General features: G+C 38.0%; 1 protein-coding gene across 1 annotated transcript; it reads left to right on the top strand.

Moving 5' to 3' along the window:
- Positions 1–5998: 5998 nt before the first annotated feature.
- Positions 5999–48090, top strand: LOC101871797 (vitellogenin-1-like). Its single transcript, XM_034063864.1, has 35 exons — positions 5999–6038; positions 6375–6395; positions 6620–6771; positions 9171–9422; positions 11984–12145; positions 12826–12977; positions 15702–15852; positions 15952–16109; positions 16221–16386; positions 17470–17592; positions 19128–19346; positions 21416–21633; positions 21719–21816; positions 25216–25340; positions 25427–25528; positions 25610–25729; positions 25963–26149; positions 26248–26341; positions 26443–26628; positions 31630–31774; positions 33355–33568; positions 34432–34601; positions 35234–36115; positions 36199–36255; positions 37043–37228; positions 38327–38533; positions 39159–39301; positions 39813–39951; positions 41133–41268; positions 41990–42176; positions 42604–42701; positions 43282–43376; positions 43482–43641; positions 44844–45005; positions 47972–48090. Exons 1-35 carry the CDS (start codon positions 5999–6001, stop codon positions 48088–48090), a joined length of 5826 nt encoding a protein of 1941 aa, XP_033919755.1.
- The last annotated feature ends 18631 nt before the right edge of the window (positions 48091–66721 follow it).

Below are 66721 nucleotides of genomic sequence, written 5' to 3'. Positions count from 1 at the left end.
GCAGCAAAAGATATTCTCTATTGTAAGTTTGTTAGAATTGTTCCAGTCAAATTGGTAAGAAATTTTCTGCAAGATGGGAAACAATGGAGTTGTGTAAGGCACCGGTCACCTGAAAATTGCAGGCCTGGATCTGTATCCAGATCTTGCATCTCCTGGATACACAAATTTGTTCTGCCTTTAGTCTCCATATTAGGGGAAGAAATTAATTCTTCATAGTCCTAACCAAAGGTGTATTCAAGAGTTAGTTTGTCCTCTGATATTTATAGGCACCATGGAATCATAGCACTGTAGTCTTTCATAAGCAGATATGAACATTAGTGCTTCATTTAAGATTTTAAACTGTAATTGTCTTATACAGAAAATGGGATTATGATTAATACATGTTGTAGTGGCTATAACCATGTAGCAACTTTCTTTCCAAGTAATGAAACATATGGCACTCAATTCATTATTGAACTGACTTTCACAGTAACTTAAAAACAAAATTGTGTTCCTATTTTTATATGATTATACCTTTTAATCTTTAGAAGTTGTAGTCATTGATTAAATACTGGTAGGTGATTTGGCTGCTCTTTTTTTATTTTTTTGAGGGTAAAGTCAATGCTTGTTGTTTGAACTGGCAGAGCATTATCTGCTCCTTCCTCAGGAATAATACACCGCTTATCTGACCCATGACCTAATGTCACTGTGACCCAGTGCTGTAAAACTAAGGTATCACAAACCTCATATATTCTGTGAAGAGAGTAAGTTCATACTGAGCTTGCTCCTGATACCATAAACTTATCTGATACTCTGACACTAGAAAGTGATGATACAGATCCATCATGTACTTACAGTGGTTCTGTGGTATAAAGGAATAAGTCACTAAGGTGAAGGTCTATGAAAGAGAAAAATAATCATCATTATACCTGAGGATATAGGCTTCTGGGGAAAAAAGTCAGTGCTTTCTCCTCCATTTGTAAAGAATATTAAATATTTTGGGTGGAACACCAACATAAGTAATGAGTTTGAGAATTCATCACATATATATATATATACACTACTCCACACCTTAAAAAAAAACCAAACAAAACAAAACCCCAAAACAATCACACTTCCTTTCTTAGGAGAGCATCAAATTTTGCCCAATACACTTGGCCTGATGTAAAGAAAAAAGAAAGACTTGAGAATTTTCTTCTTTCTAAGATTTTTCCATTGATGACTTGGGCCCTCTTCCTCCAAGAACAGAAAAGCATCCTCATGCAGGGCTACATAAGATCATGTGTCTTTTTCTGAAGTGACAACTTTATGTGCTCACAATGACTCCTGCGGGAGGGTTATAGATGCTGAGTCTGCTAAACCTGGTATGCTCCTTCTTGCAGCCACCCATCCTAAGGCTCATGGGATGGCCTTGAATTGCCTCACCTCCCTGCAGCAGCACTCACATTTTATACAGTCAGAGTACATTGGAATAAACATTACACATGTATTTTTCCATCTGTATACATTACTTGCTGTTACGCAATTACAAGCAGTACCTCAGTTTGTAGAACTTTTAATGTAGTGCACAGAGCTTTCCATTGCCCTATATGTGCAATCACCATTTCATCCCCAAAGATACTGAGGTGGAGGGATGACAAGGCAAATGCCACAGCAGCTAATCACTCTGTGACCATGAAGTCTAAGTTAGGGTTAAGATAAACTTGGAGAAGTTATCTTTAGTGCAATAGAATTACATAGCAAACAGCGGTCCTCAAATATGACATGACTCAGATCTCAGATGGCAAGTTGTCTAACATTTAACCTTATTGAATGACTTGGGAAATAGCAGGGGGGTGGTGATGGTGGGGGTGGAAATCTTGAAGCCACTTAATCAGTATGCTGGCTGACGACCCAATGATGATAGTGACAATAGTGGACTGTTAGGCTTCAGAATGTGTTTTCCATATTTGAAAATAGAACCCTTTGAGCATTTAGGATAGCTAAGGTATATCATAACAATTTGTTTTCAGATTGAGAATGTCAGAGTTTAATTACATGCTATTCTTTTTCTCAGTTTCATTCTTTTCTCTGGAAATGACAGGCAAATCCATGCTAGGCATCAAGAATAGTCCCACTGACTACTCTGTCAAAATGCACAAAGATGTAGCTTTGACTTAACAACATATATTAACTAAAATTTACCAAAACAAAATTCTCAGCTATACTACAAATCTAGACCAACAACATCTTTCAAACTATTCACACACCAAAAGCTAAGCAAAAGAAAAACAGCATTCCTACCTCTTTCATTTTGCAAACCTTGTGTCCAATTCCCACAGTAATCACTCCATTAGAAGTGTGCTAGCATCAAACTGGGATAACAGGAGGGAATTGGGTCTGTTGGTTTCTTTCTAGTAAAAGGAATGCAGGTAAAAAAAAAACAAAAAAACAAAACAAACCCCCCCTTTTAAAGCAAACTAATGTAACAAAATCCCTTTGTGAATGTACTATGATCAGCATATGACAATTTAACCCAACCCAGATCACATTGTTATTCATAAGACAATGCTCAGAGCCTCTAGAGAAAATAACAAACATTATCTTGGAGGCTATGTTACAATAACAAATGCTGAATATTTTGAGGAAAAAATTCAAGGATGAATGTTAAGTATAAAATAGGTGTGAATTATTTTTTAATATATTTTTTAAGTAAGGTTTCTTCATCTTTAGAAATGACAAAAACTGAAGGCTAAAAATCACTTAGCTTAGCCAACTGATTATATCTATTTTAACCTGCTATGGTTGCTTGGCAGCTCTTTTCCTAATCCCTGCTCTGTCGTTAAGCTATATATTAGCAGGATGGAAATGCCATCACTGCACTATAATTCAGCAACGTGAATACAGAACAAGGAGAGCGCAGAGCTATCAGCAGCAGTACAACAGGAGATAATAAGACCCTGTTACTCAAGCAGAATGTGTTATGTAAAGACAATTGCAGTGTAGAAGCAATAGCTCTAATCAGGTTAATTAGGCTGTATTCATGTTTCATTTATGGTGCAAATGCCCTGTAAATTCAAAGCAGTCTACCTCATCTTATTGCACTCCTTATACAGCCATCATGTTCTCTGTAACACTCAGCACCATATATTTTCTTCCTTAAAAAATAATTAAAAAATCCCAAGATATCACCTGTTCCTTTTTAAAAATTACTTTTCTTTATTGTTTATGACTAAGAAAAAAAAGGAAAAGACACAGGTTTGTATAAAACCCATGCCCACATTAAAGTTACTTTCTTTGCAACCAAATTAGTCACTTGGAAGTTGTTTGTGAAAGGCCTATGTAATTATGCTTTATTTGTGAAAGGCCTATGTAATTGTCCTTTATTTACTTTTCATGTATTTTCTTGCTCACTAACATGACATGTTGAATGTTTAAGAAAAATTTTACTGGCTTGGAAAACATGGCTTTCACCTTTCCTCCTTTTATCTATTTCCTTAAAGTGACAGATTGCATGTTCATTCCCTCTGAGCTAGCTGGAAAGTCATGTCTGCCTTGGTGAAAGTATTAGAGCCCAGTGCTGTGACCCTCAAATTCTAGCTGTGTCTTCTCTCTGCTTACTGAATTTATTATGTTGTCCCTTTAAAGTAATAATGGGTCCACCAATTCTGAGATCACTTTTTCCTCGTCTCCAAGAAAACAAGCCTGGGTGGAGAGGAGCAATTAAAAGGAGAAAAGACATGCTGCAGATGAAGACAGCACAGCAATGTACGCAATCTTAATTATTTTAACTGTTTAGCAATCAGATATCTGCATGCTGATTGTGAGCTTAGACTCCTTGCTCCCCATTAAAAAAAATACAGTATTTTCATTACCCAGTTAGAACAAAATTATTTATGTTATGCCTTAATTATAAAGCCTTTTATTAAACTTGAAAAATGCTACAGCTCCATTTTAATATGTCCCTTAAACATTATTTCCATATGCTGTTAATAATAACGCTTAAATGAATATTCTTGCTTGTACAGTTCTACATATAATATAATATATGTATTTTCTTATACATTCTGTCCTGTGGAGGTGTGGCTGGTTGAACACAATAACAGTATCACTGCAGAGGTCAAGCTGTGACACTGATGAGCAGTGTCATAAAAAGCAGGATGACAGAAGCAGGAATGTTTTGCATGTTGCCACTTACAGTATTACACTGCTGCTGTGCATTTACTTTCATTCTTGCTGCAAAAAAAAATGTGACTGTAGGGAATATCTAACTACATTTGTCAGTGCATTCATGCCAGAAAAGGCATGGCACTGAATTTCACAGGGCCTGCAAACTTGGCGCATCTTGAGTCTCACACAAGTTAACACCCTGGAAGAAAGCATCAGAGAAAATCCATGTGCACTTAATTTTTTACCATCTGAACACACACTGAATCAACAACACAATTATTAATCGCTTCTAATGTTTCATATGTCTATCATATATTTTTTAATATTTTACCAGGTACACATGTAATTTCAAGCCTGACTACTTGTCCAATTCCATAACTTTCCCTTTATGAAAAAAGCTGCAATATTAAAATTATCCAGATTTCAGGAGGTATCGATAGCAAAGGTATCCAAACAAGACAGCCCTCATTTACCTTCTGACTTTCCCTGTTTTTCCAGCCCACGCAGCTGTGGGGAGCAGCAACAGAGCAGAGGGACCGCACAACTGCCTCCCTGACTTCAGCTCAGGTGCACTGGCACCACAGTAATAAACTTCATTATTCCTCAGTCAGGTGGCATCACTCCAAGTAAATGAAGTAATTGTGTAAAGGGACTGCTTGATGGAGCCTGCAGTAAATATATTCTCAGGTCTGAGAGTGGAGACCTCAGGACCTGTGCTGAGGTTTCATCCTTCTCCTCCCTGATGAATAGCAACAGCCAAGAAAACCTTGTCTCCTCCTGGAGGATAAGTCTAGCTGCCTGACTGTGCATTACTTGCAAGTAGCAAGCAAATACCAGATATACATTCCTGAGCTCTCCTTCCTGCCCCCTTAGTAACCCTTGTACCCAGGAGGATTTTTTTAAAGTGGTATTTAACTTACCATTTGACCAAAAGACAAGATTAAACTCCAAGTAAATGTTAAACACTTTCAAAAAATGTTAAACACTTGCAAAAGATTAAAAAAACTTGCAAAACCAACATTAGGGTGTGAAATCCCTTCTGACTTAGTTTTGCTAGGGACTAGTCTAAATGTCATTACTATAAGTACGAAATTCTAGATGTATTTTCCCAAGAGTGGCAGCTGCCAAAGCCTTTTGAGAACCCACTGAGAAGGACCTGATACTCCCAACTCACAGAAATCCTTCTGGAAATATGGCTTGGCTTTTATTAGGTTCTTCTCATAAAGAAATTAGTTTTCCTCCCTTTTTCATAGTATAAACTTTCACCATTAGCCAGAAGCTAATGTGAAGGTCATAATGACAAGGTTTGTCTTCCCAGCTGTGTGTAACAAGACATGCTTGCAAAGACACTGTGGCAGTTAACCAGGGAAAGACAGTTTCTCATTGCATGTCTATGAGCTCTAAGGTATCTCAATCCTAAATCTATGAAATCAATCACAAATTCTTCTCTAAAAGTAGTTTCAATATGACAGAGCAAGGTGTGTGTCTCCAGACCTGTGACCCTTACAAAGAGCAAATTATCAGGAGGCTGAAGACATGATTGGAGAAAGCTAAATTATTACAGGTATGACTGAGGAACTATTTTTATTTTTCTTAAAATTTTATAACTACAATGTGGAGAAATGGAGGGGAAAATAGCAAAAAAGATATTTTGAAAAGGAAAGCTCTATTTCATATAGAAACTTAGTAGAAAGCATGAGGTGATCTGAAGTTGTCAGCATTCATGACCTCAGAGATGTTTATTTTTGATTGATCAGTAAGCATTCTAAAATACACTTATTTATCAAACTAACATGCCAAGAGAAACATGTGATAACCCATGCCTTTATAAAAGAGAACCCAGCATGTTCTCCTTTACTTTATCTCCATCATGAGGGGCTTGATATTTGCCCTGGTTTTAACAGTGGTGGGTAAGTAACTTACCTGCTTGATGAATTTAAAATAATATATTGAGGAAAATGTTTCAGAATCTAAACATGGTTCACTTACAAACACAAACTTTAACATTTTATATAAAAATTACTTTATGACAACTTTTTGTTGTTTAGGTGAAAAAAGGCATTTTGCTATGTGCTGAACTAGAAGTAAAGTTAATTAGAAAGAGTTATTCTCTATGTACAAGATGAGATATAGCCTTTCATACTAAAATACATTAACATTTTGGGGTTTTTTGTTTTGTTTTGTTTTTCTTTGTCATTTCATTACTCTTTCTTTTTTTTTTTCCTTTTTTTTTACTTCTCTTTCAGGGAGCCAGCATCTTAATTACCGTAAGTAATTTCCCTATCAGCTAATATAATTATAATGAGTGAAATTCAAAATAGAATCTGAAAAGTATATCAATGTTTAATATAATTTTGTAACAGCTAATTTTCTCAGGTGCAATACAAAAATGAACAAATTCTTTTTTTTTTGTTCCATACGCTCTAATACAGGTACTTTAATATGTTTTGTACTGTCTTTATGATGTTTTATGGGAACCATTTCTTTGCAGAACCCGATTTCAGTGAAAACAAGGTTTATTCGTTTAATTACGAAAGCATACTTCTCAGTGGACTTCCAGAGAAAGGACTTGCAAGAGCTGGAATAAGAATAAAAAGCAAAGTGGAAATCAGTGGTATTGGGCCAAAACTTTGTCTTATTAGGGTAAGAAAATGTATTCCATTTGAAAGGTAAAATTTTCTTCATACTTGACTTTTTTTTTAAGCTTTTGGGAAGTAATTAAGTTTCATCATGTGTTGTGCTTACTCAGGGAGAATGTAACTAACACTATTATTTTTTATGCAGTGCCCTAAATTCTATTTGCACTTTGTCAGGTAATTCTCAGCTCAAGCCAGCCTTGGGCTTGAAGGATTTCTTCTGCTTTGTGGTCAGGGAGACAATGGAATGTAATTTAAGATGCACAATAATTTATTACTGGATCAATCAAATTGTTCCAAACTGTACAACCTAGGATTATTTAATCAACTGATTTCGTAACCAGCAAATGAAAGGCAATAAAACATGCGACAGTAGCTGGATGTGATTCAATATTTAGCATAATTAATGTCATCTGGTGGCTTCTTGTTCTGCAGGGTCCCAAATGACATTCTTTGTTATCCTCAATTGTATATTTTTACTGCATGCTGAGTAATTACTAAGAGTTTTGATTATGTGAAAAACACTTGGCTTTAACAGAAGCCTATACGTCCTTCTAATGAGTGTATTGAAATGCATCCCTCAATTGCTTTGCACAAACTCCACTTAGTCTTCTGCATATGTGGAAGAAAAATGATCTTTTTAAAAGCTTTTATTTGGCAAATTGAAAACTGCAGATTAAAAAGACTGGTGACTGTCTGATAAATGCTTGCAAATGTATAGCCTTCCAGCCTGAATTAGCCTTATGTTACTAGATATTTTTGTAAGTTCAAATGCTAATAGATATAGATGAGAAACATTGCTTTTCCATAACCTTTGCAAGTGGCTGGATTTTTTTGCAAAACAATAAATAACTAAGAGCCACACATCTACACTGTTGAGTAGAAGGCTTCCCCAGCAGACAGAAGGCAGAAGGCCACCTTGTGCTTACCCCGCATTCTCCCCCATTCCTACTGAAACAGCTCTTGGGTAAGTCTTAAGCATTTGACTCCTGTTCCCCAGTGCTTTTGGGAAAAAGTTTACATTTCAAAAATAAATACAGAAATATTTTCAGGTAAGAAAAAGAAAAGGAAAAAAAAGATATTTTGGGGCAAGTTCTAAGGTAAATGTAACAATACATTTATTCCCTTCTGCTCTGGGAAAAGTTTATTTTGCTGCTGTTATATTTAAATTAATTTAGAGGGATGGTTCAGGGAATTAATCTTTCATCTGTAGCCTAGTAGTTTGCATTCAGCCCAGGCAAAAACCTGTGTTCCCTGGGCAGTTTCCAGCTGACAATTTTTTCATCGCAAACCTGCAGGTATTAATTGCCAACTGTGTTCAAAACCTAGAAGACAGCACAAGTCCTGACTGGGCCCTGAGGGCTGGGGAAAACTACCTCGTCCTGATATTGCAGAGCAGTCCCAAACCTGCCCATATGCAATATGCCAGAAGCATGTCCAAGAGGCAGCATGAGGGATTTGCTCTGTAACATCCTTCTCTGTAAGCTTCAGTTACTGGGGTTGGCAGTGATCTCCACCAACAATAACAAAAATAAATATGAAAGTGCAGTCTCCAGAGGTTTGCTGTATGAGGATTTAGTTTGTGTGGCTTTTTGAGAAATTAATCCGCATCTTGCATCACATAACCAGCCTGAGGTGTCAGAGAAAAGTCTCTTTAAATTGTCAAAATATATAGAAGGGAAGGGTCCTCTGAGAAACTAAGCTAAGCATGCCCTATACCCATGGGGTAGAAATCATTTGAGTTATTCATAGTTCAGCACAACTTTCTGCTTGCTTGAATGTGCCCCAGGTTGAGGCTGGAATATGAAGTACAAAGTGGGGTTGGGGCCAGTGCCTAACCCTTTGGCTCCACAGCAAAATGCATATAGGACAATTTTTGTAATCTCCTCTCCACTGCTCAAACTAATTACAACTATCTGGCTGGCCCAGCAGCCATGTTGTTATTAGTTTCTGACTGCTGTCTGTGCTCTGTGACCCCAGTGAGGGAGACGACAGAGTTCACAACAGGAGTTAATGATGCCTTATGCAACATTAACTTTCTCCTGCAATTTCCTGTAGATCTTCCGTGCCACTTTTGGGTAGCAACCTGCTTCATGTACCTCTTCTCTGGCTCATTTCTTCATACAAGTCAACCTTTGGCAATATGGATTATCTATGAAACAGAACAGAGTGCAATGACTGTGGAAATATCTCAGTCATTCACATTACTCACTCTCCTTTTATATATGGAAATATGCATATTGAAACTACCTATGTTAAATTATAACTTTTAAGCTTTCCCTTTGAATATGTTCTGTGTTATTTAATAGTGTATTTTTGATGTGAGTAAAGCTCTAGATGCTTGTGTGCATTTGAAAAAGTTGCTTGAAAAAATTAGAGAGGAATTATTTTCCCCCTTTTTTCTAGATTCACTCAGTCGAAGCAGCAGAGTACAATGGTGTCTGGCCTACAAGTTCATTCTCTCGGTCTCTCAAACTGACCCAAGTATTAACTGGGGAACTTAGTATTCCCATCAAATTTGAGTATAGCAATGGCCATGTTGGAAACCTTAAGGCTCCTGATTCTGTCTCGGATGATGCCCTGAACATCTACAGAGGAATTCTGAATGTGCTGGAGCTAAGTCTAAAGAAGATGCAGCATTCATACAGCTTACAAGAGGTGAGTGTTTTGTTTTAGCCATTGTGGTTGCTTTTGCTTCTGATTCTTATATTTTCTGAATTCATTCTTGACATAAGCTTCTTCACTAACAAAAAGCACCTAAGCTTAGAAAATCATGATTAAGTTGTCCTTACAGAACAAGATTTCATGGAGCTGTAGATAAACAGGATGACTGAATAGCAGATTTTTAATCTGGTTGATCAAAGTATTTCTGTAAATGAATGTACAGCATTAGACCCTTAGAAAATCTGGCTTGTGATTCTAGAGGAAGTAAATTTTTGTGAAAGCTGAAGCCTAAATAAAATTTAAATAGTGTATTAAAACAAACTTAAATGAGAAGCACAAGATTAAAGCTAAAATAACAGTAATTTGACTTTTTTACCAATCATATATACTTTAATCTCTTCTAGCTTCTCTTTTAGGAGGAAAACAGTATATATGCTATGACATTTCTGGGGCTGTTCAGCCTGAAGAACAGAAGGCTACATGGAGACCTCATAGCAGCCTTCCAGTATCTGAAGGAGGGCTATAGGAGTGCTGGGGAGGGACTCTTCATTACGGACTGTAGTGACAGGACAAGGGGTAACGGGTTGAAACTTAAACAGCAGAGGGTTAGATTGGATATAAGGAAGAAATTCTTTACTGTGAGGGTGAGAGACACTGGAATGGGTTGCCCAGGGAGGCTGTGAATGCTCCGTCCCTGACAGTGTTCAAGGCCACTTTGGACAAAGCCTTGGGTGATATGGTTTAGTGTGAGGTGTCCCTGCCCATGGCCGGGGGGTTGGAACTAGATGATCTTAAGGTCCTTTCCAACCCTAACTATTCTATTATTCTATTATTACTATAATAGCTTTAACAGTTGCAGTTGATACTGTAGGAATTTCCACTGTTTTTCAGGTTTTAATATCTAAGTCAAGGTAAATCATCTGTTATTACTATTCACCACAGAAATTGCAGTGTGTTTAGTTTTTGCAAAACCATATTTACATTGATTAGACTACATTCGATTTAGAGATCAGCAAAAAACTTGAAATTATTATACTTTCATGTTATGTTAGTAAAAAGGCAGACCCAGGAAACTTTAATTTTTTTTAATTTATTTTTATGTAAGTAGATTTGTTTCTGGGAAAAGAACTACATGATTTAATATTTTCACGCTGTTTGTTGCACATAAAAATCCTGCTGGTGGTGTCGTGTATTCTGCAGCGCTATTTTCTCATATCTCATTTTACATCTTCATTCTTTCTAATTCAGTTAGCAATATGTCCTATTCTTGCTGTTAAGCAATATATGTGACTTCACCTCCTAGAATAATTTCCAAGTTTTTTTTGCTCTTCTCAGACAGCAACTGATTAATGAGCATTGGCACCCTTCCTTGACAATCTCAAGTCACTCTGTAAAGGAAGATAAGCATTATTAGTCCCAAAATCTGAAATGCAGAGAGGTTTAAAGGACTTTACCTGGAAAAGTCTATATTACATCCTGCTGGGTGTAGGGCAAGGATATCTGAACTAGCCATGAACTGCACACAGCTAGAAAGTCAAACTAGGCAGGAGGCTACTTCATCCCACTGAGCCCAGTGGGCTGGAAGCTCCTATTTGAAGTCTAGCTGTCTCTACCACACCCTACAGTCTGCAGAGGAGCCCCACATCTGTACTCACAGAGTACCAGTCTGTCAGAAAGCATGGGCAATTCTTATTTCCAGCTCTTACCAAAGTCACAGTGTTTTTAGGAATACTGTTAAGCTAAAGATGAAGTGGGTATGTCTTGCCTCCTAACCACCACATGACTATTTTGCTGTTCTGACATAGCCCAGAGCTGCTCTCTGGAGTGGCTACGCTATAAATAACAATAAAAAAAATCATGAAAATAACCTTTCCTCCTAAAATGCAATCAAATACTTTCCTCTTCAAAAATCTCTTCATTGACTGAGGAGATTCAAGAGCTCTTATAAATATATATGCTTGAAATATTATTGAAGATCTGAGCTAAAAATGAAAAGAAAACCCACAATCAAAACTCTGCTTTCCTGAAATTCTTTTTAATTATTGCTGTTCATATTGTGACAGATCTGATATTTCAAAGCTTGTTCCATAGGCATGTATAAAGTGCCTATGAAAGCAACTTTTAAGGGTAGAATGTCATCTCTAACCTTAAAATACTTTGCTGTTGAGATTTTATTCTGTATGATCAAATTATTTTGGCACTTTTTATTAATATTCCTGAGATCTTATTTCATAATCAACAGCTCCAACTGGCAACTGTTTCTCACCTTTCTGAGGCTCCAAATCTTGTCTCAGTAAAATTCTTGAGAATTTTAGTTCTCTCAGTGAAACTGATTTGGCTTGCTGGAAACCTGCACATGTGAAAAAGAGGTGAAAGCAATGATGATCTCAATTTTGCTTCTGAAAAATATACTGAATTAAAAAAGCACGCATTTTTATTAGGAATTTTGAAAATACAGAATTAACCAGGAAATTAGATGTGGGGAATAGATGAAGCTTTGCATAGAAATGCAAAGCTTCATCAGTCATTTCTGATCACATTCTCATTTTCACCAGGCTGGAATTGGAGGTATTTGTAACACAACGTATGCAATTCAGGAAAACAAGAGAGCGAATCTAGTTTATGTGACCAAATCCAAGGACCTGAACAGTTGTGAAGAGAAAGTGCAACTCCTCACAGGTTCAGCATACACTCAACCATGCCAGACCTGCCAGCAGGTAAATTAGAGTGGTATTATGTAAATGTATTTTATATTCATATGCAGACAGTCATTTGGCATCCACACTATCTCTTGCTTTGTAACACTTAAAACCGAGGGAAGAATCAGATCTGCTATATCTAGTTATCAACATTTTCTTTCTATGTGAAAATCAGATCACAGAGCAGCAGAGGTCTGTGCTGCAAACTGTCATGTACTGCAGGCACACTTCAACTAGCTCAAAATAGATGGCTTGGAAACCATTAGTTATCAGCATGAGTTAATTCACCTACTCGGTTGAGTAAACAAGATAATCATGATGTCCATTTTCTGCTCTTCAAGATAGGTACTGCTGCATCTTCATATAATTCTGCCTTTGAAATAAAAAATTGTGTGGCTTCTACTGCTGCTCTCCTCAGAAAATATGTCTCCTTCTTAAGGGAATAACCAATTACTTATGTTTGGGGAAAGGAAAAACAAGCTAACACTTCTTAGTAGTAAAAGTGAGAGACTCATGCAGCATTCCTGACCTCTCCCATGGAAGTGTTCACGTAGAATTCACATAAACCCTCATATGGCAAATGAACAAAACAGCCCTAGAAAATGAATGGATTGAAGTGAGTGATTTGAAAGCTTCTAGTCACAGAATTTACATGTTCAATGACTCTCTTTGTTTCTTTGCTTTTTTATATTATAAAGAGAAACAGGAATTCCCAGGCAACTGCTACTTATAATTACAAAATCAAGTATACACGTAATGAAGCTGTAATTACACAAGCTGATGTTGAGGAAATCCACCAGTTTGCACCCTTCAATGAGATAACAGGAGGAAATGCTATAGTGGAAGCAAGGTACTGTACATATGACTGAAATTCACCAGATAACTCTGATTCTCAGTAATCTGGTCAAACTTCATAACTGAAATCCATTCCACAGCCTATTGTTTGCCAATATTTAATTACGTAAAATCCCAAACAGTTCATAAAAACAACCTTCACTGTTAGTTGTAAATCTGAAACATGCACATCACTATCCAAATTTCATTAGCTAAACTTGGCAGGGTTTGACTATTTTATTTTGCACGGATATTTGATTTACGTCAGAAAAGCCAAAACAAATGTAATTCTATCTGAAAAATTGTGAACTAATATATTTGCAGTAAAATACTTTGAAAGACACTTACTTACTGAAAGAGAATTCCCTGGAAAATAATAATACAGTAAGAGACCCTAGAGACTTTCACAAGAAACCTAGATAGGACTTTGGATTCTGATCTACTTCCTAAGCACTGCAGACTGCTTGCAAATCTACCATCAAAACTGTTTCTTGATAGGAAATTGAGTTTTATTGCTGAAAGATTGGGTACAAGGCATGTAAAATGTTTTTGCTCTTCCGCAGCAAATTTTGCATATTTCTTAAACAAGTTTGGGCAAAATGAGAATATGATTTTCTAAGAAATAATGTCACTGCTCATTTTTATCTCAAGCCTCCAGATTTTCAATGTTTAAAAAGTTTTTCATCTATATCAACATCAGTTGAAAAAGTTTTTAGTTACCTGCTTTAGTGATGGACTCTGTAGACAGGAGTGCCCTTTTGAAGAGGGAGGCTTTTTGCATAAAGGTCGCTGCACAGAAGCTATACCTCTATCCCACTCTTCAGTTGCTGTATTCTTGCATTGCTTCATTGCTTCTGCAAGAATCTTATTGGTATAATATACAGTTTTGGAAATTGCAGCATCAGAAAGTTTGTGTCAATAAATCACTGATTAACTTCATTAATATGATAAGCATGTTCAGTTTGGCTAACCAACAACAAAAAAAAAAAGAGAGAAACAGTAAAGTTGAAAATGGCTTTACTATCTCATATAATCAAGGTGAAGATAGGTACAGTTGTAGTGCTTTTATCCAGTTACAGTTTGTTGTAAGCAAGCATTAGTACAGAGCCAATAGACTTTTGCTGATTAAAACTCTCCTGCAAGCCTGCATAGACTGTTTTTCCTCAGGTATTAAGTTCTCTGAAAGGGTAGCACCTTTACTTTTCCTATTTTCTCTAGATCTTTTGCATCACACAGCAGAAGGGGTCAAATATGAGATAGTTGGGAAGATGTGGATCTCACCCAAGTCTTCAGAAGTTATTTCCACAATGCACTTTCTGTGCTTAGAGGGAAAAAAAAAAAAAAAAGAAATCTAACTTCAAGCACTTAAAACATTTGGAGCTGATTTTTCAGACTTCTTCAAAATACACCTCTTGCAGCACCTTTCAAAGTCAAGACAGGTTTTACTATTGTTTCACTGTTTTAATCCTATCTTTAGTATTCATTTACTCTTCTCTTCGAAGTATAACATTTTCCCATCTATTCTAGGTAGATATATATCTTCCCAAAATGATGAAAATGAAGACATGATAGATTCATCATGTTCTGAAAGAGAGAATTAAATCTATCTCAGTGTACCTGATGTTATACTTTCTCATCCAAATGCCCTTTCAATAATATTGTGTAAAATTTCAAGAGAGAAAAAAATCTCTGCTGATTCTGTAGCAATTTCTATTCAAATTCCAGTGGCTTGTCTGAAAAGCAGTTATATGCTATTTTCTGCAGCAGTTCTCTGCAATCCATATGGAAGGAGTGGATAGAAATGGTACAGAAGATCATCACAGAGATTCCAAAATAAACATGCCAATTTTCTATAGAGATTCTGAGATACTGTGTAGTATAGTAATATTGCTTTTGGGATGTTTTCTGTTGTTCAGTACAAACGCCTAACTTTATTATAGTGTCCTAAATGACCTATTTTAAACATAACTGGGGGGATAGAATGCATCCCTTTAGCTGAAAATGTAGTAAAGGTGATAGAAAATATTTACAAAGACAGTCTCTCGTTGCAGTTACTCTTAATAACAAAGGATGAAGGTTCTGTGCTCCTTGAAAAGTTTCCAAAAACTTAAGTACTTTATGAAAGACTAACCCTGAATTTATCTGGCCCTTTTTGTTTGGGAAATCCAATTTGAATCTTCATGAGAACCTTTTATCTTCTGCAGTCCCCAGGACATTCAGCTTGCCAAGAAAAATAGGGAGGGAATTGTAATAGTGCAAGTAAAAAGATTGTAACATTTCTTATTGTATCTAACAATTTTCAATTCTTTTTGAAGCTTCCAGGAGGCACAGAGACATAAGAGCATTTATGAACTTTTTAAAATGTTTAGATTAAGTGATGATTTCTAAAAAAGTTTTCACCAGTTATTTTTCTATAATACTTAATTCCCTCCTTAAGACACAACACACGGCTCTGTGATCTTCAGGCAGCAGCTTCTCACCTCCCTCTTCATCCTTAAATTCTCAAGCCATGTTATTCCCAAAGGAAGGCAAAGGCTGGCTCTGATCTGAGCCCTGCTGTGTAAGTGATGACCTTCTCAGAGTACAGTTCTGAGCATTATGTCCAAATGTAGCTGTTTTTTTTTTCCTCTATAATAAAACCCTTTTGATAAAATTGCAGTTGCATTGCAATGCAGCGAGGCAGAATTACTGATTTATTTTTTATTTGTACCCTACATCTCCCTGGGTTTCTCTATTCCAGGCAGAAACTTGCTTTGACTGATGTGCAGAAGCAAACGGCCGAGGTCCCACCAAAAGAATTTCAGGATCGTGGGTCACTTCAGTACCAGTTTGGTAGTGAATTACTTCAGCTTCCTGTCCATTTATTCAGAATAAAAAATGTGGAAAGCCAGGTAAAGTTCAGCTGCTGAATGGAAACTTTGTTGGAGCTTGGAATCTGTGCAGGTGGGAAACAATATTTGTGAACTTTCTGCATTTTAATCCTCCTGCAGATAGAGGAAAGTCTGCAAGACCTAGTAGAGACCAAGTCTGAACAGCTTCCCAGTGATGCACCAGCAAAAGCCCTCAAGCTCATGCACCTCTTCCGGGCAGCAAATGAGGAGGATTATGAGTCGGTGTGGAAGCAGTTCTCCAGCCAGCCAGTGTACAGGTACAAGCAATACAAGCAGTGATTCTGGTGCTGACAAACTCTTGAAGACCATCTGGAATGATTATGTTTAAATGCAGATCTGGAAAATGGTCCTTGCCTTTCCAATTACAGGCGCTACATTTTGGATATAATTCCTGCAGTTGCCAGTCACCGTGCACTCAGGTTCTTGAGGCATAAAATGGAAAGGCAAGAACTCACCAACTGGGAAGCAGCTCAGACGGTGCTGGTGGCTCTGCACTCAAACACACCAACTAGGGACACAATGGAGGAAGCAACGGTAGGATTCCCTAGGCACTCTCTAGTCACTCTTTACTGATTTTAGCATCTGTTGTATTTATTCTTTTGAAAAGATGGCAAAGGCTTTGAAAATATAAAGGTTTTATGTCCTCTAGTTAGGTTGAAAGGAGTATATTTCCTGTCTGTCTTAAGGGGAGGAGAATGCAAATCAAAGGGGAATAAAATGAATCCAGAAAGAAAAGGGAAAGAAAGAGTAAAAATACCCCTCAGGGACAGAAGTTATTGCTGCAGACAGTGGTGTCTAGTGTCCTTTTGTCTAAATGTACTTTATAGTTACATCAGATTTGAGTTCTACCTGAGTGTCTACAAAGACTAGGGAGCAAGAAATACGTATTTGTTATATCCGTTTATTTGTCCTGGTTGACCTAGCAGGATGGGTATAAATCAGAGCAGATCTATCAAAATCAAGGGAATTATGTCAGTATGGGGCCCACGTGGGAGAAAGTCCAAAGATTTTTACAATTTTTCAATCTTCTGCAGGTTTTAATTCTATCTTCGGATGCAGGAGCTTATCTCTGCCTACCCTAGGTAGAGAGCGTGAATCTCAGACCAGAGTTTTGCTCCCTGTAAAAGCCATGACAGCCTGGCTGTTACAGTGCAGTAATGCTCTGCTTCCCCCTCAAGGAAGCAGTGGGCTGGTGCCTCCTGTTAGCTCCTACATTTATATGAAATATTGCTGTCTGACCAAAGTACTGAGGTCCATTCACAATGTACCTCAAGGTTTTTGTACCCATAGGTGAAGCAATTATAAAATAGCGATGAATGCTTCCTGAATAATGTGTGTTTTTCCATTCCATAACTGGGTGATTTCCTCCCTTTGGATTAAAGTCTATGCAAAATTTAAATCTGAAACACTACAAAAGCAGCAGATCAGTCTTCCAGATGTTACTTGGAATTACTTTATGTTTGCATTGTCAAATATAGTAATATCCATCGATTAACTGTAAATCCATTGATACAAAAATATCAATAGCCTGGGTTTACCTTGTATTTGGCAGAAACATATGTTTTAATATTTTTGCTTTTCATTAATGATGGTAATGAACAACTGCTATCTCCCCAGCTGATTGTGAAAAAACATTGCCCACGCTCAAGTACTGTACTTGGAAAGGCTTGCTATCTCAGCTATGCGTCACTGTGTCACAAACAGTGCTATTCATCAGACTCCTGCTCTGAATGTCTCCAGGTAACCATATTGTTATTTATCTTTTAAAAGAAAAATTAAGACATGAGTTCTTTATTCATTATTCAGAAACCTGTATTTCACTTCACTACAGTGTCTCCTTTGGGGAAAGGAACCCCAGTTGGTTAACTACAGCATTTTTATCTTTAGATTAACACACGAAAGAGAGTGAGAGGAAGAAGCACATAATTCATAGCACTTTCTATCTGAGTATCTCTGAGTGCTTTACTGCCAATTAGTAATGAAAGAGCATGGCACTGTTCTGAAATACTTTAAATATAGGTACTTATACATACCTATAAATAAACTAAGTGACACAAAAGCCCATGTTTTTGCCCAGAGTCATGTAGCCCGGCCATTTCTCAGGCAGAAGCAGAGCCCAGTCATCCACACAGGCTATAAGCTTTAAATAATAGTAATACCCTCCCTGTTCTGCACTGCTTTTAATCAACAAGCCTGAAAACAATTTAAATTGGTTGTAAACAGCATTTGCTGTTTCTAGAGATGCACATCATGGTATACAGAGGTTGGCCACTCAGCAGTGATAGAGAGGAAAAGAGAAATAGGTGTTTTCTTTGACAGTGGTCAGTCCACCAACCCCAGTAAGAGCAGTTTGTGCCTGCCATGACTTTTTTCCTGTAGTACAGAGGCATGGCCAACATTCCTACATGTGTTTGTTGTGTTACGATTGCCACCAATGCTCTTGAGCTAATTAAATCTGTAAAGACTGGTTCCAGGAATGGAAATTCTTTCCCAAACTGAATGACTGTATAGGCTTATTCAATACATTTCAAATATCAATTCATTTGATTAGTAATATCAAATAGACTGTTTCTGCACCATCAATGGATCTCAAATGTGATACTTTACAGCATATGAACTGTATTGAAATTATTCTGTAATGTCTCAGTTTCTTTTTTTTAGAGCCATTAGTTAACATTGAAAACAGTTCTCTGTCAGGATTCAGTTCTTATAGTCAGCCTTCACACAACTGCTTCTAATCTTGCCATGTGAATATTAGTGTGATCAAGTTGCTTACAACAAAGGCTGTGAGATGACCTGTTTATTTTGTTGCCAGCTACCAGTCCATACTAAAAAGTGGTTGTCATAGCTGAAGTTTAGAGCATCTCCACTAGCCATATCCAGGAATCTTATTTAAGGGTCTGACTAATTTAGCTGTATCTACATTTTGCATCTGTCTTCAGCCAAGAGATATTCAAACAACATTATTGCAGGGTTCCCAGTTCACCCCAAAAGGCAGTGGGAACTTGCTCCTAGCCATTATTTTTCATTTTAAAGCTCTTACTTGATAACTTTAAGGCATAGTGATGAAGAAACTGTTCATTGCAGCATTCTTGGCTATGCTTGTTCTATGAATAAAATGTCCTATTCATGAGGACAAAAAGAATTTGAAAATATTTTTAAAGTGAATTGAACAAACTGAAATTATCAGAGTAAAACCTCAGAATAGGCTGGGGGATGGGATATAGATAAGAGCTGGAATTGAATTCAACAGAAAATCTGTTTTATTTTTTCAGCTACTTCATGGCTTTGCAGGAGAGGCATTGAGCAAGTCTAACACAGAAGAAATTTCCCTAGCTTTGAAAGCCCTTGGGAATGTAGGGCATCCAGCCAGCATCAAGCACATCAAGAAATTTTTGCCAGGATATGCAGCTGGTGCCTCAGATTTGCCACTCAAGGTCCATGCAACTGCTGTAATGGCCCTGAAAAACATAGGCATGAAAGATCCAAAAATGGTAAGGAAACAAAACTGCCTCCTTGGCACCTATGGCAACCAAACACAAGGTTGATAATAATGGGTGATGAGCAGATTTCTTTTTTTTTTTTATTTTTTTCAAGTATACCTTTAATATGTTGTTGTGGGTTTTTTTAAATACTTAGTCATTCCTTAGTTAGTATGTCTTATTCCTTTTGACATTAATCTCTAGTATGTCAGACTGCAACAAAAATTCCATTAAAATGATACATTCATTACCCTATTATTGAAGACAACTCAGTATTTCCATTGCAAACATTTATTTTACAAGGACGTTAGTCAGAAAGCTAAATTATTGACCAAAATGTGTTTAGTGTTACTTCAACTTTGGTGTGTGAAAGAACCACAAAACAAGGTTTTCAGAGAATTGACATTTAATACTGTCACATCTAATTGTAATTCAAGACCAAATCTTACTGTAAATAGATACCAGAGGTTTCCATCCTAATTACAATTTTACAGACATTGTGTGGGTTTAAGTCATAAGCAGAACATTTACTAAATGTGACTTTTGTCCCTGAACAGGGTAATGGTTAGATATCACATACAATGATTACACAGGCATACTCATCCACCACAGACATCACTTTGCAATCATTTTCAGTTTAAAACAAACTGCTTCAAAAAGAAAACCTTGTGTTTTCAAGATATTTTTTTCTGATACTTTTTTTTGTTTTACATAAGTCTATTCTTAATGTAAAAAGTAAAAGAAAAGCTTTCATCAACTATTGTGCTACTAATCTGTATCAGTTTTTCCATTATACTCAGTTTTTGCATATGACTCCCAGTTTGAGTGCACATATTGATCCACACACAATAGTGTGCCAGGGTATGCTTTTAAGCTAAAGAATAAAGAAACAATTTAACAGAGTGCAGTAGCTAGACAGGGAAAAGTGGGAGGAGGAGAGAACAGCAAGGGTAGGAGTTACAGTATTTGCTAGGGAAGAAAAAAAGCCAGTTTGGTGTTTGAAAACGATCCTGTGTCTCTGACTGCCCTTGGCCTGGCTTTCCACATGTGACCCAGACCACTGTTTAGTTCTATTTTCTATGTGTTTTCTTTGGAGAAAATTGATCTGGAGAAAGTCAATGCCTGTGGCTGGATTTTTCATTGTTCAAAAACTAGTTTAATGCCTGGTTTGCAGCCAGCTACACACCCTTATTTGCATTAAAAAGACTTGATACACAGTCTCCCTTTTCTATTTGCTTAACGTTTAATTTGAAACAGTAGTAACATTTAGAAAGAGGGTACTGCATCCTTGTTACCACTTTTACCTTGCTGTTTGATAATCAACATATTTAAATCAATAAAATCAATCAGAATGGTTCCAAAATTTGTGGGAGTTTCCTGGATCAGACTTTCATCAGAGAGCTGGGTGTGCACTGTCCCAGACAGGACAGGACTTTGCAGAGGGACTACCAGCACAGTATTACACCATCCACATCTATTTCGAAGCTGGGGTTAAAGGCTTCAGCGCAACTATTGGAAACTGCAAAAGTTCTGGTACAAAATTAGTCTTGATACTGAGTATTGCTGAGGTCAAACATATTGGTCACAAGTAGTAGTGTGGAAATTACATTTGTTGTATAAACTTTCAGTTTTAAGTTTCCTAATTGGCATAGAGATTTCTGGTAATAAACTGGATTTTATTAATTTCATTTTTATTCCATTATTTAACAGAAGTGACCCCAGGAGATCAAATGATTAGAAATAAGATGCACCTTTATGGGTAGGGAAAAGTGATCACTGAAACCCCTTCTCAGGTGTGTAATGGGTCCATGAAATCTCTTTTACCTAGGGTGGCTATGCTCCAGATAGATTTTGCTATAGCCCAAAAAGAGATAATAATCTTGATGTAGATGTTACCCAGCAATGGCTGATTGTGTAGGAAGTCAGACTACATTACCATAGTGCTTCTTCCAGCCCTCAGACTGTGCAACCAGGCACAGTATTGCCATAATAATTAAATACTCCAAATTTCACTGGTGAGGAATGTTTATTAGCAAAATGTTCAAACACACTGTAAATTTGAGTGCACCTATTATTTTCAGGTCCAGGCTATTACCCTTGAGATTTTCCTGAATCAAAAACTTCATCCTCGGATCCGAATGTTAGCTGCAGTGGTTTTGCTTGAAACCAAGCCAGGTCTTCCAATACTGATGACGTTAACCAATGCTGTCCTGAAGGAACCTAGCATGCAAGTGGCAAGTTTCATCTACTCTCACGTGAGGGCCCTGGGTAGGAGCACAGCTCCAGATCTTCAAGCAATGTAAGGAAAATCTGGGTCCCTTCCTTAGATGAAAAACTAATTGCAAACTAATTGAAGTGTTAATGTGCTCACTGAATTTTTCCAGGGCTTCTGCCTGCAGAATGGCCATCAGAGCATTAAGTGCCAAATTTGACAGATCTGGATATCAGTTCAGCAAGGTTTTCCGGTTTAGTATGTTTAAAGGTAAGATTCAGAAGATTTTGTAGAGGTATATATACATTTCAATGAAAAAAAAATTGTACAGTATGAGAACCCAATTCTCCTAGCCAGCTGTTTAGCTGCATGTTGTTCCTCCATATTCTCTCATGTTCCATGAAAAAAAAAAAAAAAAATAAATAACAATCTCAGGCTCTCCATTTGGAGAGTGTTTATGTCCCCATGTGTTTTGCATTGTACGCTGCCAGCATGAAATTACCAGAGGACTTGTGGGGCTCTAACCTTCCATTTTCATTAGCCAGAGAGGCACATGCTCCTGTATCTAATGCTGTAATCTCAGTGGTGCTTAGCAATTTCATACTATTGTTCAGCACCAAACAAACAGAAGGAACCTAAATTACTGCTGAAGTGAATTAATTTCTACCAGTGCTGAACACCTACAACTCTTATTGAATTCAAATATGATGCTAAATATTCTTCACCCTAACAGTAGTGCCTAGTGAAAAAGAAACTCTGCAGATGTGACAACTCATTGCACCTGTAAGCAGTTAACTCAGACTTATTGTCTAAAGATTTTTCTTGCATCTTCCTACCAGGATTCTTTTCTGGAATGAGCAGATCTGCATATGGGATCTGGAGGCTGATCAGTTACATCAATGGGAGTTGCACATGAAAATGTAGTCAGGAGGGCCAGATTAGAAGACAGCTCTTGCTAGGCCAAATTGTAGCTATTTCTATTTTCCATATATGTTATTTTTCTCAAGAGAGATTTTTCAAGCAACTCCCCTATGTAAATGACCATGATTTGGCCTATGTAGGTGGCAGACTAGGGAGATCGTATCTACAAACACAGTTTCCTTACCCATGCTGTTTATCTAAGAGGACCTGGATGTTTTTAGTGTTTTTGTTATTCACTGGTACATGTAAACATTATTTTCAAAGTGATCAAGAAAAAAAGAGACTGAAACCCCTGAAATCCACAGTGCTAAATGTACAAGTTCTTTTGCTTTTTTTTTTTTGGACGGAAGGGAGTTGTTTGAAAGATTTCTGTAGTTCTTATTGTTTCCTACCCCTGTTTCATCATTTTTACATGATCATTTAAACTGCTCAATAACAAAAATAAATGTAATACATACCACAACAATCACAGTAATAAATGATACATATGCTTGCTGCCTCAAAGGTGGAGACAGACAGTGCACAAATAAATAGTCACTTTTTTACCATGTAAAATGTGTTCAGTGTGCAATACATTTTCCAATAATAGGCAGATGTGTGTTTCTAGTTTTAGGTACTCATTTTCTCATCCTATTCTTGCTATCTGGATTTTCACACAGTGAAAAAGAGGGGTGCAATACGCATGAGGGTAGCTGGCAGAGGGCTATGTGAATGGCATCTGTCAGCCATGGTCACCACTGCTTCCTGCTCTACAAACTGCCACTGAAATCTAAGGGATGACTCAGCTTCTGCTTAATGTGAGGACAGATGATGGAATCCGACTCTCAATATGCAGATACTCATATAATTAAATCTGTGTACTAATGTTCACAGGTACCAAAGACTGCTTTCTTTGATCACTGATACTTTTTCCCCCTTCCCTAGGACAAGACATTTAGTCAGATACATCCAGGTGCCATCACACTCTCACAGTAAAGTGGTTACAGTATATGATCTGACTGTATCAGTTGGATTTTGCATTGAGAGACATTGTCTGGAGAGAGGTGTCCCTGCCCATGGCAGGGGGGGTTGGAACTAGGTGATCTTAACACCCTTTCCAACCCTAACCACTGTATGGTTCTATGATGAGCATTAGTGCTGTGTGAATGCCCAAGGTATGGAAAATATCCCTGCTCTCTTATGCCATGGGAGGTGTCATAAATACTTGTATATTGATTGTAAGAGCTGTTATTGAACCATGGATGTTTTAGGTAGGCAGTGCCTAGTACTTTGGTTAGCACAGGAGCTTTATACAGCAAAACAGTTAAAGTAATTTACTGAAATGCCAGTTCATACAGATCTTCTAGGCTAAGTGGATTGCTTTTCCAACAAACTATTCCTCAAATACATGAAAAGTTGGAATCTGTCATGATAAATTGGAAATCAAAGTTAGTCCTAGCAATCTGACGGGAAGCAACTGAACATGAGGAGTAAACAAGGGTGAAGGATGATCCAGATCCCTATCTGCATGCATGGATTCAGAAGAGAATAAGAAAGTGTTGACTCACAAGTGAGCTATTATCTGAAACCCAGAAAGTGGCAATAGAGAAACAATGTGGGTATGAATGTTCATAGCACCCCCATTTGTGAACCAAGTAATAATCTTTTCTTTAAATTTTGGCTAAATAATTTATAAGAATTTATGCACTGCTTTTCTGTGAAGAGGTCAGAGACTCACTCTCTCTCATAATATTTTAAAATATATTCATCAATAATTTCTGTGCAGGCACTAAAGTTATTGGCCTGGATCTTCCAGGGCTCTGCAATTGTTCTGGCTGTGCTGGCTTTCCAAAGCTTATTTCTGGTGGTGCTAGGATTTAATAAGTATTTGGTGCCCTATGTCTAAAATGAGAATAGCAAAACATTAACATAGGGACTCCTAAAATACTTCCCAGTCTTCCAACTAGTGTAGGATGAGGAGAGGAGGGCTGGAAGAAACAAAGCATGACAGAGATGCCTACATATCATGTCAGTCTTGTTCCTCTTGAAACCTATGGAAACTTAGAAAAGCCTTTGGATTACTTTAACTCAGAAAACAGGACTGTATAGACCTGTGCCAAGATCAGGAAGAATAGGTGACTGTCCTCTGCACATGATATCTGTAACTAAGAACATTATAGATGACAAATCTAATATAGAGAACATAAATAGACTCAAACTATGTTTACTCAAGGTTCACTCGATAGTTAATAATTACTCAACAATTAGCACATTTCATCTAAGGAGTTACAGAATTTGGAACTAAATGTATTAAATTGCCTCTGAGTCATTTGAGAGACAAATCTACACCTCGCCATCTGTCCTTGTAGGACATCTATATCACTTTCCCTAAATGATTAGCAAAGGATGGCAAATCTGTTTTAATTTCTAATCCCTTTTGTCAAATTGCCCTAAATGATATCTCATAAAAGCATTTCATAAGCTGATGTTACAGAATCTGAACGGGTGTAAAAGACATAGCAGAAGCAATTGGAAAAATAACATAACCACCATGCAATGAGCAGGGGGCTTGTAATTTTACCCACTAATAGTTCAAAAATTCAGAATATTCTGTTTATAATTGGTTTATAACATCAGTTTTATAGCTGGGTTTTCTGGCCTTTCTCATATTGTGCTCTATCAGTCGAATTATGCAATTAGTAAATTAATACAATCTGTGTACTGTGGCTTTAAAAAGAGTGATGTATCTTACTGCTTATTTCTCTTCAGAGATCCTTATGAGTGGACTGGCAGCTAAATATTTGGTATTGAATAATGCAGGCAGTTTAATTCCAACAATGGCAATGTCCCAGCTGCGGACACATTTCCTAGGGAGAGTTGCTGATCCCTTGGAGGTAATTGGGTCTACCTGCAGTTTGCCCCCTTATCCCTTGTAATGACCATCATCCAGTTAGCATTTACACTTTACTTCTTCCTGCAGGTTGGAATAACAGTTGAAGGACTGCAGGAGATATTTGCTAAAGGTTACTCTCCTGACAGGGACTGGGAAACTGACTATGACTTCAAGGAAATCTTGAAAAAGGTAAATTCTCAAGGAAAGGAGAATCTTTAAGGTATTGCTACCTGTTATGAATAATCAGGCTTTCTTCCTCTTCTCATGCAGCTCTCTGACTGGAAGGCATTCTCCAGTGACAAACCTTTTGCATCAGGCTACTTGAAGATGTTTGGCCAAGAGCTGTTTTTTGGTGGACTTGATAAAAATGCCATTCAAAATGCATTGCAGGTATAGCTTTGAAAACACCACTACCCACACATAAAATGCTCTAAAATTTTATGCTTTCACAAATTCTGACTCTTTTTTTTAATTTCCTATTTCAAGAGGGTGTTTTGGTTTTAGTATTAATAAGGTCAAGCTATAATCATTGCTAGCAGTCTTTCCTCTGAGGCATATTTAATGACATGCATCATGATATTCAAGCTCTGCTTATTTTCACAATTTGAACACTGTAATTGCAGGCATGGTATGGACCTGAAAAAATCCCTTCAATAAGGAAAATAATCAGTAGCCTTCAAAGTGGTGTTGCAAGGCAGTGGACCAAGGCCTTACTGTCCTCTGAGATCCGTCGTATTGTGCCCACCTGCACTGGCTTTCCAACAGAGACAAGCTTCTATTACTCTTCCGTAACAAAAGTAGCAGGGAATGGTAATGGATTTCAAGACCTGAGCAATACAAACATTCTTGTCAGGATTGGAAGGGATTTTTAACACCTTGGGTTTGTTTTTTTCTTCTCTCTGTAATAGTTCAAGCACAGATTACACCTTCTCCAAAATCTGATTTCAGATTGACTGATTTACTAAACGCCAACATTAGGCTACGATCCAAAATGAGTATAAGGTAAATATTTAATATAAAATAAAAGAATGTTTCCAAGCGACAGAGGCCATAAAAAATCACAGCTCTCTGAATATAATCTTACCCTCATTCTACCTTTTCAGCATGGCTAAGGAGATGACCTTTGTGATGGGGATCAACACACACATAGTACAAGCAGGGCTGGAAGCACACAGCAAAATAAATGCTCATGTACCTGTGAATGTTGTTGCCACTGTCCAGATGAAGGAAAAAAATATCAAAATTGAAATTCCACCATGTAAAGATGAGACTAACATAATTACTCTAAGGTAAGACATAGCACTTATTATCTTTCTTTATAGAAATGCAGAGTCTACAAATAGAACAGTTGTTTGTCTTTGAATGACAGCTCAGGTAACTGGCAATGATCGTTGTAGTTTATTTGTTTTAAATGAAGTGGCATGTACCAAAGCTTTCCTTGCAAATATGCATTACGTCCTGTGGCTGTCACCTGAGAATCCTCTTTAGGAACATTTTTCAGTTATTGAGACCCATACGCTATCTGAAACACAAATGGCATAAAATTTCTAATCCAGTGCATATATTTGGACTGGGGAAATTAAGTAAGATATAAGCCAGCTGAATACTATCATTTATAACAGATAATCCACATATATTTGCATTTGATGCCTTGAAGCAGAGAGGATTTTGTGTTTCTTGTGTTTTCACTTTGTTTCCCTGTGGCTGCCATTTGGTTTTCTTACCTGTTAGGTTTACTTGATTCATTATCAGTGCATGCAATTACAATACACTCTGGAAAACTGTTGTAGCCAGATGCCAAACAAATGAAAACAGATGGAAATACAAGCACAAAGAGAGGGAGGAAACAGAAAGAGTATGTCCAAGGAATCAAAGCAGTAGACCAAAGAAAACCTTCACACATACACATGAAAAAATACTGAGAAAGACAAGCTGAAAATCCATCACAAAGGAAAAAGCATCACTGACAACAGAAATCAGCTATTATGCGATCCGCTGAAATGTTAACAAGTTTCTGCTTTAGGAATACAGCCGTAACAAAAGAGCTCAGTTGCTTGATCTAGCTGCAATTAGCATTCATGGCTGCTGGCCCAGAGGAGCTCTGCAGGTTCCCCAGTTTAGCCACCAGTTAGTCTAATCATTATTCTCCCTTGTCCTTTACTGGTCACAGACCATCCTAAGCAGACATTTAACACTGCATATTCCTTCCTAAGATGATCCCTCTACTCCATCAAATGTGATTGTAATTAGGTTCTCTGTGCAGACTGGGGAAGGTTTGGGCAGTTCATAGAGCTAAAATTAGCTGTGTGTTTTCTTTTGTTCTGTTTCTTGTGAAGACCAGGACAGTCTGCTCCCAAGGTCATCAGGACAGCAGGCACCTGCTCTCACTAGCCCTCAGTGCTGGAGAGGGTGAGGTGGATATTAATGCGCTCAATAAGGATGCTGAACTGAGAATTTTTAACACTGATATGGAGTGCAGAGCCCCATGCAGAGCTACAGGTATTAGCAGAAGGATCCTCCCTGCAAAGCAAAATAAAAATATTTTCCTCCTTAAACTTAAGGGGAAATCAGATCAGACACAAAAAGGGTTAAACGCATTGCCAAAAAGCATAAAACGAGCCAGTATCATATACAAGGGATTACAGCAGAGAAGTTCATGAGTTCCAGCCCAAGCACTGCTTTAGACCCTGCAGCATTATCATTTATAAAGTGAAGTAGTCACTTGGAAATAGCTCTATAATGCTAAGTATATGAGAAAACTTATATTCACTAGCTAACTTTTAGTGCCATCAAATTTTCTCCAAAAAGCATGCTTGTTCACTGTTACAAAACAAATGGTCAGTGGAAGTCACGCAGAGCGATGAAATAGCAATGAGTACAAGTGAAGGTAAAGCAATAACTAGCAAATATAACATTGAACCACATCACTGGGGAGGTCAAAGACCAAGAAACATAAAATCCTACAGGTATGAGGAGAAACAAGCAGGCATGACAGAGAGAGAAAGCATACATGTGTCCTCTATATAGAGTCCATTTTACATAGACTTTTGTCTTCCTTTTGCATAGATCCTCTAAAGAATAAAGGACCTGTTGAATTCAATATTTTAGAGATATTCTGACAACTTCCCTTGTTAGCTTTAAATATCCCATTTAAAGAAATGTTTCTAGGAAGCTGTTGCTCTTTCATTTGTTTGTGAGCTCTCTCAAAAATATTTTAACATTGGGTACTTTGTCTTGGTGGTCAGTGGGTTACATTCTCTAGGACTATGTCATTAGAGGTAGTCAGGATGTGATTTTATTTTCCCCTTCATCTCTCAAATCCAGACACAAGAAGCAGTCTTCAATAGCATTAATGTTGGTTATATCCTACATACTGTACAGGTTATAACCTGTTACAGCTGTGGGATTTATACAAATTTTCAGGAGCTGAAGAGAAACTCAGGTGAGCTATCAGAGAGCCTAAAGAAAAAAATAATGAAGACTTTGGTGATAGATTATATTCCCAAGATAAATCAGCACATTACAAACGCAACTTTCTTTATGGAAAAATCAGAGCTAAATAATTAATCATACCATGGAGAGAATATATAACATGTGTTTCAATTCAATCCTATCAAAGTTAAATATAATTAAAAATAATAGTTATTTTTAAGGCTCTTTTAACATAATTATTTAGTATACTGCAGATGGCTACTTAAACATACTTTTCAACAAAATTTACAAGAAGAAGTAAAAATCAAATAAATTTCAGGGAAAATTAGAGCCCTGTGATTAAAGTATAAGTATGGAGAGCTGCCAGGAAATGCACTTTGAAAATATATATTTATGATAGCACGCTACTGAAGTATATATGTAAGCTTGAATACAGCTTGTATCATAGAGTTTTTTTGCCTGTTTTAACTGTAGGAGAAGCAGAAATTGCTTCACATAGGCATTTTATCAGGTGAATTATGAAATTACAGCACTGCGTATGACATGTATACGACTCATGTAGCTGAAAATGCAGAAGAGCCAGTGAACACTGTGAGCTCACAAGGCAGCATGGTATGTTTGGAGAGCAAGAAGGGAAATGCCTGGTACTCCAAGTTGCTGGTTTTATAACAACTTTCAACCAAGGTCAGAAGGATGATGCATAGGAAAGGCAGAAATTCTCGTTTCGCCAGAGCAGAAAGAACTCTAAATATCTGGTTGGAGGGTAGTCCTTTGCTCTTCATTTATCTAGATACAGCTTCATGCTGTGCTTTAAAACCTGGGAAAATAGTTTTTTGCTGGGCTTTTTTGTTGTTGTTGTTGTTTTAAACAGACATTGAGCCCTTTTGTCCCCATGTTAAAGATGTATGTAAGGCCATGCTCACTGAAACATTAGTAGGCCCACAACAGCTGAATTGCTTGTCCTTTGCCCCTGCAGTGAACTTGGCTTATATTATAACACAGCTTCTTCTCTCATCCAAAAAATACACTAATACATATTGGAAAATCTCCTTTTTATTTTTTCTCCCTTATGTGAGATCAGAGAGTACAGATTCTTTCATACCATAGCTTTAGGCCTTCTTTGTGACTGTTTTTCTTGTTAAAGCACCAGAGCCGGCTCTTGTAGCCTATTTTTACTGTGCCGTGTGATTCTGCAGACATTGACATGTGTCACCTGTGATGCAGCTGCATTTGTCGACTCTCTGTGCTCAACAGGGAAGAATCGATCCTACACTTTCATTAGGTGGCAGAAGTAGACTATTGGCATAAAAAATACTACAAAAATTGGTAAAGAAACCCCAGGGCTTTCTGCTTGGAGACCCAGCCTGCAGTTCAGTGGTCATTTGAATTATTGAATAGGATTAAAATAAAAAACATTTTCCTTTTTGTCTCTGTACCCAGATGAGCCATCTGAAATGCAAGTTGATTTGTATTTTCTTTCATCCCCTCAGCTTGTTAGGGAGAATATTTTATTTCAGATTCCATTCTTCAAGGTTCTCCTATCACCCAGCATGGAGCGTTGCCGTCATGTCCTTATCTAAAAAAAGAAAGAGATGGCAAAGAAAACAAAGCCCACTGGTGACACACATTTTATTGAGGTGCTCCATGAGAAGAGCAATTGTGTGCTTTACACTGCACACAGCACAGTAGGAGCCTTCAAGAGGAAGAGGGCTACCAGATGAATACAAATTCATCTTTCAAATAGGTTAGGCTAGAATTGCTTAGGCTACTACCGTGCGGACCATATTAAAATAGAGACCATTTTGCAGACCGTCTTTCCATTCACTGTCACAAAGGCCACCTCCATTGGCAGATCACAAAAGCCCCGGGGCAAGCAGATCAACTTCATACTTGAGAAACAGCAAGTGGGGAAATTTGAGCTGGATGTTAGCACTGATAAATGGCTAATAAGGTAGAGTTAGCACTTTAATAGCTGAGAGAAATAGGTTTTCATCTCTCAAAAGTGTTTAGCATTCAAGATGTTTCTTGACCCAACCCAAAACTCATAGTTATCACAGTACTATAACAACTTCCATGAAGATCATGGGGTATGGAGCTGGGGGGTCAGGATATTTAACAGTGAGAGTCTCAGTCTCATGCTGCATCTTATGTCACTCTTCTTGGGTCCTGACTAATATTAGTAGAGTCCACAACACTGGAAACAATGTTCTGAGCACATTTACGGAAATAGGCTCTTAACCTTTCTACACATCTCTCTGTGATGTCTGGCCAAGACATGGCCAGTGAATTTAAATCAAGTTGGAGACACTTTCTTTGATTATTTCAGGCTCCTTTCTTTAATTTTGTGTTAACAAAAGTTGCATAGGAAACAGCTTTCTGCAGCCACCAGTCCCCCAGGTTGTTTTTCGAAGTTGCAGCAGTGTTTTCCCAATTATAATGTCAAAGAAAATGAGAAATAAGTAAGTTTAGCAATGAACACACAGAAGATGAGTTTAAAAATTTAAAAGTCCAGAAGATCAAAATAGAAGACTCAAAAAATTCAACAATCGACAGCCATGCTTCTAAGTGGTCCATTCTTCAAGGTGTTAGGCTTACAGACATCCTATCAACCGCAGTGCTTTTAATCTGTACATGTGATTCTAAAAGCCTAACTGAGCTATCTTCCTCTGAGATTGGTCTATGCCTTTATTCACTCTTAGTAGTCCTTGAAAATACAACAGGAAGGATGCTGTAAATATCTCTAAAGTAATCTGCAAGGTATGATACTTGTTGCTGAGTACGTGCTACAAGGCATTATTCAGGTCTTTTCCTCAGCAGTGCTTTATCAATGCAGGTTTCCTCTAATGTTTTTTCTGCAGGTCTAAGACATTTGCTGTTACAAGAAATATTGGGGATTTGGATGCTAGTAAGATGACTCCAGTTCTTCTACCTGAAGCAGTGCCTGACATAATTAAGATGTCTTTTGATTCAGATTCTGCATCCATTGAGACTGATAACATCAGGGTAAATGATGTAGTGTCTGACTATTCTTTTTTGGACTTTAAATCAGTGGGGGCCATTTCTTTTCTCCATAGGAAAATGTATAATGCATCTCTGACCAAGTAAGTATCTCAAAATAAGTCAGGTTCAAACTAGTAACACAAATAGCCCTATAGTAATATTATTTTAAGATCTAGAGTAGAATACATCAGATTTGCCACACTTTTTCAAAAGTAGAAGCATTTTCTTTGTTAATTAATTTTACACTGCCATCTACAGGATAGGCTCACAATCTTTAAAATACTTTGCAACTATTATGCAAGCATCACATTACCAGGGCAGCCACTAACGTTCCACAAGACACTCCATTGCTCAAATTGTAGAACCAAATTTAATGCTTTAAGCATCCTGATTCAAGGATGAATGGCAGTTTGTGTGTCAAGTCAAATGACTTCCTGAGCTGCAGTTTTCTGTAGCAGCCAGTACAGGCTTTCTATGACGGGCAGAGTTGTGAAGGCATCACCATGATAATCCATTCAGTGAAAGACTGACAGAGGTGAGGGATACACTGTCCTGTTCTGGTTTCATTGTTGTCCTGCAGCTCTGAGGGATCTTCACATAAAATGAGATGAACAGAGGATGAGTACGGCACTTTCCTATGGAGAAGCCAATAGACAAGCATAATTTCAGTGGTAGCAGTTTCTAATATCCTGGAACAAGTAAAATTCTGCTTCATGCCTCTGTGCTGCCCTTCTGAAAACTCAGCACTCTGCAGTTATTCTTAAATAAACTGCAACTGAAAAATGGCATTTACTGAAGCATTCCACAGTATCATTAGAATTTCCTTTGGAAAGCAAGTAGCATTAAAACTCCAGTTTTTAATTTGTCTTTCAGTGGGATTCATACAAGTTTGGAATCTTGTGAAACATGGTAAACTGAGTAAAAAATTAATTCCAAACCTATACTACATGTGAAATGAAAGCTTATGATTATGGGTCTTTAGCTACTTGCTTCGTTGCTCCAAGAAGTCATAGATTTCATTTCATGGATTTGATTCCAGTTTTAATTAATCATAATTTTTCTGCAAGTATTACTTAGCACATGTATAATTCCATAGTTTTGAGCAGAAATTTCTAATGCCTGATATGCTTTGACCATCTAGTTAATGTAGTCTCATATTCATGTCAACCAAGACAGAACTGTCATGCACATAGATGAAGATTCTGTTGTTTGACCCAATCAAAAATCAAAGGAAAGAACTCCAGTCAGTCTAGAGCATTCTCAGCTTCATCAATAACCTGTTAACACTGTCTAATACTTCAGGAAAACAAAATTAAAAATTTAGAATTAATATGTGATATAATTTTCCATTCTTATAACCTGAAGCTTTTTTTACGCTAGATAGTCTAATCGAGCCATTCAACTAATAATTTCATCCAATTGAAAAACAAGTTATCCTATGTCACAGCATTGTTATCTCGAATAAACTGATTAATTCCTCCTGCAGAACATAAGTAACTATTACCAAAACAGCATGACTCATAGCACTCAAATCTTCCTCCTACTGTTGTCCAGTTTAACTTGACATCTGTATTATCTGATAGGACAGGCAGTCTGAAGAAGATGCTTCACTGGGAATTTCCTTTGGACGCTCTTCTTCCCGAAAAGAGCCATTTGTTCAGTCCGTGTGCTCCAATGCAAGTACATTTGGGGTTCAAGTGTGCATTGAAAGGAAAAGCATAAATGCAGCATTTATAAAGAATGTGCCTCTTTATTACCTAGTTGGAGAGCATGCCCTTAGAATGAGCTTCAAGCCAGGTAAATACAACCATAATGGGTGTGTAAGTAAGGGTGTGTATATGCCCATATATATTTGTAGATGTATGTATCTTTTGTATCTTAAGTACTACTAAAACTACCGTCAGACCTACCACTGCTGCCAGTATTGGCAACAGAGTATGCTTGAAGCAGGAATCCATTTCTCCCTGACTCATCTGAGCAGCGCTTCCCCACCTCTCCTAGCAATGCCACTCAGCATGGCTGGCATCAAGCGGAGCTGATCTGTGCCTGCAGAGCATGTCTGATGCGTCCTGAATGATTGGATTTGGGATTCAGGCACAGAGCAATTGGACATGGGCAACAGATCTGATGCAGTGTCCTGTACCTACACTCTAAAAACCAGACTCTTAAAGGGAATTATGGATTAACCCTACCAAGATCTAGTCCTTAATGTCTTAATTCATGACCATAAGAAGTAAAAGTACAGCAGGCCACCAAATCTAGAATTCCTAAGTATCAAAATGAATGGCCTAACCATTGGGTCATTCTTTACTATTCAAGAGTTGAGCCTCAATTCCTCCATGATGCCCAATTCACCATCTCATACTACATTATGTAGTTAAGCACTTGACTTAAATCTGTTGACCATCCTGTTTATCGACTTGAAAAGAATCTAGTATCATGCTAATATTTAAAAATTTGGTTACTGCCAGTATGTGCTTAACTGTTAAAGAAATTTTATAACAAAGTTTCTGAATACCAAAAATAAGCAGCGACCATATACTTCTTCATCTGGGGAAGAATGGCTAAAAAAAAAAAAAAAAAAGTTATAGCCAAAAAAGGCTTATGCTATCATTCAGTTGCTGATAGTAACAGCAACTCTAATTGCTGTGTAATTTCAGTTTACACAGAAGCACCTATTGAAAAACTACAAGTCACAATTCAAGCAGGAGACCAAGCTCCTACAAAAATGGTACGTTTAGTAACATTTGAAGATCCAGAGGAACAAGTACATTCCAGAAAAGAAGCACTTAAAAGAGTGAAGAAGATCCTTGATGATACTGATGACCAGGTACTACCATAAAAATACACTTCTAGATTTGTGGGAGACATTACACAAAAATTAGTTATATGTATTTCTTTAGCTAAGTATCTTCCTTTGCTTAGATAGTATAAAAATTTGGAAAATAAAGACAGGGCTTTGGATACAGAGTCTTTCTGCAGGTCTTTTGCTTTCATTCACCTCTTCTGCATGTGAAGAACATTAGAAAAAGCAGGCTTGTTTTCTGGGCTTTTCTGAAAATCTCTTGTAAGACACAAAATAGCTGTGTGACCAAAAAGTTAATCCATTCCTTCCAGCACTGTAACTGTAGAAAAAAGGAATGAAACCTACCTAGACAACTTGCCCTGAGATATAACAGCTATGGTGATGTCATTACATGTTCCATGTAACTTTATGATCAACAATTTCTATACATGTTGCATATCACAAAAGTGTTTGATGCATTCTTTTACTTCTGTGTGGTTTTAACATGTTATTATAAATTTGCCTGCTTGTGATGTATTGCAAAAATGCCATGAGGCATACATCTTATCTCTTAAGGCAGCAGAAAGATTTGTAGCTCTCTGTATCTGATTTTACTTACAGTTTTCTGCAGGAACACAGAAATATAATTTTGTTTTTCCTATGGTACCATTGACCAGGGGATAAGAAAACCCAGAAGCTCATCATCCAGTGCCAGCAGCACCAGTGGAAGTGATGAAAGTGCAGCAAGTAGCCCCTCCAGCAGCAACTCTGACAACAGAGCATCACAGGGAGCCACCCAGATAAATCTGAAAAGAAGAGAGTCCAAAGAAAAGAAATTCTACCCTTTTGGGGACAGTGGTGGCAGCAGCAGCAGTGGTAGCAGCAGCAGCAGCAGTGGTAGCAGCAGCAGTGGCAGCAGCAGCAGTAGCAGCAGCAGCAAAAGTAGTAGCAGCAAAAGCAGTAGTAGTAGCAGCAAAAGTAGCAGTAGTAGTGGCAGTAGTAGCAGTAGTAGTAGCAGCAGCAGCAAAAGTAGCAGTAGTAGTAGCAAAAGCAGCAGTAGTAGCAAAAGCAGCAGTAGTAGCAGCAGCAGCAGCAAAAGCAGCAGCAGTAGTAGCAGCAGCAAGAGCAGTAGCAGCAAAAGCAGTAGCAGTAGTAGCAGCAGCAAGAGCAGCAGTAACAGCAGCAAAAGCCCAAGTAGCAGTAGCAAGGGGAGCCGCAGCAGCAGGAGCAGCAGCAGCAGAAGCAGTAGTAGCAGCAGCAAAAGCAGTAGCAGTAGGAGTAGCAGCAGCAGTAGCAAAATATCTGGTATAAAGCCAAAGGCTAAGAAGCAGTCCAAAACCACACCATTTCCACTTGTCAGTGCTCCTGAAGAAGAAAGAAGTGTCCGTGAACAGAAGCGCAAAACACAGAGTAGCAGCAGAAGCACCAGCAGTGGCAGCAGCAGCAGCAGTGAAAGCACTGGTGCTTTCCATCGCCATAGCAAATATGACAGACAAGCTGAGATGAAACATGTCAAGTCCCAGTTTAACAGTCACAGTACTGATGTTTCTACAGAATGGGTAACATTTTCTAACGCTTTGACTTCTGCTGGGAGGTGATCTTTACTGAGCTGTAGGTAACAACTTCTTTTGGAATTTTGCAGGAAAACCGCCTTCCGAAAGTATACCAGCTCCACTTCAGGTCTGCTAAAGTCCATTGGGTAAGTCCCTAATTCAAGTGTACATTCCCATGATGGCTACAGTCTATATGATAAAGCATATTACTGAAGGACTTTGTTTCATTTCAATTGAGAGTTCCATGTTGTTCAGAAAACATTGAGAATAGCCAAAATAAGCATATTTATTACTAAAATACTATTATACTATATCCTTCTGTTGTTGCAGCACTTGCAATCCTCAAATTTGGGTCTGGAGACCTTTGGGCAAGATGCTGTACAATGCAGTCAAAATTAAAGTTAACAAAGACCAGGGGGGAATTATAAAACAGCAGGATCTCCATGGGAATAACCATGTCCAAAGTTTTTAGGGAATCATGGAAAAACTCATCAGGTATGTGGGCTGTATAAGAAACAAGATTCAGTATGCATTATGTCACAGAGGTACTTTATTTTAGGATGACAACATACTGGCTTTTGTAGGTGTTATCCTTAAAGTTATTATGTATCCTGTTTGTGAAACAGAAAGATGATTTACAGTGTTTTTCACTAATCTGTGATCTCTTTAATATTTCTAAAGTGTCAGTTTTCATGGGCAATGTGATGTTGCCATTTTCAGTCACTGTCTATGCAGCCTTCCTATCAAGCAGAGATGTAGATGGATCCAAGGCATATTCCCATACAATGTATTTCATGTCTGCATATGATAATAAAAATAACACTCTAGCTATGTCTATCTGTTACCTACAGAGGGAGGCTAATAACTCTGTTGTTGATGTCTTTACTTGTAAAACTAAAGGCCATGTCATAGCTTTTTAACCTTGTTTCTTAGCATCCAGATCGTAAGATATCAAGCAGCTCATCATCATCTTCCTCTAAGTGGGGAAGCAGACACAGCAACAGCAGCAGCAGCAGCAGCTACCACCATGGAGAAAATACTGGCCACAGCTCAAAGAGGAAGTACACGAGCAGAAAAGACAGCAGCTACCACAGCCGAGGTTGCAGCCTGACACGCGAGGTACTGCTACTACCTGCTTGGTACAAACAAGCAGCTGGGCTTTGCTGTGTGCAGAGCAGGAACTTTAGATGTGGTAGCACTTGAACCAGCTGAGATGGAGCTCAAACGAGCACTTGAAAAGCTAACCTTTCTGAGTTAGGCTCAGAAAGTACTCTGAAGTCAACTTTGTAAATTCAAAGTTGAAGTCCATTGAGATATTTTCTCCCAATGAAAAATTATTTTTTTCCAAATTCCCTTGGTTTCAGGGTTTTGTTTGCTGGTTTCTTGGGTATATTTCCCTTAATTTCGAAAGGTGTTTGTGTATGTGAAATCCTGTATTTGGAAATTATACAACTTGAAGGAAATGGGGTTGTAAGTTAAAAAGGAAATAATTTTCTTATGAAAGCCCAAATGAAAAATGAAATGCATCAAAGTAAAAATGGGGCGGGAAAAAACAGGTTTTATTTAAAGATTTTTTTAAACTAAGTCCACCTAATTTAGATGTAGACCTGAGGTCATGAGTACATGAAGTGCATAACTAAAATCAGATTCTTCATTGTCATTACTGATTGGTAAATATTCCATTAAGCCCAGATCATCTTTATCTTATTGCACACTTAGTATTCTATGATTGTACTAAGAAAAAGTATATACACAGTAATAGAATAAATAGCTCTGCAAATGCAGGTAATGTCTGTGGGAACTCTGCTGCTGAGAAGGATTTCAAAACAATCAATTGGCTTGAAGGAGCTGCAGTATAGTAAAATGTGCTGTCAATGTGTATGCTGCTATGAAGATACCTAGTATGTATTTAGACAACTATTTAAGATAGATATTAAAATTAACAAATTCTTACTATGTGTATAGAGATAGTTTGGAAGAATCTTGGATCCCTCATCAAAACAACCATGTCTTTAAAAATTCCTGGTGATAATGAAAAAATCAAGATTCCAACCAAATTTATCCTTAAATATTGGGGTTATAGAAACACGTACTTCAAACTAAAGAGCTGAAGGATGAGAGCTGCTTCCTGCTATCAGCACACATAAACTGGACTGTAGGCTCTCCAGTGTATACACAGAAATATTTAAACACAGATGGTTGGGGGTTGTTTTTCAGTGCAACTTCCTGGGAGATGTAATTCCACCTGGCATTACGATTGTGGCACAGGCAGTAAGGAGTGACAACAGAAATCAAGGTTATCAAGCTACAGCATATGTTCGTTCTGATGCTGCCAAAGTTGATGTGCAACTAGTTGTGGTTCAGCTGGCTGAAACCAATTGGAAAGCATGTGCTGATGCTGTAATACTGCCTCTGAAAGCACAGGTAAGCACACAGGCAGCTTTGCTCAGAGTGACATCTAAAAGCCCAGAGATTTTTAAGTACAGAACACCTGATGATTAGGAAAACTAGACAGGAAAAGCATACATATTTTGAAATGTTTCACAAAGTTTATGAAATTTCAGAAAATGTTCCTATCTTTCCCTATGTTTTTGTATTAAAAATAAAAAAGAAAAAACTCATTCACTTCAAAATCTACAGAAAAAAAAAGGATACTGGCTTTCAGGATATATCAAGAAGTACTGGGGAAGGCTACTAGAAATTATAGTGCAGTCTTCTAAAAAGAAAAAATACATATTGATTCTGAAATTACCAAGTCTAAAGATATCTTGAAATTATGAGAAACCCGATTTTTTATGAGCTGCTTTAAGACAGGAATATATAGATGTAGTTCTGCACAACTGAGCAAACTTATTCTACTATGCCACAGATTTTTCCAGCTGTAGTAAAAAATTCTCCGTGAGCTTATTTATAGCAAAAGAAAGACTTGGAAACATTAAGGATAAGCGTAAAGTTTCAGAAAAGAATAAAAACTTGCATCTTGAAATGGCCAAGGGTGGTTCTGTGATTCTTTTGTGAAATTTGGGTGACTGTTTCCCTGTTTGTAAAGGCGAGACTGAGATGGGGCAAGGAGTGCCGGGACTACAGGATAGCAGCCACAGCTACCACAGGCAAACTGGCAAGGAAGCCAGCTGTGCAGCTGAAGGTGCAATGGCGAAGTCTTCCATCATGGATAAAAAAGACAAGCTCGGCGTATGTAATTTGTTCTTTCCTAAGTTATTATTTTGCTTTTCTTACTCTAGTTGGCTTTATAAAAACACTGAAAGAATTGGATGAATTTTTTCAACACAAACATGTTTGGGTTTTTTTTCTGGATGGAAAAAAGAATTCCACAAAAGTATTTTTTGAATGTGTTCTACTTTCTCCACATGAAAATCCCAAAATACCTCAAATATTTAAAAGCTTGACATGGTTAATGCTATTTTCCATATTAAATTATTTTATATTCCAGTTCAAAATGTCTATTTGCTTTGAAATGTTCTGTATTCAATCTCAAAAAATAACCAGTTAAAATGCTCAAAATCAAACCAATGTGTTTCCTCTGGGTAAAAATCAACCATTTAATTTGACCCAAAATATTATTTCTTTGACTTTTCAGTTTGTTCATTGTTACCCTCATTTTTCAGGACTGCAGGTAATCCTCATCATCCCACATCTGCATTTCCTCAAGTACCTGAGTTTGTCACATCTTGTTTATCTCTAGGTTCATGAAATACGTTCCTGGTGCAGCACTCGTGTTGGGCTTTTCAGAAGTACAGCAGAGAAATCCATCTCGTGAAGTTATAGTAAGGGCGGCTGCAACATCTCCACGCACAATTGATGCAGTAATTAAAGCTCCTGGGGTACATGTCAATTTTTATTTTCCTTTTCCCTATCTTGAATGGATTTTCCACTAATAATATTTTGACATTTAATGTAAATACAAAAAAAAAAACACAAGCTGTTATATGCCTGACTCCCTTACATGGGTTTGAAAATATACAAGAGTACTTCTGATTTTGTGTTGCTTTTGTGCAATGTATCAATAAGTTGAAAATCAGGCTCTGTAGTCAAATACCTTGTTTCCATGTTGAGAACAGCACTTACGCCCAAATCGTTCCAAGTATGACTGCACTGCACTCACACCCTTATTCATTTTACCCAGCATGACTAGCTCTGTGCAATGTGTGAGGGTCCCAGAACAGATAACAGAGGCCTTGAGAATGCTTTGCACTCCGTCGCAACCATATGCAGCATCTATTTGTGTTGGTATTCGAGTCCCACATCTGCAATAGCCATGCTTGATGAGGCAGGTCTGAGCAAGTTATAACAGCCACAAATACAACTCTGCCTTAACTAAACTGGAGCAGTTACACTCTCAGAGCAGCTTGCACAGGCTGGATCCACGGAATCCCACTGATTAATTGGTCCTTGTCCACCAAATCCCTCTGCACTGCTTTGAAAAATTTTCCCTATGGATCTCTGGCAAGTTAGTAACAGCTAGCTATTCACACATAGAGAAATTAGTGTGTCTTTAACCTTCCATGGTGGTTCCGTGTTACAGGATCTTTAATATATGATAATGAAGACACAGGCACAGTAGGCATTAATTTGATTGTTTTGGTAAATGTGACTTGTAGCTATAGTGAGGGATCTTACCCCAACACTCACCTGCTCATCATGCCAATTTTTAGCCTGTAATAGATGCTGTTCACTTTTCCGAACACATCCATCAACTTATTCAGTTACTTAGTTTGATAACTTTTTTTTAAGACATCACTTCAATATCACTTAAATTTCATCTGTGTCTATTACTTTCCAATGTCCTTAGCAATTTCTCTAAAAGTGTGACTAGAAGAGAAGACAATGGTTCCTCATAAAACACTTGAGTTTGGGTGTATCCTGGAGAGACTAGCACAACTGCAATTGTATAAGTGCATCTTTGAGATGTTTTTTTCAAGATAAGAGATTTATTTGTTTGCAGTCATATCTTGAGCAATATGGTTCAATTTATCTTAATGTATTTTTATTTCTGCTTTTTCAGGTAACACTTTACTATCAGGCACTCCGAATGCCATTCACTCTGCCCTTAGGCCCATCTCCAACTTACGAAACTCGAGATATCACTGCCTGGAACTTATTCCCTGAAATAGCTTCACAAATAGCACAAGAAGATCAATGTAAATATTATTTATATGCTTGTCTCATGAATGACAAATGTTTGTAGATCCACCCGCTGCCATGACTGGGCCTTGCCTTTCCTTGTAGTGGTCTTATAGGGAAGCATAGCATCTCTAGCCCTGCTTTCTCAACAGCTCATTCCTTCACTTAGAAGTAAGTTTGTTGGCAGGTGAATGAAGAGACTTCAAACTGATACAAATATTCAGAGTTCAGGAATCACTCCTGTCTGTGAGGACAAGGGATTCTCTTTTTGCCCCTTTTAAGAAGGTGCCACCTCTGCAATGAGGCATCAGGTGATGGTACAGGACAGATCATGTATTTTCTGCTCTCTTTATTTTTTTTCAAAAAGGAATTATATGAGTCTCTACCTTGTAGGTGCCTAGATCTTCTGTGGGAACTATGAACTAATTTTTATCATATTTAGTTACAATTTTTAGTTTGTCAAGAATTTGCTACGATTTAGTCCCTGCTACCTTGAATTTTGTGGTTTCATGATTTTAAGCATGCAATGAAAATCAGTACATCTGTATCTGATCATTATCCTGCAGTGCTATCCTGTCCTTACACACTGGCAGCACTGAAAGTTTCTACCAAGAAGATAATGAAGTCTCTTTCCTGTTTGCTGGGTATTTCAATTTCATAGAGGTGGCTTTCAATACTTTGCAGCAACACATACACCACTGTCACATCCGCAGTTTCTTTTCTGGTTTTGTTTTACAGCCACATGTGAAGTCAGAGAAGGAGATTTCAAAACATTCGACCATGTGAGCCATACATATACTTTCAATAAAAGCTGCAACCTGATAGTGGCCCAAGACTGTGCTGAGCGCCCAAAATTCATTATTACTATGAGAAATGTTGATCCTCAGTCTTTCTCAAGAGAGGTTCACATAAATACATCCTCGGCGTAAGTGTGGTTTATACTCAGGGCTCAGAAATTAGGTATGAAGTTTTAGGGAGTTAGTCTGGGGATGGGAAACCTGTAGCTCCTAGGTAAAACTGGTTTGCAATTAGATATTTGGAGAAAAACAGGATTTTCAGAAGGAATACTCATCTGAGACTTTTTGTTTAGTTGCTCTTGTCTTCTATTTCCCAGATGCCATTATCTGATAATATGCTTATTATATCCCCGTGCTGTCTTTTCTTTAAAGGCTGAATCTCAAAACCCAAAGTCCCACTGAACTTCCATTCAAAGATCAGATACTCAAGTTGGTTCTCTGCTAGGTTTGGTCACAAATATCTCTACTTTCCATATTTTAAATTAACCACTAGTTTTTTGTTTTGGTTTGTGGGTTTGCTTGGGTTTTTTTTAATTTATTTTTATTTCTCTGAAGGAACATTGCAATTTATCCTGCTGCAAATTCATCTCTCCTCGTGGCATGCAATGAAGAACCAGTTCTATCACGCAGTGGAGTTTCCGAGTATGAAAAATGTAAGCTGTGATATTCACTTTTCCAGGACTTAACTTACTCAGAAACTAAATATCTTAAAGATGTTTTTTACAAATTCCACAGAAATATCTCAATGTAAGAAAAATACAAGTGGGATTAAATAAAATAAAATCTAGGCTTGACTTTCTTAAGATTTGTACTGACTTACATTCCTGTTTCCCATAGTATATACACTTTTACCTCCCTCCACCACAATGGCAGGTAAATAAAGCCCTTTTTTATACATGTGGTATGTCCAGGTTGGTGGTTGGTTAGGAAAAAACATCACAGTTAGATGCTTTGTTTCAGATACTTAGCTGGAGCACCAGCAACGTCATTATCATTTCGAGATTTAATAGGCTGAATACAAAAGTCAGATCCAACTACAGGTAACAGTGGTAGAATATTTTTACACATAAAGAGATAATTTATCTTATTTTTGCTTTCTCTCAAAAAAAAAAATCTCACTGTAGCAGCAAAATTATCATTGTGAAGGAAATGCATTAGGATGTATTTTGTGCTCAGTTTCTCCATTAATCTGAAATTAAACAGATCACTTTATGATTCACTATCTTTTTACAGACAATGTTAAAATTTCTAAAAATGAGACAACAGTTACCGTGGAAGCTCCAATACATGGGCTGAAGAAAGTGACTTTTGATGGTGTGATCCTTAAGGTATTTGGCTTACTTTCAAGGTTACTACTTTCTTTCAGTTTAGTACCTTGGCAACGTAACAGACCAACACTTCAGTATTCACTACAAAGATGTGCTGTTTTATAGGTTACTGTTGCTTCATGGATGAGAGGAAAGACCTGTGGAATCTGTGGAAATAATGACAGAGAAAAACACAACGAACTCCTAATGCCAAATCATAAGCTGGCACATAGCTGTTCTACATTTGTTCATTCATGGGTATTGCTAGAAGAATCCTGCTCTGGTGGTGAGTAGAACTGAAAACACTTTATGTTTCCAGGGAAAACAATTCCACTTTTCCTCTGCCAATAGCTAGAAAACATTTTTTTTTTAAAAAGCAGCAGATATCTTTTTTAGTAAGAAAAGACAATAGCAATATATATCCATTTTAACTTCATTAACCACTCTGATTAAAACACTACCTGTGAATACAGAGAATACATAATACAGAAAAAATCTTTGTCTCATGAACAGTTCAATGTTAAATAATTGATTCTACTGTAATTTCTTACACTGAGTAGCTTTTTTCTTGGAGAGGCAAAATCAGGCCTAATCTTGCTCCTATTGAAAGAAGTGTGATTTTCACCACTGAATCAAAGCAGTTTTAGCTGTTGTCTGCAGACTTAATTTAATCAAACAAGTTTCAGACTATGAATGTAGTGTCAGATCTGAAGTTTATGTATATTTTCAGAGTGCACAACATTTCATTTTTGTTCTGCACCATCAGAGGGTGTGATCTCAGGGAAATATTTAGAAATACTCTTACTGTAATAGAGCTTACTCTCACATGTAACTGGACAACTAATGATGGCCTTCCATAACATCAGTACAGTTTTGTTCTGGAGGTCTGCATTTACTTTGGACCTGAGATAACCTCATTGAAGTTAATGGTTGTTTTCTCCTTGACTTCAGTGACAGCAGAATTGTACTTATCTGTGTGCCATGAAACGGAGTTATATCTGGGATCCTGTTAAGTTACATTATACTTTTCTAGTGAGATAATTGCAGCATTATAACAATCATCCAATACAAAAATTATCCTTGATGTTATTATATAAATGCTGCCTTTTTTTTTCTTTAATCCATTCACTACAGTTGACATTTTTCCTAATGCAATGAAGTAGCCATTGTGCTTGCAGTATCTATTCTTAATAGCGTTCAGACATGAGAGGTTATTTTCTGTGTATTATGTAGTTCTAAAAAACTGGGTATACATGATTCCATTTGGGTTATATTGTACAATTAGATATTAAAAATAGCTTCCCTTTCAGAGTCTGTCTTCTATCCCCCAGCCTATCACCCTATCTTGATAACCTCACTACTGTGAAAATGGTTTGTCAGACACCTGTGTTTTAATAAAAGCTGAAGAGAAAATATGGACCTTTATTACTGCAAGGATCGATTGGGATTTATTTCTACAATTTTAACTACCTTTCCTTTTTCTCTTAGGGTGCAAGCTGCAGCGCAGTTATGTGAAGCTGAATCGAAATCCTACTATTGATGGAGAGGAATCTATGTGCTACTCTGTTGACCCAGTACTGAAATGTATGAAAGACTGTACTCCAATCAAACAAACTTCAGTTAAGGTTGGCTTCCACTGCTTCCCAAAAGGTAGGATATTTTTCTCTGTGTGTGTGTCATGTACTGTAGGAGCTCTGTCAGCACATTCAAAAGAACAAAACACAGCACAGCCACGCACAGACCTGTATTGCTTCGGCTCCTCTCTGAGCTGTTGTTTTTAATCCCATTAGTATTTGCTATAACCACTGACAGTACTGGCCAGCTAAAAGCTAGTTTAGATGATGGCAGGTAGCATCATCTGAGAAACACATTTTAGGTGGTAAAAGGGCCAGCTGTGATCAACACATTTTTTTTCACATTTTCAGGATCTCCATAAAGTTAAGATAAGCAACACTGAGTCCTTTTATGCACATTACAGCTTGCAATTGTGTGTAGACCAGGGAAAGCAAGGCAATAGAAAGTCGGTGAAGTAGTGTGACATGACTGCTGTGATTAGGCTGCCATGCTATGCCACTGTGCAATACATCAGCAAAAAACACATTGCTGAAATGTTCTCTAGATTGTTCCAAAAGCAGTCTGGTTTTGAACATATTTTATGCACACACACTCATGTCCCAGATTTTTAAAAATACTGGTCCTTTTTCCCCTTTCATTTATACCAGTTTGCTATGGATGTGATGCATTGTCTAACTCAGGTTCACACTGAAGTTATATAAGCAGGAGAGGGGAATCTAGTCTGGAACAGGTATTTCCTTCCTCAATCTTTTAGTGAATTACACAGTACATCTATACCTTAGAGGGAAGCCTGCCATTAGGGAGTATCTAATGAAGTGAACTGTTCTCTGTGTTAACCATTGTTGGCCAAATCCATTGTTGGCTGGGATAATCCAGTGTGGAATTTCTGAAGTCATTGAATCCCTCTGTTGAGTAATAGTGGAGAGGAACAGAGTATTTTGTGTCTCATTTTAAACAACATATGTGTAGAACTTCTCACTTTTCTCACATTATTAATATCTGCAATGTGCTGAATCAGCCCATAAAGTAATGAATATCTTTCTATAATAATCAACCATCTACAACAATCTATTCAACAAGTAGCAGAGACTGCTAATAGTTTTATGACAGCTCCTTTAGATGTGAATTTATGCATCCTTTTATGAAAAGAAAAGCCCACCCTCAATAAAAAAAACCAGCAAACCTTCCGAAGTCTTGCCATATCCATGTTCCACAGATTTCTTTTGTGTGTCCATGTCTGTATCTGAAATGTTGTTACCCCAGGCCACTCACTGCCTCAGAATATTAGGCTATAATAAATCTGTCTCATTCTCTCACAGAAATGTTTGAGAAAAGAGGAAAATCAGGGGAAAAAAAAAAAGATATATTAGTTGTCACAGCCAGTGTTGTTTTAACAGCAACTGCAGCCTTCACTGCTTCATTTACTGAACCAGAGACTGGGAGCTCTGCTGGCAGCACTTCTAATCAAGAGCCTTTTTTTTTTTTTTATTTAACCTGAGCAGAAGAAAGAGGAGTAGAGGGAAAAGGAGAAGGAGGAAGGGAAAAGATGCCATTTGTGTTTTTTTAGCAAGGTCATTGCTTTTCCTCAGGCTAAAGATCAATAGGGATACACCAGCCCTTAAAAACTTTTTCTTTCTTTCTTTGATAACTTGGAGAAGCAGTAGAAACAAAATCTTTATATTTCTCAAGCTGAGAACATGTATTTTCATACACTGTACAAAGATCTTTTCTTGGCAATTTGTATGAGAACTCAGACCTGTTAGTCTGCTGTTTTGAAGGACCCCATCACTGTCACCAGTGGAGAAAGGATAAAATGAAGTACAAGGATGCAGAATTTCCTGTTGTCTTTAAATCAGTATCACTTCAAAAGTGTACTCTTAGGATCTTGACTGAGGCAGACATCAATCCAAATTTAAGTCCGCATATTAGTTTACATTTCAAACATGCAACAAGCCCTACCCATAGGGGCATGGTTACTCGGCTTGTTTGCCCAGGGAACTATTTCCTACATGGATATGAATGTGATCAGACCCACAGTGTGGCCAAGAATAAGAAACATAAAAAGAATTAATGTACATAAAAAAAAAACACCAGAAATCAGGCATTCTATAGTATTTCTCATTTCACAGCTTGAAAATATTATATATTTGTTAAAAGTATCTCCAGCACCTTTCTGGAAAACATTTGTTATCCATTTTTTCTATGCAAAACCTGTGCTTCAGTTTGGGCAGTAATTTAGCCAAGGAGAGTATTAGCGTTTCAGGACATAAGTGACTAAACCCATGCAGCAGTCTCCAGATTTTCCCGTGATGAGAAATGGCATGTTATAAATGTACTGTCCAACTAAGGGATAAAACAAATGGAGGGAAAATTATGAAAGCTTTACCAATTCTTATTATACAAACTTAATCTAAATGGATGTCCTAATATTCTTCCAGATGCAATGATAAACCTCCAACTAGCTAAGAATATTTATTGGGAGGATGAATATCATTATTCCATTTAGATTATTTCAGTATTAAGGGATATGGCTTATTCAAGCTGCTGTTGATAAAGCAGTGTGGTAAGGTTAATACTGCAACTGACAATGCTCTGCCAGATTTCACAATATATGGGAAACTTTAATTAGAAGTTTATGAACCTCTGAAAATTCTCCAAAGGGCTTATCCTTCAGAATGAACTTTGACAGTCAGCTGAAATACGCAGTGTTATGCAGTACAAACATAAAAAGAGATTGCTGATGTATATTGCTATGTGGTGGTCTTACATCGGCAGCGGCTACCTCCAGCACTTTTACAGCCTCCTGCTTGTTGCCTTTGTGCTTCATGAAATGTTATTCATTTTGGTTTTAGGGAAGTATTATAGTAATTATATCATGGATGAAAATCCTGCTCCAAGTCAGTGAGTCAGTTAGATGTCAGTCATGGGGGCAGGATTTCATTCTTTACTTGATGAGGGAGTTGGCAGCCATCAAAACACATTTCCTTGAAATGTGTTAATTTGCTTGATGTTAGTTAACAATGGCTTCACTCTTCTGACAGATACCGCTGTAAGCCTGCTGGAATGGCAGAGAAGCAGCGATAAGAAATTTGCATCTGAGGATGTTGTGGAGTCTGTGGATGCTGACATTGATTGTACCTGTACTGGCTCCTGTAGTTAAGCTAAATGCTTCAGTGTTGTGCTATAGACATACTATACAAATAATTGAATAGCTGGGCAGATAAGAAGGGAACATAATAGCTGTAGTAAAATATTAAGAAAGGTGCTTACAGAAAATAAGCCTACTGCATTCCATCCAAAGTCAAATGCATTATGTACAGTCTGCACTGCTTAATAAATATGTTGTTCATTAAATAAGTATTCATGTGGTTCGTCTCTTTATTTTTCCCTATCAACAAAACAATCAGACCAACTATAATATTATCCAGAAATTCTGCTTCCTTTTATCTGCAATATAATTACAGCAGTCCTCTCTTAAAATTACGTTCACTAGGTGATGAAAGGAAAACATTATTACGGCTACTGCTAACATTCCATTGTACAAAGAATTTCATATTTAGCATACTAAAGACACAGTAAGCATTTGTTTTCTTTTATGTTTTCTGGTAAAGAGCAAAGTCTGTTCTTGGAACCGTTCTGCAAAAAAATACATTTTACTCCCAGCAAGACCATTAGCCTTAGTACATTCTACAAAGGAATGATTGGACTGCTAGACTCCCACTGTAGCTTTCCAGAGAGCTATAGTGTGTGACACATTCCCCATTTTCATTTAAATTTCAATGGATGTGCTGTTGCTTCATGAGCTAAAAGTATGAATAGGAACTTTTTTTGTTGTTTACCATCTCTATTGTATACCTATGAAAATGATGCCTTTAAAAAATCAGAGAACAATAATACATCAGGTAGCATTCTGAATTCTCTAAAAAAAGTGATACTAAGAAAAATATGTAAGATCAATAGCATCATAAAGCTAAAATAAAGTACAAGCAGGACAGTTAGACTCTGTTTAACCATCAAAGTGTTGATCTGCTAGCTTTCACTAGGCCTATGCAGAAAGGCGATTCTCCACCCAAAGGGGCCAGGAATAGGTGGCACCTTCTAACCCCAAACAATGGCACAATATCTCTTTACCTTGTACACGAAACAGCTGTGCAGTGAGCCATGATACATTTCTACAACAGCTAATAGCAGCAAGCATGCTCTTCCAAGAGAAGCCTTAGCACGGGCAAGGCACTGCTGAACCCAAATGCTGTCAGGAAACTGCCATTAAATACAATACTTTTCTTTATAACTAAAACAGAGCTATTAGAAAGACGATTGAAGACTAAATAACTGAACAATTACAGAACTAAATTTCTCAGTGCTTTTTTTATTTCCCAGAGCAGAGATATGAGTAATGTATCATATTTCTTTCACTTTTTCTCAAATTGCAGCTTAACACAAACTTTCAGAAAAGACCCAGTTTTTCTCAATGTATTGCATTTACTTACTTACTTACTTACTTACTTCATTATTTCTGGAAGAAAGTAAGCCATTAGGAGTTTGCTCAAACCAGGGTTCAGTGGCGTAAGCCCTGATGCCTGGTGCCCTTAAGCCTTTCTCCTGAGTATAACAAACTTTAAAAGGGGGTTACCCCAGCCTTAATTTAGTCTATGTGTTGTATCTGAGAACCATTCTTGTGTACTGGATCTATATGCAGATAGCCAGTGTTCTATTCAACAGCTTTCTTCCCTGCAAGTATGTTCACACTAAGACCAGTAACATGGATTCTTGCACTGTTTTTATTTGTAATAAAGCATCCACAAGTTCCTTGTAAAAAATATGTGTTTTGCTGACTCATCACAAGTGCTACACTGCCAAAAAGGCAATCCCAAACAAGAGGAGAGTTGAAGAATATTGCATTACACTTTCCTTTAAAATCACACTTATATTACACCTGGAGAGCCCTTTTCTGGAGTTTTGTTTTCACTGTGACTTATGGGAGATATGCATTGACATTCATAGGATTGGACTGTCATCTTTAATCCAACACCTTCTCCTTTAATCCTCTTGTTTACAAAAGAGAAACTTTTGCCAGTCAACCACTTCAAATAAGACAAAGGTAGCGAAGAGATATAGTGAGAGAAGAAAAATGAACTTTCATGCTCAACTACTTGAACAGGAATTTAGCAACAGCAAAGAGCCATTAGTAAGAGAAGTAATTCTGCTTGTAGTAAAACACAGTCATCTACACAGAAGCACGACACTAATTAACAATGATCAAGCTGGGATGTACAGTGCAAAAAATACAAGCAACTCATAAAGGCAAATGCTTTCTCCTGGAAAAAAAAAAATTACAGACTCTTACAGTCATTGGAAAAAAACTTGAAGGCAGAGACTGAACAGCAGTCCTAAATTAGTTTATTCTACAATGCCGATATATACTAATACATGCAGTACAGCATTAAAAAAGCAATAAATATGGCAGGTCAGGGCTGTCCTTGGTGAAGTTCTACTTTGGATCCTGCAGCAAGAAGGCACCTCCCGTGCCACAGCTAAGGGGAACCACCAGAACAGCTATGTGTCTCTTTCTTACTGCTAAATTGGCATGCCTGGATAAAGGTATCCTGCCCATGTTAAACCACAAATGTTTGCCTTTCCCCCAACAGATACTCCTCTGTTAGCACTTTCCACTGGCTGTGGTGTTCACAGGCAATAAAGGTCCCAACAGCAAGACACTGTATGGGACTGCTTGAGCTCAGAAGTCCTAAAGGAACTCCTAGCTCACACATTGTCCCAGACACAAGGAAAGAAAGGTGAAAATGCCCCACAGCATCAGAGCAAAGCCAGGGAATTCACTCACAATCTCCCTACCAGTAACACAGCCCAGGGTGGGATGCAGGCTCAGACAAAGAGGAAAGCGGTGGCTAGCAAAATCCAGGCACACTTCTTTCACTGCTCTGTGCAGGGCATGGCAGAGACACAGCTCGTGTTACCTACCTTTGGAAGGGCAGCTTTCATTCTGCACAGTTTCTTTTCTTTAGTGCCCTCTGCTGAGAGAGCTGAATGCCATTGACTGACTGAAAGACTACACTGATGTTGCAGCTGTAAAATTCAAATATAGCAAAAGTTAGCAAAGTGTGAGGTTGGCAGTGAGCATGGCAAAGAAAAAGATTTAGAACCACCTAATTTTGCCAAAGGAATTAAGTGCATTAGCAGTACAAGTGTGAAAAAGCCCTTCTGGAGTTTCTATGCACCACACAGATATTTCCAACCCAGCTGGGAGGATATCTGCAGTCCAGATTTAAACCTCATTTGGAAATCATGACTGTCCTATCCTATAAAGCAAACCAAAGTTATATAGCCTACCGAGTATTAAAATGTGTACTTCATAGTCTGAGTTTTTATGCACTCTACTTTTCATTCCTAGTGCTTCTCAATGATATGAATTAATGAACTCTGGACTTAACTGTAGTAATCAAGGAATATGACCTTGCAATTATAGTACTCCAGTATTGTTTAAAAAAATAAGCATCAAAAAAAGATGCAGGCCTAAGCATAGGCCAGGTTTGAGTCCTAATTCTGCCTTTGTAGCCCTGTAATGTGATTTTGCATAAGGCTGGGGATTTCTGTGCCTCATTTTCTGCATCAGAAAAATATGACTACTTACCCACCTGGAGTCAAAAATGCTTATGAATTTAAAGTCCCATATGTTTTTTGCAAGTTCTTCAGTGATTCTAGAGATGAAAAGCAAATTTTTCAACTAGATCTCCTAACCACGTGAGTATATTTTATTGCTAAGTTGAAGGTTTTCATTTTCAGATTCATCCAACTATAAAATAACTATACATTTGAAAAAAAAAATCAAAACAATGTACTTAATTTATTCATGGTCAGCTTAGTGAATTATTATTCATAAAAGCCTAGAATTGGATCCTGATATTACAGTGGGAAAGGCAAAAGGCTACTGAACACACAGTCTTTTGTATCCTAGACAAAGACAACAAACCTTTTGTTCATCAGACATGGCTCTTTTGATTCTCTAATTTTAAATGACAGAGCAACTCTTAGGAAAGCATGGTCATTCTGCTCTGGAGAAAGAAGCTGCAGCATGATAGGAAAGGACAAAACCCTTAATATCAGACCCCTTCTGGAAATGAAATGCCTGCTCCACAGCATGAGCATTAAAAAAAAATAACATGTACAATTCTAACCCGACTGAAGCCAATGCTCAAACTCAAGAGCCAGGCTTTTACTCAGCATGTTTGAATGAGTTATTAAACGAACTTTAGTTGTCCCTAAAAATAAATGTACTGTGTGGATCTAAGTGCAGCTGATGAATAAGAAACCTCAGGAATATAGCAAATAAAGTAGTTAGGGCTAAAACCAAAGATAGCACAGAAAATTGCAGAGAGTAGCTATTAGCTGCCATCTGAGCTTTATATCGAATCTCAAGGTCTCTCATGCCATCTACTGGCTTTTTTGTTTACTAACAACGGTTTAAATCTTTTTCCTCCACGTTTATTTATAGGTCGGGTACATTCCAGACAGTTTTATATAAATTCTAATCAAGGTTTGGGGTGGGTTGTTTTGTTTCCTTTTTCCCCTCTAACCTCCACACTTGATTACTATGTGATTTTTTTTCCCCTGTAAGTCCATTACAATTCTGTACCTTTCTGAACACCATTTCACACTGTCTCTGGAGAAAAAAGACACTGTCCAAGACATTCTCATTTCTGTTATTGCTGGATAGGCAGTAATTACATTGCAAGCAGGGATGGGAGAACAGTTTACTAAGAAAATCCAAAGCTGTTCGAAAATAAAGCTTACAGTTCTTCCTCAGTCTGTGAGAGAAGGTTGTTATTTTCATATCTAAAAATGCTTCCATGTTAAAAAAAAAAAAATAAAAGTCAAAGAAACTGGTTTTCCTTCTTTTTTTCCCTTGCATATGTTATATATATATTTTATACGTTTTATATTTATATAATATATTGCATATATTATAGATAAATACAATCATAAATCTTCCCTTCATTGTCCGTAGCCTTTTTATCCCTGACATCCCAGTTTCCCTTCCCTATTTATCTGTATCCACCGGCCTGTTCAGCTTCTCTCAGGAGGACAAACATGGGCACCTCAGCACACCTTCACCCAGCTCACAGGGGAAGCAGGCATCCCTGCAGCTGTACACCATGCCCCATGTACAGGCTATTCAGCAGCTTCAAACTTCACATTGCACCCTATGTTAAAACATCAGCCTAATGAAGCTCTTGGAGCTTTACAGAGTTCCTCTCTCCCTTCTGTCTGTGCTTTCCTTCTGCATTATCTTTCATACATCTAACAGGCTAGGGACCAGGGACATGTGTGGTACGATATTTGTAAAGACTGATTGTTGATGTCAGCCAAGGAGCCCAGAAGGAGCTTGAACATCCAAGTATTCTGTGGAATATCCTGGACTACTCCAATTGCCATCTGTAAAATAAAGACAAAATTGAATCAAAATCTTTACAGTAAAAGCTACCTGGAATTCATCAGTTTGTGCACACTGCTAGTCCAAGTAAACCTGGGTCCTCTGACTACACAGATACGTTCTCCATCATCTTTGATGCATTTTGCCTTTAGGTAATTGTGAGCACTTTGGAGGAAAAATACTAATTGGGGACTTGCACCATCAAACCCCAATTCCCAAATAAACTCTGTGAGGGTCACTTTAACAAACACAGTGTGCTGAACTAGGGTGCTGAAATAACAGCCTTCAGGCTTTTGCCACAACTTTGTCTTGTCTTACATTCTGAAGCTTCATTCTGAAGCTTCATTCTGAAGCTTCAGGGCACTTTCATGACTCTTAAAATCTTTTTGGTAATGAAATGAATTTCAAAATATGGTAAGTGGTGACAAACAAATGCGACTAGCTCCCCTCAAACCTATTATTTTTTACATTATTTTCTCCATGCATCCTCTTAACCTTTGCAAATAGATGTAACTCAACATTCTTTATAGGCATTATATGAAGCAATATTTAAGTGCCTTGTTTAATAGTGGTCATATCTGCCTTTCATGTGGTTGAGAATTTACTCTAGCTAGAGCTGCTCCAATGTTTTGTTTTCTTGCCAGCTGATAAAAAGATGATTATAGCAAAAGAAATGTAGCCAAGAATTTGGGCTGAATAAGCTAACATGCTAAAATTCTACTTAAGTTCCAGCTTACGCGGTCAAAACAAAACTATCATCTTGGAGAATGATATACAGATTAGATTCACTGTTGAGTGCAAGAGATTGACAGTCTCAGGCTCTGTCTAGAACTGGCAGACAAATGTTTATCTCACTGAGCTAATAACCTGTCTACGTTATTTCAGACTTAATGTAGATACCTTGGTATCTTTGAATGGTGTTTCACCTTTGTGAAATGTGGATATACCACTTCCATTTGATACTAACTTGAACATGTCTACACCATGAGTCATGACTCCCCTTTGTCTCTGACATTACAAATTGCTTCATTACAAGACCTGACTTCTGTGTGTCTGAAGCCAGAGTGCAATCTTCTACCCAGAGTATAATATCTAATATATAATTTATATGTAAGTATATTACATTTATATGTTATATTCTATTACAAAATTATATATAAAATATTATATTATAGAGTATATAATTTTACATACTAAGAGGAGTTAAGCACTGTAAGTGGGATCTAAGGTATCATGTCCCTCCAGCCTTATAGCTACCTAAGCTATTCAATAGAAAATGCTGAAGAGATCATCATACACATCACATTTCCCTGGCCCCCCTAGTATAAGTTTCCATACCTGAAATCCTCTTCTAGATTCTGACAGCTACATTGCTCCTTCTGAAACACAGGTGGGGGATGATGGGGAGGCAGAGAAGTCTCAATTTGCAGGTGACTGTTCAACCCATTAAATCATTGTTTAAAAATAGGTAGGAACCACAACTGTATCATTGAATGAGCATGATCACAAATACTGTGCCTTTTGTGGCGCTCACCAATAGAGATTAAGGGATGTAGAGAGAACATCTTATGTAAGGCTTTTCATGCCTTACGTATGAGAACGGATTGAGACACATGGCTTTTCCAGCATTTCTGAGTGGAGACAAGCCTGTTCTTTGGAATGCTGGAGAGCTGCACAGATGGCATAAATTAGACACAAATAGACTTTCCTGTTTAAAGGCACAAAAAGAAGTATTAAGGATTTCAATCTTGAGTATAAGCAATCACATTGCATATAAGTCTTTTGCTTTCTTCTGTGAAGCTGAGCATCAGTCTCTACAATACTACAGCTTCACATTGGAAAATCCTGATTCAACCAAACTGAAATGCTCCAGAGGAATTAATTGGTGACCTTGCCTGACAGACCAAAATAAATCTGGCAGGCAGGTTTCCCCCTTTGCCAAGTCCTCAGATCCCCAGCTGCATCCGTACGGATTACACAGCTCCCTGGACTGAGTAAGGTTGCCAGCTCCAAGTCCAGCAACCAGCCAGCTCCCCCACTCTGCCTCCTGCCTTCAGCTTGGCTCTGCAGGCTCCCAAGCATGGCAAGAGCCAGCTGGTTAGCACCAGGCAGACAGGGAACCTGGCACTCCCCACACCTTTTGGCCAGCTGGTGGATCGACAAAATGGATTGCTCCACTCATGAGAAATGCTGGGATGCCGACATCTCCCTCCTGCACAGAGTGAAACGCACTGTGACAACCTGAGACTCCAGTGAGATGTGGTTTCTCTTTGCAGCATCTACGGGCTGTTCCCTGCCTCATTTTCTTCACTCATGTGGAGGACAAGTGGAGGTTTTCAGGTGTGCTGTAATGAAGTTACTTCATTTATATTTTTTTAAAATCTGAAGCCCAAAGCACTAACGTTTGGAACATTATCCAGCATCCCATTCCAGCTTTCTCTCGATGGGTAGGCTCAGACTAGATGAATTAAGGGTCAAGGTTTAGGCTACGGGCACCGTCAAAGCTCTGTGCTCTGTGTGCTACTCAGTCCTATCAAATCTGCAGTTTTACATGAACACCTACAGAGAGAATACTGGCCTAGCTAAGGCAGAGTCATAGCTCAGACTATAGTATTGATTTATATCATGTCAATATAAATATAAATATATATGAGAAGGATTTCTCATTTCTGTCAAAGCTTCTACCACCAGTTCTAAGTCTAAACCCTTTACAGTACAAATATTTGAATGTCAACTTCACTAACCTGCTACATATCCTCAGCATGGCACTGAAGAGTGGTTGAAAGGTATACATTTTTGCTCCTCTTGAACTCTTGCCTTATCATTAGCATCCTTTTGGACAGCATTGCTTCCTTAAAAGTGTCATTTTAAAGTGGTTTTTTTTAATTATTTATATATGCAACTGATTTGTTTTGAGATTAGGTAATCAGGACTGTACGCTTGAACTGCACCATATATAATGGGAATGTAAATATTGTCTTTAATTGTGTCTGCCCTTTCACCATTGTTCCAGTCAGTGAGTCCTCTTTTAACTGAAGATCTCTATCAAACACTGCACTGCCACAACAGCTTACATCTGCATAACCTCCAATGTGCTGTAGACAATGTGAGATTTTCACCACTGGATGTTGTAAATGTATTTGTTTAGCCAAGCTGCAAAAGATGTATTTCATATTTTAGCTCGCCAAGTCCTTGATCCAATAAGGCTCTCATTTCATTTCCACTGTTCCACAATCACTTAATAATTAAGGCAATCAAAATGGTAAAAAATTGGTACATTTTTTAAACCTAAAGACCTCGAGTCACTGGGCGTTTGGAATAAGGATGAAGTGTGATTACCCAGGGTTGGCCCTCTCAGGAAAATACCTGATAATTTCCATGTTACATCATCCTTGAATTTCAACCATTTCCTCAATAGCTGCACTAAAGCACTGAAATCATTGAAATTTACCATTTTCCTCCACATCAACATGAACACTAGGGGGGAAAAAAAAAAGTTTCTTTTGCTGCTAAAATGTTGGTAGATCTTTTAAAACAGTGCATGAAAAATAAAATACCTGCTATAGTCTGCCATACTATTGCAATGACTCAAGTCTGAAAACTGCAATAATTTTTCTGAATGACAGACTGAGAGGTTGCTTACTTGGTTATCACACAGCAATTTCACAGCTACTGGGTTTCATTACTTCCTTCCTAGAAAGATTTCCTTCATATGAGAAGACCTTTCCTACTTTAAGTTCTTCTTTTTGCCTGAATTCTTCATTATACTGTTTGTAGTGCTTATTTTTCCCTTCTTAGGCAGAAAGCAGGGTCGCAATGAAAGCACTACATAATCAAGTGTGTCTCAACAAGCTGAACAGACTCCTACAGCAAAACCCCCAGGCAAACTAACTGCAGCCCCCTCCGCTACTACCAGCTGCTGCTGTGCTTATGCTCTAGATAAGAGACTCAATGATCTCCTCTACGGCCTTGCCTTTGAGGGAATGGAGCAGCAGGAAAGGAGGTTTACTCACACTTCACCCTGACCTTTAGGTGAGAAGCCTTCCCTGTAGAGTTATATGCTCACAGTAAACCCTGATAAATAGACCGAACAGAGTTAAATATAATCCATTAGCTATGTTGTCTGTAGAGGGCCCTTCTTTGGCTCCTGGGGGTCGATCATTTGCAAATTGGCTGCCACTAGAGGGCAAACGTGACCAAGCCATTTAACTGACAAAAGCTCTCCACACTAATATATAATCAGTTTTAATTAAGGCTTGTTGTATGAGAAGAAGCCTCTTTGTCTAGCTGTACCTTTAGAAAGGATACAGTAATGGTGTCTTTTCCCAGGCATAGCAGTGTCAGAAACACTAAAATTATTCACAGCTGTAGCTGTGCTAACATGCATTGCCACTTCATTGCATGTGTCCTTAAGAATTTTACAAACATGCAAGTCAAACACTCTTCTCAAAGAAGTAAAAATCTGGTAAACGTCTTGACATGATTCAAGCCAACACAAGTGAAAGCAAACCAGATACATTTCACCTTGTGAAAAAGAATTCTTTTGAAAAATACATTCACAGAAGCCAGTCAGAAGGTTTCCAGAAAATTGTTGAGATCCCACTTCAGGAATCTGGTATTAAAGGAGGAGGTGATACAGTGAAACATCTAGACTGACTCCCTCTACAAGGCACCTGCCTGGCTTTCATTTTATTCTGAATGAGCACTTTGGCAGTTCAAGTCTCATTCAATAGCTCTTTATAACAGCTTCAGGGTCTGTTTCTAGAGATAGTCATCACATAATATGGGCATTTAGCTATTTAAAGTTAGGATACAGAGGTAGTTTCTAGTGTAACAAAGTGAAATGAAGATAGTAAAGAACATACATAATGTGTAGGGAATAACTCAAGATGTAATTTAAAGTATGAGAAGGAAATAATATTTTTTGATAATTTCTTGAAAGGTTTGTGAAGTTTTTTTCCTAATGAAAACAGATGGGTTTGGGAAGATTCTGCAGTTGTACAAGCCTGCAGAATTGGTATTAAAGCTCAGAAGCTGGCTTGTCTGTTCCCCCCTCAAAGTAAGCAAGGCAAAATTTTTCTTCAAAGAAAGGTCCAGCTTCATAAATGCAATGAGATGCAATTACACTGGTGTGTCTGGAGTTGCATCTGCCTCTGGTAGCAGGAACTGTGAAACCCCCCAGCAGCAGAATTTTGTAAAGAGTAGCCCAGCAACCACATAAAATATCAAAAGCTACAGGAAATTTTCAGCATTTTCCTTTAGCTCCTCAGAAGGGAAGTTGTCAAAGTAGCTGTCTGCTAAACATATCATCTTCCTTACTATAGAAAGAAGGATGTCAACACTACATGTCAAATCCAACCCTGAGATATATTTTTTAATGGGCAGGATCTGACTTAGACAGATCCCAAATCTCTCTGCAATTACCTGCATCTGTAGGAAAGGCACAAAAGAATTTATCTTAAAGAGCTCTCACACTATTTTCCAGTCTTGCTTTTTGTGACAGAAGCAAAGTAAAAATCTTAGAAAAATATTTTCAAAGGCATTGTTTGAAGAGATTGTAAGTTTTAGTTGTTCCCTTGCCTTCACACCAGGAATAGTTCGGATAGTAATGGTTTGCTCTCAGCCACCACCTGTCCTGGATGTCTGGTGACCCTTCTCCCATGAGCCCTAGCCTTCTGTCAGCACCCAGCCACTATTTCACATGATGGCTTTCAGGAAAGAACATACTCAGAAGTGGGCCAATGCCACCAGAGCTATTTATATACAGCTACAGCCTATTACCTTCAGAAAAAGCATCTGAGATGATGCAATGTCAGTTGAACCATCTATCTCTACACTATTCCTTAGGCAGGGGCCTTTCAAACATAGGAAGGGAGTACACAGAAATACAAGCACGTTAAGAGACAGCTGGACACTTTCAAGATGTTTCAGCTCATCAAGTATGCCAACAGTCTCCTGACACACCTATCAAGGGACATGCCATGGAAGTGGGTACAGACACCATTTCCTGAAGCCAGCGTTCACATGAGCACAAAAGGCAAATTAATTCATTCCTGCCGACACAGGCGATCATATTTTCCCTACTAGTCTTTCTGCCCGCTCAAAAGCATACTGCACACCAGCAGTAATGCAACCTAAAGCCTGAACCCTGCAACAAGAGCTCTAGCTTCCAGGAGCCCTTTCTGCAGGTAAAGGGAAGTCCTGTCAGCCAGGTGTGAGAATCACCATGTTTCATAGCTGGTTTCTCTGGTTCATTTTTCACATCCCACTGCTCACAATCACTTCAGAGCTTTATCCAGCTTTTTTACAAAAACTTTGTGAATATTCACAGACGGGGAAAAAAGGAGAACCAAGCCTTTATAGCTAAAGGGTTGTTTGTTTGGTTTTTTTTTCCTTTGTAACTAACCTTTGTTCTCTCCGGAGTTAGATTCACTAAGCATACAAAAATGTGCTTTGGTGGGCAGGGAAGTAAATCTCTGGACATGCTTTGCAAATGCCCCTGTGGATTCATGAGAGGAACACCAAGAAACTGCTCATAGTTAAGCCAGCAGTGCACAAGTATTATGGGATAAGACAGCTCATTGGCTGCTTAGCACACCTCATTCCCTTCCTGTCTCCTTCTTTCCATACTTAGACAAGAGACTAAATAAATAAATAAAAAAGTACTGTAGCAGGTGATTGTCTGAAACTGTATGAACAAGATTTTCTCCCCTATAGGGGAATTCTCATCTGCATGGGTAAATTCTTGCCATTCTGGAACAGGCTGGCTGCATGCAGCAAGTCATCCTAGCCCTTTGTTTTCCTATGTTTCTGGTATCTTTCTCTGCTATCGTCAGCCAATTTATTTTTAAGGGATATGTGTAAATCCAGCATATCTTAAATTTTTAGAAGGGGGAAAAATACTTCGAAGTATCACATGAATTATGTTTTCAGAGTACCGTGGTCTTTAATGGGACAAAAGTATGTCAGAAATGTAGCACTACTGCATTCTGCTTCTCAGCTCATGCACATGTGTACATGCCCAGAGCATTCTCCTCAAAGGAAGGAAATGTTTTCTTCATTCTAGAGGAAAGGATGCTCTGGTGCCAAACAAATGGGCAACCTTCTAGGAGCTGGTCCCCAGACAGCCTTTCTGCAATTGCTTCTGGTTGAAGACAGCACAAGAATTCAGTTTTTCACAAAAACATTAGGTAGAAAAGCTTTAATTATTAAAAGAGTGTGAATTAAGCAGATACTGTGCTGTACCTACAGTGCCTTGGTGAGAAGGCACTCTGTAAACAGAATTATTATTTCATCAACACAGTAGACTCCTCACTTAATGGCTCACTAACTGGGCCAGAGATGAGATTCGATGTGAAGAAATCAATGACTCAAAGCAAGAGATTCAGCAAATATGAAACACCTAGTGCTTAGCTCTTAGGATTGCATATTGTCTCCTGTGGAAGTGACTCGTATCATGCAGGGAGAAAATAACACTCCTGCTGCTGCGTCCAACTGTATCCATAGGAGATAAGACTGAACTGGTGCTTGCTAGCACTAGACTCCCATACTTTAGGGGTTTTTTATTTGCTTTTTGGTGTTCTCCTTCTGTGCTATAGCTGCTAAATAAATAAGCACTGCTACTTCACATTTCCTAAGTGTTCTTAGTGGGGTTTTGGTTTTTTTGTTTGTAATTCATGACATTAAAGTCAGTATTTCTTAGTAGTGGTAGCCTTATTTTAGTGTCCACCAGATGTATACATCAATCAGAATGACTGCTGTACTGCAGAGCAGAAGCACCAAAGGGCATCCTGCAAAATTAAATGGTGAGAATAATGAAGTCTTTCACAATTCCTCTCTGTTCTAACCATTATAACAACTCGAGAAAGCAGATAAGATATTTTCAACATGTAGCTATAGGTGCATGACTCTTCTTCAGACATCTGGCTAGAGGGTAAATGGCAAGAGCAATAAGTATCTATCTCTACTCCCCAGGAGTGACCATGATTCACGGATGAACAATACTTTATTTTCCTACTCACCAGCATACTGAGGCTTTACTGTGAAATTACTTCTTAAATTTTTCCCTTCTCTTCAGTGCTAATTTGGGGATATAAAACTCACTACATTGGCTCACTTTTCACTGAAGTGATTTCAGCTTCTCTTTCAGATTCCCGGGGAAAATCTCAGCTTTATATTCATCAGCTCCTAATGCAAAACAACGAATCTTACTCTGCAGAAAAAGGTTCCTGGTGCAGTCGAGAGTATCTGTGCAAAAGGGGAGAAGCAAGTCAAATTGCAGAGGAAATCCTTCATTAATAGTGCCAAAGGACTGTACAAAACCTAACTAATTCTCTGAAAGAGGGAAGGATTAATATCCCATTTTACAGGGAGGAAAGTGAGATAACAGAGCAAAAACACAAGAAAATTAACAGCTAGGATCAATGCAGCTTCAGTTCCACATCCATTCCCACAAATGGAGAGCCAAATCTGGACAGAATGACTTCCATTACTGTGGTTGTTTTTTTTATTTGTTGCTCTAGAATGAACAGCCCAGAAAAATTTTGCTCATCTGATTTTTAACAGAGTATCTTGTCACTTCTCATTTGGATTTTTTTTCCTATCAACATGCATTTTTACCAAACAGGACAATTAATAGTTAACATGACAGAAAACAATTATAAATTACACAGAACTGTGTTGAAACCAGACTTCTACCTTTCATACATTTTTGAAGAAAATCTATCTTTCTGACACACCTTTCTGGCTGCTTTTTGTTGTGGGGGGGATTATACTACGCAGAAATACACTGTTGAAAAATGGCAGCTTCCAGTACTCAAAAAAAAAGCAATAACCTTTTTCTACACGCAATTGCACTAAATTCACCAAGAGCACATAATGGACAGGAATACAAAATGAATCACAGCATTTCTATATGTAACAGCTGTTCCATGAACTGGCCATGATGATTTTTGACTATATGACTGCATCTGTAGTTTGGAAACAATTAGCCAGAAGCAATTATTTATCTTGAGTTGTCACACTTGTTTTATCAGCTCTTCAGGAGGTTTGCATGTAATCATAGAACTTGCAGAGCTGAAAAAGCAGGATTTTCTAGCTCCAGTTGGACCAAGAAATAAAATGCAAATCAATGACAGAATGTTTAAATAAAATTTGTATGATCCAATTTCATCTATAATTTTCTTCTTTTCCTTGTTAAGACAAAAATATTACATGCTCTCAAAGACTCAGGAGATCTCAAAATATATTTAGTAGTCATGCCAGTATACTGGAATCAGGAGAACGCAAATAAATCCCATCCTTCGTTGCCTCATATTTTCCACTCCTCTAATTTGCAGTGGTAAATTTGAAATCTGAATAGTCTCATTTTTCAGAAAGCACTGAGCACTCCCCAGTGCCTTTTGCAGCCACTGGGACATGCCGCTGTGACTTTCAACACCTATGCAAATCTGGGCCGAGTTATCTGCAGTGAGACAACTAATGCAGCTGAGAAAGATAGCTGCTTTGCCATCTCACAAGGGAATGAAATCTCTGTAGTGAGCTGCTGGCTCTGTTAGAGGTAACTCAACAACATTACAATAACGTAAGCAGCCTTAGGAATAGGCTAAAAGTCATTAGGAGGCTGGTTTTCAGAGCATATCAGGAGAGGATATATGGCAGTGTCATGCATTCAGGAAATCACGTTCAGGTTTTATAAACCACAAATGCAAATAAGGCCTGGCAAGCTTTATACTGTGAACACATAAATAGATTTAGCATATGTAACCTATTGTGTAGCTCATCTGGAGAATTAATACTGTCCAGGAAAAGATATGCAAGCGTAATAAAATTTTCTGAGTTGCATGAGGTAAACACGATGCAGGACAGTTATGTCAATTTTACATTTCTGAGACAAGAAGCAAGACACAAATGCCTCACCTATGCTGTTAACATTAGACATCATTTTCTAGGGTATCCTGAGCAATTAGCCAAGTGCAGCAGAGATGCACAGAAGAACTTGCTACTCCCTGTTGCTTGGATATGGACCACTACCTCTGGACAGTCACTCTGAGCACTCAATTTAGAACCAATAAGCATTGCTTTTCAGCAAATTAGTAAAGTTCAGACATTAACTGCTGAAGTATGTATTATAGGGCAATAGCCTTTCTGTTCAGAGCTGAATACAAACCACTCATTTGTGCTCATACTGTTCTTTTAAAATTAACTATTTTATTGATAAACTTTTTTCTCCTTTTCTTTCAGAAGCAGCTTTGGAATGTGCAGGCACACTGGGGGTCTGTTTGTCCTTTCCCTGTTGAAACATTCACCAGCCTCCTGTGCTGAATCCTGATTGACCAGGTCCACACACGCTGCCAAGCTTGTGTCCTCAAATAGTGCTAGCACCGCTCCTGCTGTCACTTTGCTCCTGCTTCCTGGGCACATAACCTTCTGCAGAGAAGGGGCTCTCTGAGGCCCAGCTGCTATAGGTGCACAGGACAGGCAAAGAGCTGAAAAGCTCCTCATCCTGAATGCCGAACATGAATGCTCTGCCTCGCAGCTCAGGGGGTAATGAAAACTGAAGACACAAAGGGATTTTGCACTAGATTTCAGAAAAATCCAAGCTGAGCTGACAATCTAAGCACTTCTCTGTCAACAAAGGCTGTTTGGGATTTACAAACTAGCTGTCCCTCCTGAAGAGTCTGATTTATTTGGTATGCTTTGAGCAATCTTAATGCATGCCAAGTTTTTATTCACAGTCATGGCATTTTGCATAATACCCGAGTGGAGTATTTGCTTAGGAAGTGGTAAACCTGGATTCCAGGCTTTTCCCTGCTGAGGAGGCCTGAAACTACGGCTTCCACCTCTTGTGGGAAATGCGGGGACCGGGCCAGGCAGAGCCTACAAAGAAGCACAAACCTGGACCCAAGTGGAAGAGACCCAGGACCCAGTTTCTGCTCCCTGGGATGTTCAAACATCTAACATTAGATGGCATCTGGATTAAAAACCAATACAAGCCAGAAATAATCAAGGACATAGAGACTGGGACCAAGAATACACCACTTTTGGCTGAGGTCCATAATCACTAGGGTAGATAATGATGCCAGTCCTCTTGGCAGACCTTATCTGCAATGTGCTGATGTAATTATATTATTTCAGTTCTGCAGCAGCTTGAATGCCACAAGGCATGTGTCCCTGTACTGCCCCTCCATGGCACAGTGCAGACTTGTTTTCTCCTCTTTTATTGAAGCATTTTGGTACAAAGTGCCTTACCATTCCCTGGATCAGAGAGAAGATATACATAAGTCAGTAACATTAACGTAACTGCAACTGCTTCACTGTTATTTTTCATTTCGAAATTACGACTGCACATATCCTTGGTATCCATGGTACTGCCTGCACCTGGAGAAGGAATCCTTCCCATTTAATTTCAAAGATGTTCCATGATTACAGCAGTCATCCATTTAATTGGGGCATCATCTCCCTCTTTCAAGTAATATTTAATTAGGTCACAGAAGAAGAAAAGCAAAATTAAGAATCATCTACACAGGAATGAATACCCTAAAGGATCTTTAGAATAAATATCCTTGAGGATCTTAGAGTAAAGATAATGTGTCAAGGAAGAGTAAGGTGTTATAATTCATCTGCCCTTGCCTTTATCAACACATCTCATCCATCCCACAGTTGGGATAAGATTTGCTGGATAGCTGCATTTCCAGGTTAGCACCTTGCAATCAGGGAGCATGCAAGAGACGCTGCCTCATTCCTCCTCCCTTGATGAAGCCTTTGGTGCACAAAGCCTACTTCCTACAGCCCAGAGTTAAGTGTCTATGGGATGGAAAGGACATTTCCACCTGGCCTGTTTAAGTGGCTCTGAGCATAGCAGCTTTCATGATTCTCACCCTTGAACCCTACTGATCCTATGAAGTATCAGACACGGAAGAGTTAGGTACCTCGACTCTAAAGATAAAATGTTTGTATCATCTTAGAGAGCTAGCCTTCAGTTTTACCCTGTACAATTTCCTATCTAAATGAGCAGTTTCAGCATAGGTGCATTTAAGCCTGTAAAGCATTCAGATTTCATACAGATGGGGAGAAGTTCCTAAAATTCAAGTATCAAAGACAATTAGATGGCCTCCTAGGAGTCTTCTCTGTTAGCTCTCAATATAAGCCACTTGCACAACAATAGCCATGAGCAGTTATTGCAAGGGTTAACTACAATGCAATTTGTCTCAGTGGAAAAGACAGACAACAATAGCCATGAGCAGTTATTGCAAGGGTTAACTACAATGCAATTTGTCTCAGTGGAAAAGACAGACACTTGCAAATAACCAGGAGAGATAGTAGTGCAACATTAAAAGTAGGTCACTACAGTTTCCACAATAAACATGTCCTTTTTTCAACATTTACCTGCCTTTGACTCCCCATCCACAAAAGTTAGGTCATTTCCAAGTAAGTCTGCCACATCAAATGTGCAGATTTTAAAACTTGGTGTTATGGCTGTGCTATTATTGTGTGGCATGCATTGCTTGCACAGCAAGATTAGAGATCCATTTCTAAAATTAGGGTCAAATTTATAAGCCCACACACAGTGCATTGTCTCTTATTGTAATAGGATTTTTTCCTTCATACTCTTTCTTGGTTAATGCAAAGTGAAATTCCATTTCATCTTTAGCAAACCTTTCAGCTGAAATATAATTTTGACTAATAAAACCTCCATAAACACAATCACATTTATTATATATGACTGCAACAGTCAGACCTCGATAATAACACCTGGTATGACTGGCAGCAGCAAGGTAACCATGGACACTGTTCTTAAAAAGAAGAGATGAAAATTCCATCCCAGTAATTTGAAAATACTTCTCTTTTGAAAGGGAAAATGAAGAAAAAAATATTTACAAGGTCCATTCCCTTATCAGATGCCATGCCTATTATTGATAATAATAATATTATTATAGTTTTAACTGTGGTGCTTGGAAACACCGGCCTGAGGTCAGGGCTACTGAGGTCAGAGAGCTGCTTGAATAGAAGTGATGGTCCTTGTCATCAAGGAACAGAGTCAGAACAAACAAGACAAACAAGAGTAGAAGAAAATTGCTTTTACCTCCATTTTTCAGATAAAGGAAAAGCAGCACAAGATGACGAATCTTTAACAAGTATAAAGCAGTACAGTCTCATGGACTTTGCCATCTTTGAAGTGACTGTTTTTCTCTATGTATTAAGTGTAGCAAAGGTCATCAAAAGCATTGGACTAGTTATTCCTGCACAAGCAAAATGATATCCATGTCCTCACTAATCTTTTGCATTACTTACAGATTTTAAATAAGCATATTTTAAATAACACTTTATATAAAGACTAATC

Source organism: Melopsittacus undulatus, chromosome 6 (assembly GCF_012275295.1).
Source record: "Melopsittacus undulatus isolate bMelUnd1 chromosome 6, bMelUnd1.mat.Z, whole genome shotgun sequence".
NCBI lineage: Eukaryota > Metazoa > Chordata > Aves > Psittaciformes > Psittaculidae > Melopsittacus > Melopsittacus undulatus.
Note: the sequence above shows the minus strand (reverse complement) of the source record. Positions and strands in the feature narration are given on the sequence as shown.

Coding starts and splice junctions, on each gene's coding strand:
- LOC101871797 (XM_034063864.1), top strand. CDS start 5,999: ATGAGGGGCTTGATATTTGCCCTGGTTTTAACAGTGGTGG. Junction 37,229..38,326: donor GTTGCAGCCTGACACGCGAG/GTACTGCTACTA, acceptor GTTGTTTTTCAG/TGCAACTTCCTGGGAGATGT. Junction 39,302..39,812: donor ATAAAAAAGACAAGCTCGGC/GTATGTAATTTG, acceptor GTTTATCTCTAG/GTTCATGAAATACGTTCCTG.